General features: G+C 41.4%; 2 protein-coding genes across 2 annotated transcripts in view; both read left to right on the top strand.

The window, feature by feature from the left end:
* LOC139155690 (cytochrome P450 2J2-like) overlaps positions 1–17,083 on the top strand; it is a 20,768-nt gene extending 3,685 nt beyond the window's left edge. Inside the window, exons 3-9 of the mRNA XM_070730932.1 lie at positions 262–411; positions 2,388–2,548; positions 5,254–5,430; positions 8,114–8,255; positions 11,397–11,584; positions 13,366–13,507; positions 16,620–17,083. Coding sequence (XP_070587033.1) covers positions 262–411; positions 2,388–2,548; positions 5,254–5,430; positions 8,114–8,255; positions 11,397–11,584; positions 13,366–13,507; positions 16,620–16,804 — 1,145 coding nt within the window. The 3' untranslated portion in view covers positions 16,805–17,083. The remainder of the gene's footprint in view (positions 1–261; positions 412–2,387; positions 2,549–5,253; positions 5,431–8,113; positions 8,256–11,396; positions 11,585–13,365; positions 13,508–16,619) is intronic.
* Positions 17,084–31,975: 14,892 nt separating this feature from the next.
* LOC139155693 (cytochrome P450 2J5-like) lies at positions 31,976–70,032 on the top strand. Its single transcript, XM_070730935.1, has 9 exons — positions 31,976–32,146; positions 33,644–33,806; positions 38,926–39,075; positions 40,438–40,598; positions 42,830–43,006; positions 45,706–45,847; positions 47,359–47,546; positions 65,108–65,249; positions 69,848–70,032. The coding sequence occupies exons 1-9, from the start codon at positions 31,976–31,978 to the stop codon at positions 70,030–70,032; spliced, it is 1,479 nt and encodes a 492-aa protein (XP_070587036.1).
* Positions 70,033–72,089: the final 2,057 nt, after the last annotated feature.

Below are 72,089 nucleotides of genomic sequence, written 5' to 3'. Positions count from 1 at the left end.
TGGGGGGAGCTGGTTCCAGAGAGTCGGGGCCGCCACAGAGAAGGTTCTTTCCCTGGGGCCCGCCAACCAACATTGTTTAGTTGACGGGACCTGGAGAAGGCCAACTCTGTGGGACCTAATTGGTAACTGTAAATATTTTTGATGTGATTATAAAGAAGTTATTGGATTCAGTTAAAAGAAGTCAAGCTTCTGATTTATTTCTACAAGAGAGAGTAAATCCTCTGATAGGAATGACTTATTATCGTCTACTGATGCCTTCAGGAATTTTATTCTCCAATGGCCACACCTGGAAACAGCAGCGACACATTGGCATTACTTCTCTGCGGAAGCTGGGACTAGGGAAGAAAAGCATTGAGCATCAGATAGAAGATACGGCCCAGACGTTGGTGGGGATCTTTAGAGAAACAAAAGGTATGTCGTCTGGGGTAGTGATTCAAGTCCCCTTCTGCCAAAGTATAGTGATACCTTGTCTTACAAACTTAATTGGTTCCGGGATGAGGTTCTTAAGGTGAAAAGTTTGTAAGACGAAACAGTGTTTCCCATAGGAATCAATGGAAAAGCGATTAATGCATGCAATTCACCCCTTTTGCCAGCCGAAGCGCCCGTTTTTGCACTGCTGGGATTCTCCTGAGGTTCCCCTCCATAGGGAACCTCACCTCTGGACATCTGTGTTTTTGCGATGCTGCAGGGGAATCCCAACAGGGGAATCCCAGCATCGGAAAAACGAGTGCTTCGCTGGCAATGGAAGTCCGGGGGTGGGGTTTCCCAGTGAAGGGAGCATCAGTGAAATCGCAGCATCGGAAAAACACCAAAGTCCTCGAAACCCCATCTCCGGACATCTGTGTTTTTGCAATGCTGTGATTTCACTGAGGTTCCCCTTGCTGGGAAACCCTACCTCCGGACTTCCGTTGCCAGCGAAGCGCCCGTTTTTGCACTGCTGGGATTCTCCTGCAGCATCACAAAAACACAGAAGTCCAGAGGTGGAGTTTCCCATGGAGGGGAGCCTCTTGGGAATCCCAGCAGTGCAAAAAGGGGTGCTTCGCTGGCAACGGAAGACCGGAGGTGGGGCATCCCAGCAGCAGCGGTGGGTTTGTAAGTTGAAAATAGTTTGTAAGAAGAGGCAAAAAAATCTTAAACCCCGGGTTTGTATCTCGAAAAGTTTGTATGACGAGGCGTTTGTAAGACAAAGTATCACTGTATATTAAATAAAAATTGTTAGAAATTCTATTTTTGGTATATAAAGTACAACGTAGCGCAAACAAACATTACATTCACCATGTGCTTTACTGCTCAACCATAAACAGGAAACTCTGATCAGAACATATAAGAAACCATAGTATATGATAAGTATGGATGCACACTAAACACTGCCATCTGCTGGTTACATAATTCTGTTGTTGTTGCAATAAAAAAATACAGTGGTTCCTCTACCTAAGAACGCCTCTACTTATGAACTTTTATAGATAAGAACCAGGTGTTCCAGATTTTTTTGCTTCTTCTCAAGAACCATTTTCCACTTACAAACATGAGGCTCCAAAACTGTAACTGGAAAAGGCAGGGAGAAGCCTCTGTGGGGCCTCTCTAGGAATCTCCTGGGAGAAAACAGGGCCAGAAAAGGCAGGGAGAAGCCTCTGTGGGGCCTCTCTAGGAATCTCCTGGGAGGAAAAAGGGCCTCCACCCTCCCTGGGGTTCCCCAATCGCACACATTATTTGCTTTTACATTGATTCCTATGGGAAAAATTGCTTCTCCTTACATACTTTTCTACCTAAGAACCTGGTCATGGAACGAATTAAGTTCGTATTGATTGATTGTGTGCTTGTTTTTTATATATTCTGGGGTTGTTTTTATGAATTTTTTTAGCTTAAAATTGTAATTGGATTGGTGGGTATTGGATTTGTTACTATGTATTGTCTTTGCCTTTGTTGTGAGCCGCCCCGAGTCTGCGGAGAGGGGCGGCATATAAATCCAATAAATCTAATCTAATCTAATCGTAAGTAGAGGTACCACGGTACTCCTAACATGTATTCAAACAAAAATAGATACAGTGATCCCTCGTTTTTCGCGGGGGATGCATTCCAAGATCACCTGTGAAAAATGAATTTGCGTGAAGTAGATGAAAGATATATTTTTATGTATGAGTATTTGGACTTTTAAAAAACCCACCCTTTGCATCAAACCGTCATTCTATAATGTTTGTCATTATAGAACTACTGCTACTACTATCACTGGAAGTTTTCAAAATAGACTAAATAACCATTTGGCAGGGATGGTATAAAAGTCCTGCCTTGAGATGGGGATTGGAGTAGAAGACCTCTAAAGTCCCTTCTGGCTGCATGATCCTGATTCTAGCACAAATGGGTTCATGATGAAATATCTTCCTTTGCAGGGCAACCATTTGACCCTTCATTTTCAGTACTAAACGTGGTTTCTAACGTCATATGTGCTTTGAGTTTTGGACATCAGTTTTCTGCAGAAGATGAAGAGTTCCAGAAGCTGGTTGAAGCCCTTAAAATTATTTTCAAAGTCATGGGTGACTCTTTTCATGTGGTGAGTCATTTTTTCTACTAAGGAAGCAAAGCTCTCAGCAAACTACGTTTCCCTCATTTTTTTCCCCCATGGAATCCTAGAATTGACATCATGCAGGATGTTTTGGAAATACTCTACTCTTCTTTCCAGTGTGTGTGTGTGTGTGTGTGTGTGTGTGTGTGAGAGAGAGAGAGAGAGAGAGAGAGAGAAAGAAAGAAAGTGTTCTGTCGGGCTCTCTGGTAGACTGCTCCCAAAAATTCACAAGTACAAATTTCAGACACACACACGTTTGAAAATTCAAAACAATGTTCTTTATAATGAAAATTCACTTAAACTAACCCCTCTTTTGGCATAGCAAAGAGCACTGGTCTCCAAACAAACTGGTAATTTGTACAAGTCCCTTATCAGTTCTGTGATACTTAGCTTGCAGCTGTGAGGCAATTCACAGTCCTTCTTCTTTCACAAAGTGAAACACACTTTGCTCTGGTTTAGTTTCAAAGCAGGGAAAAATCAGCACACAACAAGTCAGTCAGTAAAGCAGTCATGAAACACAACGATCAGATAATCCTCCACAATGGCCAAACCCACAGGCTGCTCTTTATAGCAGCCTCACTAATGACCACAGCCCCACCCAACCACAGGTGGTCTCCTTTTCTTTGATAATAATCTCTCAGTTGTTGCTGCCTATGCATCGCTCTCCACATGCGTGGCTGTATCATTAACTCTTGTTCTGAATCCAAGGAGGAGCTAGATAACTGATCTCCTTCTGAGCTGTCTGCCACACTCTCCTCCTCCCTGTCACTCATGTCTTCTTGGTCAGAGGAGCCTTCATCAGCAGATTCCACCGGGGGCAAAACAGGCCTGCAGCATGTGGATGTCTCCCCCACATCCACAGTTCTTGGGGCAGGAGCTGGGCCAGAGCTAACCACAATAGAAAGAGAGTAAAAAATTCCAGGAGTCCAAGATAAGAAAAGGAAAAAACTTTATTTTAAGCAAAACCAAATTAACAAAGATCATATTGAAACCAAAGAGATCGCGGAAAATGTCCATGTGTCTCTAGGGTAACTATCAATACAGGATACAGCCTTTTTCTACATTTTAATTCTCAGTTTCAACACCCCTGTTTCCTCCCATATTACTCCCATATTAGAAACATAGAAACATAGAAGACTGACGACAGAAAAAGACCTCATGGTCCATCTAGTCTGCCCTTATACTACTTCCTGTATTTTTATCTTAGGATGGATACATGTTTATCCCAGGCATGCTTAAATTCAGTTACTGTGGATTTACCAACCACATCTGCTGGAAGTTTGTTCCAAGGATCTACTTTTCAGTAAAATAATATTTTCTCATGTTGCTTTTGATCTTTTCCCCAACTAACTTCAGATTGTGCCCCCTTGTTCTTGTGTTCAGTTTCCTATTAAAAACACTTCCCTCCTGAACCTTATTTAACCCTTTGACATATTTGTGTTGGTGAGATAGCACTTTCACTGCACATACTTCCCCTTTTTTGGGTATCTCTCTAAACCTTTCTGGACTTTCCAAGCTTCATTAATGATTGACAATCGTGTCTTTATTGGTCCTGCAATATTTCCACACTTCTTGTTTATCCTTTCTAAAGGTCACTTGCACGTGGGCTTGTGATACAGCTCCATATTTGTAGAGGATCAGATCTTCTCTTTTTATAGGAACAGAGTTCTTGGTTTTTACAGAAACAGGGTTGTTCGAAGCAAACGAGACAGGGCCTGATGGTTTTTCTTATAGTGTATATGTGTGTGTGTGTGTCTTGAGTGAATCTTCACTCCTGGCAAGAGCCTGGATAAGTTTTGGCAGATTTCTTTTCAAGATTTTGGAAGTAGTTTAACATTGCCCACTTCCTAAAGACCGACTCAAGGTCTCCAAGTTGACTTAATGCTTGATTAGGACTAGAATCTATTGACTCCCCATTTCTAGGCTGGTATCTTTACTACAACAAAGTGGCTCTCCCAATGGAGGAATCCATCATTTTTTCCCCTGCTATACAAACAGTATTACAGATTATTAAAGATTAGTCCAAACAGACACACACCACACGATAGAAGGAAAACAAAAGGTCTTTATCAACAGAAAGGCAGAAACAACTCCCTTTTTAAATGTCAAAGGGATTTTCTGGTACACACAAGGCACAAGTTAAATGCAATCCAATTTCTCACCCAGTAACTGGGAAATTGAGTCCAATTCCAAAGTCCAGAAATTCCAGACATAGTCTTGAACAGGGAAACAGCAAACCATGATCTTGATGAAACTATGAATCAGATAAACCATGAGGCTAAACCAGCACGCTGCTCTTTTTATCTGTAGCACTAATTACAGCAGCCCCATCTAACCATAGGTGGCCTCACTTATCTCCTGTTGTTGTTCTTAAGTCCTTCAGTTGTTCTCTCCTATGCATCACTCTAAGCATGTGTGGGTCCGTCATAAGTTCTTGTTCAGAATCCAGGGATGATAAGGATGATTGATCTCCTCCTGGGCTGTCTGCCAAACTCTCCTCTTCCCTGTCACTCACGCTTCCTTCGACAGAGGAGACTTCATCGGCAGATTCTATCAGGAGCAAAACAGGTCTGTGGCATGTGGATGTTTCCCCCACATCCACATCCACATTCCTTGGGGCAGGAGCTGGGGCAGAGCTAACCAGAACACATATGGTGGGGAATAAATAATGTTTCCTTTTCTCTTCCTGTTAGATGTATGATTTGTTCCCACAATTAATGAAACACCTCCCAGGCCCTCACAAGGAAGCCCTGGCTTCTGCGGATATTATCCATGCATTTGCAAAGCAGGAAATAGAGAAACACCAGGAATCTCAGTGTCTACATGAGCCACAAGATTTCATTGATTACTATCTTCTTCAGATGGAGAAGGTATGCATCTATTGTGATTCAATACACAGGCAAGAAATTATTATCTTCCTTGACATGAATAAACAAGCAGAGCTACTGATAACGTATTACTTCATCTTGGATTTTTCTTCTTGTTTATTCAGCTCCCATTGTGAATTTATCCTATGCTTTTAGATGAGAACTGTTTTGTCTAAGCTAGAAGCCCTACAAGAAATGGGTCCACAAACAACTGGATTATCCAAGTTTTCAGTATATATTTTTTAAAAACAAATCATAGCAGAAATAGTTAACTGTAGCAAGAGATAAAAGTGAATTCTGGGCAGCATTCCATGTCTAATTACCATCTGCTATCACAGTCTGAACCTGGAAGTCATTAAAAGGTTATCTTAAATCCAGTATTTAATTCACCACATTTACAGTACTTTGGCGGGAATCCCAGAAAAGCAAACAATTGCAATTTCCACATCGATTTATTTTAACAGAAATCGTTCTTGATTACCAGGTTTAAACTATCTTTAGTTAAACATTGGCGTTTACAAAGATCTCATCACAAGACCTTTGCTTATATAACCACAAGGCATAGCCAAGTGTTCTATAGAGCTATTCAGACCCAGATCTTTTCCTCCTCAAATATTCCTGCCTGCTAATACTTCTGTGCACCCTTGCATCTAGAAGGGGCTCTTTGTCGTCTCCTGAGTCACTCAAAAGCACCTCTGAAGGTGCAACAGTCCCTGATTGGCTTTCAGCCTCTGACACCACATCCCCTTTGACTTCCTGGGTCTCAGACTTGGGTGCCAAGTATAAAGGTCTAGAATACCAAAACACACCCGTCTCTTGATCCTCAGAATCTGTGATCACATGAGCAGGATTGGGACGGGCCACAACAAGAATTATATAGTACCTCTGTTTTCCTTAGATGTGGAAGGTGAAGGAAACTGTTAACTGATAACTATTTGTTATTATCTCATGTCCCCCTGCCATTCTTTTTATTAAACAAGTTCCATTATGAAGAAAAAATATTAGTAGGATAGGGATTTTGAATCATTCATATTTAATCTTTGAAAAGATTGGGAGACGACAGATACTTCCATAGCCTTAACTATAGGTAAAAATTTAAAATATTTTAAAAGAAGAAGGAAGAAAAGGTTGTCCTTTCGCAAGTTTTGGGGGAAAGACCCAGAAGTAGGGTCTTTTTTCGAAGTAACTTATCGTACTTACCCATGTAGAGCATGTTCCAATAATCCAACCAAGAGATAAACAGAATATGAGTGATACAGGAATAGGCACTAGTAGAAGTTGTACAAAGATAATCTGAGCTATGGCTGCCACCTGCAGTTTGAGGAGACATTGTGAGTCTAGAAGAACCGCCAGAAACCCAGAAACTAAAACAACTACAGTAAAGCTACATAGAATTCATTGTAATTTTCATTTTCTATTTTGAACATCAGAGCAAGAATGACCCTGACTCTACCTAATAGGTGTTGTAAATCTAGGATAGGGGTGTCAACACTGTGGGCATGGCTTATGCAGGATGCCCTGCATTTTCTTTTAACATTTTTCAGTGCAAATTGGGTGCTCTGGGGTGGAGTTCCATTTTCGCTACCCTCTGCATTCCCCCCCCCCCACGTCCGGGCAGTAGCCCACCCCTGGGTGTCAAACTCGATTTCATTGCAGACCACAGTAGGTGTTGTCTTTGACCTTAGGGGAACGGGTTGGCCATTATTAAGGTGCATGTGGCCAGCTTTATTTATTTTATTTATTTATTAGATTTGTATGCTGCCCCTCTCCGTAGACTCGGGGCGGGTCACAACAAAATAAAAACAGTTCATGACAAATCTAATAATTATAATTTAAAATATTTTTAAAAACCCGTTACTAAGCAAACATACATACAAACATACCATGCATAAATTGTATATGCCCGGGGGAGATGTCTCACTTCCCCCATGCCTGACAACAAAGATGTGTTTTAAGGAGCTTACGAAAGGCAAGGAGAGTAGGGGCAGTTCTAATCTCTGGGGGGAGCTGGTTCCAGAGAGTCGGGGCTGCCACAGAGAAGGCTCTTCCCCTGGGGCCCGCCAACCGACATTGTTTAGTTGACGGGACCCGGAGAAGGCCCACTCTAATCGTTCACTGGGATTCGTGCGGCAGAAGGCAGTCTCGGAGATATTCTGGTCCGATGCCATGAAGGGCTTTAAAGGTCATAACCAACACTTTGAATTGTGACCGGAAATTGATCGGCAACCAATGCAGACTGCGCGGAGTGTTGGTGTAACATGGGCATACCTAGCTTGATGTCACTCATGTTAGCGGTGCCTGAGCTTTGGAGCCTGAGTGTTTTGCTAGTGAAAAGAAGCTCCCAATCTTTGTTTCCAGCTGCGATGGCCTCCTGCAACCGCCTGCCAGCGAAAACATTTCTGCTGATAGAGGCACCATGGGCCGATCCTTCACTGTTCCCAGGTGAGCCCCACAAGCTATATTTAAGCACCCCACTGGCCATATCCAGCCTGCAGGCCTTGAATTTGATGCCCCTGACCTAGCAGAACCCCCAGGAAAAAAATAACCACAGGAAAGCTACATAGGAAATCTATATATATTACTACATGTCTATTTTTCTTCCTATGTATTTGTGCATTGGATAAATAAATAAATAAATAAATAAATAGAATTCATTTTAATTTTAATTTTCCATTTGAAACATCAGAGCAAAAATGATCCCAATTCTACCTACAACGAAGAGAACCTGGTTCAATGTGTTTTTGATTTTTTTTCTGCTGGAACAGAGACAACCTTCGCTACTCTGATGTGGGCTCTGCTCCTCTTGACAAATCATCCTGACATTCAAGGTGAGTGAAATCTGGATTATGGGAACAAGGGCTGGACTCAGGTTTTAAAACACAGAGGAATCATTTGAAAATATGAGAAATGTTAAGGGCTGTGAATGATGAGCTGAATCTATTCTTCATAGTAATCTTCCTAAGTGGATTCCTGAATTATGAACATGATCTTAACATGATTAAATGAAAACGTAAAAGGTATCAAGGTGCCATGTAACACCCCAATGAAAGAAGACTCTGTGACAAGCAGTTCCTCAAAGTTCCACTTTATTAGAGATGTCATATTGGCACATCTGGGAAAAGCAAAATCTGAAAGTTTCTGGGTTTTCCCCACCCAAAAGAAAGTCAAAGACCCAGCCCCTCCACTCACATGTCCATCCTATGATCCAATCAATTCATCATCCCAACTGGTGACAACTCCCAGTCACACCTCTTCCAGGTGCAGGCTAAACGTCCTTGACTCTTAGAGAAAGAATATTGTTATGACTAAATAACTTTACCAACTCCATGCAACTCCCCTACCACTTTCCCACAGCACTAAGTGTGGCAGCCCTGAAGATCCAAAGAAAAAGATGGCCTCAAGGACTGAGAGAGGGGCTGCATGAACACTTGTATAAGAGAGTTTTAGTTTATCTTGATGATATATTGATTCATACTGAAACTAAGATGCAACATGTTAAATTGCTACAGGAGGTTTTGAAGAAATTAAGGGCAGCTAAGTTGTTTTTGGATATGCTTTTAATTTTTTTCTCTCCACCTACAATCATACAATGCAATATACCATCTATTTTTCATTACAATAATAGGCAGTATCGTGTTAGTAAAACATATACGATCACAAAAATTCATATTTATTGATTTCGGTATACATCATTTTTCCATATAGCCAACTTTCTAATTTTGTCAACCAGATAAATTAAGTTATTTGCCAAACTATCCAAATGCGATTTTCAATCAGCCTCCAGGGCTGATAGAAGTTACATACGGGGAGACTTTTTTGATATCCTCATTCAAGTATTGAGCGAGGAACTAAAAACTGGAAAATAGTGCAAAGCTCAAACAATTGAGTATATTTTAAATTCAGATTCTTCCTCTCAGCCAAAATTATGTGTAGGAGATCAAATTAGGATATGATAATGAGTATCTATGTTATATCTATATCTACATCTACATCTCTATCTATATCATCTACATCTACATCTACATTTATCTATATCTATATCATCTATATCTTTATCTTTATCTCTATCTCTATATCATCTCTATCTATCTATCTATCTATCTATCTATCTATCATCTATCTATCTATCTATCTATCTATCTATCTATCTATCTATCTATCCATCCACTTATCTATCCATCTAATCTATATCATATTGATATACAATTTGAAAAGTTGACATTAAACCCCCTCTAAGCAATTTACAAAAGTCAGCATATTTGCCCCCAACAATATGGGTTCTTATTTTACCCACCCCAGAAGTATGGAAGGATGAATCAACCTAGTGAGGTTCTAACTGCCAAATTGTAGGCAGCAGACAGTCAACAGAAGTAGCATGCGGTACTGCACTGCAACCATTGCGCCAACCTGGGTCTTCTGATAAGATGGTTGTTAAGTCTATACCAGAAGGCAGTACAGGAAGCAATGGATGGAAACTCATCAAGGAAAGAAGCAACCTGGAATTAAGCAGAAATTTCCTGACAGTGAGGACCAGTGGAATGAATTGCCTTCAGAAGTTATGGCTGCTCCAACATTGGAGATTTTAAAGAAGAGATTGGACAACCATTTGTCTAACATGATAGAGGATTTCCTACTTGAGCCAAGGGCTAGACTAGAAGACTACTTTTATTCTGTTATTTTTGTTATAACTTGTTTTTGTTAAGTTATCCTTTCCCCCTAGGCTACTACAAGTTATGCATGGTATGTTTGTGTGTATGTTTGGTTTTTTATAATAAGGGTTTTTTAGTTGTTTTTATTAATTGGATGGTTCATGTTGTCTACCACTGTTGTTAGCCGCCCCGAGTCTGCGGAGAGGGGCGGCATACAAATCCAATAAATAATAATAATAATAATAATAATAATAATAATAATAATAATAATAATTAATAATAATAATAATTAATAATAATATACACTTTCTGAGCTGCCATTGTGCCCTGGTTGACAAGGGGCTACTCAAACCACAGTTCAGGTCCTGTTATATTATTCTCTACATAAGGATTCTGCCCTTATGTTATAACTCCTTAGCTGGTAAAATATTCTGAGAAATTCCTATCTCTTTTATAAACAAGTTTTACTATTGGATCAGTATGACACATTTCTTTGAATGTGGCTACATTCCTCTCTAAAGAGGTAAAATTGTACAGAATTGTCCACCTCTCAATGATCTCAGCATAAGCTGTAAGGTAAAATTCTGTCTTGTTCTGTTCAATTGTTTATAAAGTCTTCATTTTTAACTCTGGTCTGTGATCATAATGATGGATTGATGGATACTTCTGAGGATTAAAATTGGGAAATGAATAAATAATCATTTATTATTTCCGGTCACAATTTCCGGTCACAATTCAAAGTGTTGGTTATGACCTTTAAAGCCCTTCATGGCATCGGACCAGAATATCTCCGAGACCGCCTTCTGCCGCACGAATCCCAGCGACCGATTAGGTCCCACAGAGTGGGCCTCCTCCGGGTCCCGTCAACCAAACAATGTCGGTTGGCGGGCCCCAGGGGGAGAGCCTTCTCTGTGGCGGCACCGACTCTCTGGAACCAACTCCCCCCGGAGATCAGAACTGCCCCTACTCTTCCTGCCTTCCGCAAACTCCTCAAAACCCACCTTTGCCATCAGGCATGGGGAAACTAAACATCTCCCCCTGGGCACGTTGAATTTATACATGGTATGCTTGTGTGTATGTATCTTAGTATATCGGGTTTTTTAAATTTTTCAATATTTTAATTAATTGGATTATGTATTGGATTGTTTTTCACTTGTTGTGAGCCGCCCGAGTCTTCGGAGAGGGGCGGCATACAAATCCAAATAATAAATAAATAAATAAATAAATAAATGAACAAAGGAATTAAAAATGCAATATTTGAACATAAAGCTTCTGTATACCCCCTTTTCCTCCTCCTCCTCCTCCTCCTCCTTATTCCAGAGAAAGTCCAGAAAGAGATTGAAGATGCATTTGGTTCCTCAGGGTCAATTTCCTACCAGGATCGGAAGAAGCTGCCCTACACCAATGCTGTGATTCATGAAATGCAACGTTTTAAATATGTCTTGCTATATGGGGTCCCCAGGCAAAGTACAAAGGATGTGACCATGAGGGGATATCACATTCCAAAGGTGAGAAACATGTTCAGGATGCATTGCAGTAGCCCAAAATGGAAGAAAAAGGGAAATATGGCCCTTGGACAGAAGGTGAGAAACGCTAATTAGCCTTGTAAAATTAAATAAGCAAGAATATCAGACATTTTTGAGGGATGAATTATGGGTGTAAATAATAATAATAATAATAATAATAATAATAATAATAATAATAATAATAATAAATAACAACAACAACAACAACAACAATAATAATAATAATAATTATTATTATTATTATTATTTATTGGATTTGTATGCCGCCCCTCTCCATAGACTCGGGGCAGCTAACAACAATAATAAAAACAACATGTACAATCCAATAATAAAAAACAACTAAAACCGCTATTATAAAACCAAACATACACACAGACATACCATGCATAACTTGTAATGGCCTAGGGGGAAGAGCTATCTCAACTCCCCCATGCCTGGCGGTATAAATGAATCTTGAGTAGTTTACGAAAGACAGGGAGGGTGGGGGCAGTTCTAATCTCTGGGAGGAGTTGGTTCCAGAGGGCCAGGGCCGTCACAGAGAAGGCTCTTCCCCTGGGGCCTACCAAACGACATTGTTTAGTCGATGGGACCCGGAGAAAGCCAACTCTGTGGGACCTTATCGGTCGCTGGGATTCGTGCGGTAGCAGGCGGCTCCATAGGTAATCTGGTCCAATGCCATCTAGGGCTTTAAAGGTAATTACCAACACTTTGAATTGTGACTGGAAACTGATTGGCAGCCAATGCAAGCCACGGAGTGTTGAAGAAACGTGGGCGAATCTTGGAAGTCACATGATGGCTCTCGTGGCTGCGTTCTGCATGATCTGGAGTTTCTGAACACTTTTCAGAGGTAGCCCCATGTAGAGAGCGTTGCAAATCCAAAGACCTCTCTGATATTAAAAATAGAACCTTAAATGTTTTATATTCATCCTACGAAGTTGATAAGAGTTTTAGGGGCAGAACTTAAAATCAGAATTGTAGTCATGCATAGCCATGTTTCTCTGTTCTCTTCTTCAAGAGACAAGGTGACCTTAGTTAATAGTATTTTTTAAATTTTATTTATTTATTTTGTCCAATACATAATACACATTGAAGGGAATAGATATGTAATAATATAAAGAAAGAAAAGAATAGAAGAAAAGATATAAAAGTATAGGTTAACTTATTTGAATGGAAGAAAAGATAAACGAGATAAGGAGAGACAATTGGACAGGGGATGGAAGGCACACTGGTGCACTTATGCACGCCCTTTACTGACCTCTAAGGAATCTGGAGAGGTCAATCGTGGATAGTCTAAGGGAAAAATGTTGGAGGTTAGGGGTTGACACTACTGAGTCCGGTAATGACTTCCACGCTTCGACAACTCAGTTGCTGAAGTCATATTTTTTACAGTCAAGTTTGGAGCGGTTAATATTAAGTTTGAATCTGTTGCGTGCTCTTGTGTTTTTTTTTTTTCTTGTGTTGTTGCGATTAATGCTGAAGTAGTCATTGACAGGTAGAATGTTGCAGCATATGATCTTGTGGGCAATACTTAGATCGTGTTTTAGGCGACGTAGTTCTACGCTTTCTAGACTTTCTAGTTAAGAGAAAGAAAGTTAAGCTGCTGAGCAGCCACTGCCCACAGAAACTGCTCTGAGAAACTAATAAACACGGATGTACAAAGGCAGGTTACGTGCGAGGGTTTCATCAATATTGTTTGGACTTCTTTGCCTGTTTCCTTTATGAAACTGTTCTGTTTAAGCATATATACATATATATATTTACAGGGGACCTTTATCACCCCAGACCTGCGCTCTGTTCTCCTGGACCCTGAACAATGGGAGACTCCTGGAAAATTCAATCCAAATCATTTTTTAGACAAGGAGGGCAAATTCATTGACCGAGACGAGTTTCTGCCCTTTGGAATAGGTAAATCTGTGAGCTCAAAGTGGCTTCCTCAATTCTTATTTCATTTATTTATTTATTTTATTACATTTATATTTCACCCATCTCATTAGCAAGTTTTTCTTGGCAGCTTACAACTTAAAGATTCCCACAATCAAATCCCCTGAGCTGTCCTGAGGTCATCCAAATCTATCTATCAATCAATCTATCTATCTATCTATCTATCTATCTATCTATCTATCTATCTATCTATCTATCTATCATCTATCTATCTATCTATCTATCTATCTATCTATCTATCTATCTATCGATCTACCTACCTACCTACCTACCTACCTACCTACCTACCTTATCTATCTATCTATCTATCTATCTATCTATCTATCTATCTATCTATCTATCTATCTATCTATCTATCTATCTACCTACCTACCTACCTACCTACCTACCTACCTACCTCTATCTATCTATCTATCTATCTATCTATCTATCTATCTATCTATCTATCTATCTATCTATCTATCTATCTATCTATCTATCTATCTATCTATATATCTACCTACCTACCTACCTAATCTATCTATCTATCTATCTATCTATCTATCTATCTATCTATCTATCTATCTATCTATCTATCTATCTCTCTCTCTCTCTCTCTCTCTCTGTCTGTCTGTCTGTCTGTCTGTCTATCTATCTATTCTCTTTTTATGCCGCCCTTCTCTTTAGACTCAGGGCGGCTGACAAGATGTTAGCAATAGCACTTCTGAACAGAACCAGCCTATTGCCCCCACAATCTATGTCCTCATTTTACCCACCTCGGAAGGATGGAAGGCTGAGTCAACCTTGAGCCGGTGATGAGATTTGAACCGCTGACCTGCAGATCTACACTCAGCTTCAGTGGCCTGCAGTACAGCACTCTACCTGAATCCTAATTTCTTCCAGTTGGTGGGGAAGATTCATGGCAAACTTTACATTCTGGACCATTCCTGAACAGACAAGATGACCATGAGACATAGAAACATAGAAGTCTGACGGCAGAAAAAGACCTCATGATCCATCTAGTCTGCCCTTATACTATTTTTTGTATTTTATCTTAGGATGGATATATGTTTATCCCAGGCACGTTTAAATTCAGTGACTGTGGATTTACCAACCACGTCTGCTGGAAGTTTGTTCCAAGGATCTACTACTCTTTCAGTAAAATAATATTTTCTCACGTTGCTTTTGATCTTTCCCCCAACTAACTTCAGATTGTGTCCCCTTGTTCTTGTGTTCACTTTCCTATTGAAAATACTTCCCTCCTGAACCTTATTTAATCCTTTGACATTTAAATTTTTCGATCATGTCCCCCCTTTTCCTTCTGTCCTCCAGACTATACAGATTGAGTTCTTGAAGTCTTTCCTGATAAGTGTTATGCTTAAGACCTTCTACCATTCTTGTAGCCCGTCTTTGGACCCGTTCAATCTTGTCAATATCTCTTTGTAGGTGAGGTCTCTAGAACTGAACACAGTATTCCAAATGGGGTCTCACCAGCGCTCTATATAGCGGGATCACAATCTCACTCTTCCTGCTTGTTATACCTCTAGCTATGCAGCCAAGCATCCTACTTGCTTTTCCTACTGCCTGACCACACTGCTCACCCATTTTGAGACTGTCAGAAATCACTACCCCTAAATCCTTCTCTTCTGAAGTTTTTTTCTAACACAGAACGCCCAATACAGTACTCAGATTGAGGATTCCTTTTCCCCAAGTGCATTATTTTACATTTGGAAACATTAAACTGCAGTTTCCATTGCTTTGACCATTTATCTAGTAAAGCTAAATCATTTACCATATTACAGACGCCTCCGGGAATATCAACCCTATTGCACACTTTAGAGTCATCGGCAAATAGGCAAACATTCCCTACCAAACTTTCCCCTATGTCACTCACAAACATATTAAAAAGAATAGGACCCAGAACAGACCCTTGTGACTCCAGAACTCAGAACTGAAGATTTAAGTCCCTGGCCAAAAAAAAAAGGTCAAATGCGATTTGTGGTGGGCCACCATCGCACAGCACTACCAGAACACGGCACGGGCACGCATGCGCTTCTGGCAGGTGTGCACTTCTAATGCGGGATTTGGCTGTGCATTCCCAAAAGCCAAATCATGCGCAAGAACGCTCGTGCACGCAAAAATTTGCCCATTTTCAGCTTTTTTGAGCAGTGCAGTTTAATCCCCAGGCTTTTGATCCTTTTAGTTGCCCTTCTTTGAACTTTTTCCAAAGTCTTGATGTGTTTTTGATAATATGGTAGCAAAAATTGGTTGCGGTATTCCAGGTGTGGTCTTACAAGGGTTTTTATTATTATTATTATTTATTTATTTATTGGATTTGTATGCCGCCCCTCTCCGCAGACTTGGGGAGGCTAATAACAATGATAAAAAACAACATGTAACAATCCAATTTAATAAAACAACTAAAAACCCTTATTATAAAACCCAAACATACACACACACAAACATACCATACATAACTTGTAATGGCCTGGGGGAAGGAATATCCTAACTTCCCCATGCCTGGCGACAAAGGTGGGTCTTGAGTAATTTGCGAAAGACAAGGAGGGTGGGGGCCGTTCTAATCTCTGGAGGGAGTTGAGGGCTGGGGCCGCCACAGAGAAGGATCTTCCCCTGGGGCCGGCCAAACGACATTGTTTGGTCGCCGGGACCCGGAGAAGGCCAACTCTGTGGGACCTAACCGGTCGCTGGGATTCGTGCGGCAGAAGTCGGTTCCGGATGTATTCTGGCCCAATGCCATGTAGGGCTTTAAGGGTCATTACCAACACTTTGAATTGTGACCAGAAACCGATCGGCAGCCAGTACAGGCCGCAGAGTGTTTCAGAAACGTGGGCGAATCTTGGAAGCCCCACGATGGCTCTCACGGCTGCGTTCTGCACGATCTGAAGTTCCCGAACACTTTTCAGAGGTAGCCCCATGTAGAGAGCGTTGCAGTAATCGAACCTCGAGGTGATGAGGGCATGAGCGACTGTGAGCAATGACTCCCTGTCCAAACCTTTATAAAGGTTTTTTGATGATTCGGTATAAATCTGTAGAACAGATTATTATCCTCTTTATTCATGTTTTGTCTCATGTACAGGTGAACGTGTCTGTGTGGGACAGCAGCTGGCAAGAGTTGAGATCTTCGTCTTTCTGACCATCCTGTTGAGGTCCTTCAGCTTCCGGTTGCCTGAAGGAGTGAAAGAACTCAATGAAGAACCTGTTCCAAAGATCACAATGCATCCTCACCCTTACAAACTATGTGCTATTCCAACACAGGCCTAAACTTTTAAAACCACCATAAAAAGCATAAAACTCTTTTCTATATGCCTCTTCACTTAATTTATTCCCCCCCCTTCATTTATTCTACATTAAAACTTTGTCACAAACATACCCAACCATGTCAAACCAGAAGGCCATGGCATCTCAGGACTCCTCCACAACTGGATTACAGTACTGCATTCCTGTCAAATAGGCAACAAATTGTCAAAATTGGTAGTGCCAACTCCACCCCCGCCCCTGTCATAAGCGGCGTCCCCCAGGGAAGTGTATTAGGTCCTACTCTCTTCATTCTCTACATCAATTATCTCTGTGACCACATAGAAAGCAACTGTGTTCTTTTTGCCGACGATGTGAAACTTTTCAACACCACTGATAACACACTCCCTCTCCCAAAAGACCTGGACTTTGTCTCAGACTGGTCTAACACCTGGCAACTTCAAGTATCAACCAACAAATGCTCTACCCTCCACATTGGCAAAAAGAATCCTAACCGCACATACGAACTGAATAAACAATCTCTCACTGCTAACCCACATTCAGTAAAAGACCTTGGAATACTAATATCGAATGACCTAAGTGCTAAAGCCCACTGCAACATTATCGCCAAAAAAGCTTCTAGAGTTGTTAACCTGATCCTATGCAGCTTCTGCTCAGGCAATCTCACTCTACTCACAAGAGTCTACAAAACTTTTGCCAGACCCATCCTTGACTACTGCTCATCTGTCTGGAACCCATATCACATCTCAGACATCAACACCCTTGAAAATGTCCAAAGATATTTCACCAGAAGAGCCCTTCACTCCTCCACTTGAAACAGAATATCCCACGAGAATAGACTATCAATCCTGGGCCTTGAAAGCCTAGAACTACAGCGCCTAAAACACGATTTGAGTATTGCCCACAAGATCATATGCTGCAACGTCCTACCAGTCAATGACTACTTCAGCTTCAACCACAATAACACAAGAGCACGCAACAGATTCAAACTTAATATGAACAGCGCCAAACTTGACTGTAAAAAATATAATTTCAACAATTGAGTTATCGAAGCGTGGAACTCATTACCAGACTCAATTGTGTCAACCCCTAACCCCTAACACTTCTCCCTTAGACTCTCCACGATTGACCTCTCCAGGTTCCTAAAAGGCCAGTAAGGGGCGTACATAAGTGCAATGGTGTGCCTTTCGTCCCCTGTCCAATTGTCTTTCCTTTCTTTCTCCTATCCTATATACTCTCTTCCTTTCACATATCCTCTCCTCTAAGTTCACCTTCATCCTCTTTTATATTATCACATGTCTATTTTTCTTCCTATGTATTTGTATATTGGACAAATGAATAAATAAATAATAAATAAATAAAAATATGCTAAGTAAATTTGTTACATTTTGGCTTAGTTTCCTTTTGCATGCCAATAAAGAACAAAATTGTCCCTATTGCCATCATTGTCCTTGTGGGACTTTCTCTCTGGTGCTTCTAAGTCAATCTTGAGATAGTTATTTCCTTTTGTCTAACACTTTTTGCTTTTCTTCCTGGTTTCTGTACTTCACTAAATGGAAACAAATAGCAATGCGTCTTTCGATGACCTGTAGTAATTAGCACTGGTATCCTGTCAACAAGTGTTTGCCACATTCAGTCTCATACTTCTAACCTTTTGCCACTTAAGTAGCAGAGGAAGAGAGGGTTTCTTGTTTTGTTTTTTTAAATCAAGAGTCAAAGCAGTTAGGGAAAGAAAGTCATGTATTGTATACCTTCTAGAGCAGTGTTTCCCAACCTTGGCAACTTGGAGATATTTGGACTTCAACTCCCAGAATTCCCCAGCCAGCATTCGCTGGCTGGGGAATTCTGGGAGTTGAAGTCCAGATATCTTCAAATCGCCAAGGTTGGAAAACACTGTTCTAGAGCCATTTTGGTGAATGACGAACTTTATACATGAAATAAATAATTAAATGAATAACAAGCAAGAAAGTCATTCAATCGTATCAGGAAAGACTTAATGAACTCCATCTGTATAGTCTGGAGGACAGAAGGAAAAGGGGGGACATGATCGAAACATTTAAATATGTCAAAGGATTAAAGGAAAGAAGGAGAAATGGAGGGAGGGAGGGAGGGAGGAAGAAGAAATGGAGGGAGGGAGGAAGGAAGGAGAAATGGAGGGTGGAAGGGAGGGAGGGAGGAAGAAGAAATGGAGGAAGGGAGGACGGAAGGAAGGAAGGAAAGAGAAATGGAGGGAACAAGGAAGGAAGGAGAAATGGAGGGAGGGAACAAGGAAGGAAAGAAGGAGAAATGGAGGGAGGGAACAAGGAAGGAAGGAGAAATATATAATATAATATATAATTATATATAATATATAATTATATATAATATATATATTATATATTATATATTATATATTATACAATATGTAATGTGTAATGTGTAATGTGTAATGTGTAATGTGTAATGTGTAATATGTAATATGTAATATAATTATAATTTATAATTATAATATAATTAACTCAGTTCTACCGAATAATGTACAGTATTGGGTCGAACTGAGTTAATTATATTCGTCTGGCCCTCTAAAACCATCCCCATTTCTCATGCGGCCCCATGGCAAAATTCATTGCCCACCCCTGCTTAAGAGACACCATGGAAAAATATTTAACAGGGATAAAAGGAAAGGAGGAGAGAGACAGAGGCAATGAGAAAAACGTAAGTCTGCCGAAAGCTAAAATGAGGAAATATGAGGAAGTGTATGTAGCGCTTGGCTTCACTGTGACTATGGTGGGTGACGAGGAAAGACCGGTATGTTTAGTGTGTCTAAAAATGTTGGCAGAGGCCAGCATAGATAAAGCCAAATACACATTACATCCCAATCACCCCAATAAACTGCTTGAATTTTTTCAGCAAAAATGTGCTGAATATTGCAAACAATCATCCCAGCGGAGAGTTGGGGGGGGGAACGTTTACGTCTTCCTGGGCGGGGGTGGGTGGGTAACAGCCAATAATTAAGAAACACTGCCTTAGGTTAATATCAATTAGGATAATAAAATCCACAATTAACCCTAACCGCTCCAAACTTGACTGTAAAAAATATGACTTCAGCAACCGAGCTGTCGAAGCGTGGAACTCATTACCTGACTCAGTAGTGTCAACCCCTAACCCTGTTGTGGTTCAGCCTGGGACCCCTCCGGGAATGGCTGACTTGCTGTCGGCTTCCAGCTCTGAGGGAGAGGACCAGGAGGTGCAGACTGACGAGGAAGAGGAATCCCAGGCTGCAGAAGAAGAACAGCCAGAGTTCCACCAGGGGGAGCTCTCCCCAGCAAGCAGCCTGGATTCCCTGGGGGAAGATGCTCACGACATCATAGATATGCGACAAAGGAGAGCTAATCAGAGACGAACTCAATTGGCTAGGTATTTCCAGCATTAGAGGTCACAGCTGGGTTTGGGTGTGGTGCTCTTGGGAAAGGATAAAAGGCGGCCCCACCCTTCCTGGCTTGTGGAGTTTTATCTTGGAGATTCGTGAGACCTGTCTGTGAACTTTGGTGGCTACAATCCTGGTTTGTGCCTTGGACTATTGAAACCTTGGGGGGGTGTGCCAGCAAGACGCTTGTGGAATTGACTGGACATCAGGACCCTGTTGTAACGTATTGTAACCTGTCTGCTGTGAAGACAGGTTTTCCTTTGTGCTTATTTTTTCCTGCTATAAAATACTTTTGGATTTTACCAGAGTGTCTGGCTGTTTTTTCAGTGGGTGTGGAGGTCTGGGAAAACCCAGACAGAACAAACCCCAAACATTTTTCCCTTAGACTCTCCACGATTGACCTCTCCAGGTTCCTTAGAGGTCAGTAAGGGGCTTGCATAAGTGCACCAGTGTGCCTTCCGTCCCCTGTCCAATTGTCTCTCCTTATCTCATTTATCTTTTCTTCCTTTCGAATATGTTCACCTATACTTTTATATCTTTTCTTCTATTCTTTTCTTCATTTATATTATTACATATCTATTCTCTTCAATGTGTATTATGTATGGGACAAAATAAATAAATAAAATTACGGCACAAAGATAATAATTAAAATTATGGTCTGGCCGACTGGTTGATTATTTAGAACTAAATACCTTGAGCAAAACATCTCCTTGAAGCCCAATCCCATTTGCCAACAATGTCCCAAGGAAAGGAAGAGCCACAGGACCAGGAGGCAAATGTCTTTGGGTCCAGAATTGTCTCAGGAAGAAGAGAATCAGCAGAACAAGCAGCAAAACAAACAAAATTATCCCTATGGCCAACATTGTCCTTCTTCAACTTTCTCTCTGGTGCTTCCAAGTCGATCTCGAGGTGATATGTGTGCAATGCTTTTGGCTTTTCTTCCTGGTTCATCGATTGGAAAATAATAGCCATGCGTCTTTCGATGATCCGTGTAATTAGGGCTAGTATTTGGTCAACAAGTGATTGCCCCATTCATTCTCACACTTCTGGCCATGTGCCACTTAAGTAACAGAGGAAGAGAGGTTGGGGTTTTTTTTTAAACGAAGGACATGAGGTCAGAGCAACAGCAGTTGGAGAAAGAAAGTCAAACTGCTAACCAGATATTTCAAAACATTTGTCAGACCAATTCTAGAATACAGCTCACTCGCACTGCATATTGGACATTAATACAATTGAGAGTGTCCAGAAATATTTCACAAGAAGAGTCCTTCACTCCTTTCCCCACAACAAAATACCTTACTCCATGTCACCTCCAAACTGATCTAACTATAGTTCACAAAATCATATACCAATACGTCCTTCCCAGGGCCACCATCAGGAATTTTGGGGCCCCATACAGCCTAAGTGTCTGGGCCCCCTTCCCTTCTCCTTTCCTTCCTTCCTTCCTTCCCTTTTTCTTTCGTTTTTCTCTTTTTGTTTTTATTTTCCTTCCTTACATCTTTCCTCCCTCCCTCCCTCCCTCCCCATCCCCTCCCTCCCTCTTTCTTTCTTTCTTTCTTTCTTTCTTTCTTTCTTTCTTTCTTTCTTTCTTTCTTTCTTTCTTTCTTTCATTCTTTCGTTCTTTCTTTCTTTCTCTTTTTTCTTTTCTCTTTTTCTTTCTTTTCTTTTTTCTCTTCTTTTTCTTTTTCTCCCTCCCTCCTTCCTTCCTTCCTTCCTTCCTTCCCTTTTAAATTTTCAAACTGTCTTCTCCATATTCCTGGCTGAGGAATTCTGAAAGCTGCAGTCAACTGGTCTTCAGCCATTGTCCAGCCCTGCACTACGGACCCCTCCCTCCACCCCCTGAAGAGGCCGGGGGCTTCTTTCCAAAGCCAGTGGCAGTGATGACAGAACCCCCTTCCCTGGGATGGGAGGGGGGGGCTCCACTGGTCTCCCTCGACAAAACCTTCAGCAACACACCAGCCCTGCTAGGCAGGCCTCTTAGCCCTGCCAGAGAAATGGGAGTTAAGGAAGACCCCCACCCCTCACCTTGCCCCAAACATTGGCACTCTGCATAACCCATGCGGGGGCTTTGGCTTCCCCTCTGCAGAACAGAAGCTGGGGACCCCTCCCTCCACATACACCTGATCCCTATGGCACATCCGAGGGTTGGCAAAATAGGTGTGCCCCCTCCACCTGCTTTTCTATCTCTCTCTCTCTCTTTCTCTTTCTCTCTCTCTCTCTCTTTTTCTCTCTCTTTCTCCTTTTCTCTTTCTTTTTCTCTTTTTCTCTCCCTTTCTCTCTCTTTTTCTCTCTTTCTCTCCCTCTCTTTCTCTTTTTGTCTCCTTTTGTCTCTCTCTTTCTCTTTATATCTCTTTCTCTCTTTTTTCTCTCTCTCCCCCTCTCTCTTTCTATCTCTTTCTCTCCCTCCCTCTCTCTTTCACTTTCTCTATCTCTTTCTCTCCCTCTCTCCCCTTCTCTCTTTCTTTCTCTTTCTCTCTCTTTCTCTCCCTCCCCTCTCTCTTTCTCTCTTTCTCTTCCTCTTTTTATCTCTCTTTCTCTCTTTTTTCTCTTTTTATCTCCCTTTCTGTTGAGTACTCTGTATATGCTGTTGCCGGGGAGACTATGTAAATAGGTTGCGCCTGATTGGTTAAGGCGCTGACAGCTCGTTTTGAGCGGGAAAAAAATTGTATAAATAGAGCCGGCTTTTCCCTTGCCAGCTGAGACGCGTTCCAGCTGGTAGTCACTTCTTAAAGAGCTGAAAATAAAGAGAACTGTCTCGTTTACTTGCTGTCTCGAGTCACTTCACCTGGCGACGACGGAAGAACGAGCCTTCGCTTGCCGCTATGGATTCCTTGCCTGTCGGGAGAGCTCCGGAGTTCTTCAACCCGGAGAAGACTACATGGGACGCTTATCTGGTGAAATTCGAAGTGTTCCTCGAGGCTGCTGGCATGAGAGACGCCGACGCCGATCGAAAGCGAGCGATTTTTTTGAATTACTGCGGCACCGAGATGTTCGATCTCGCCCAGACGTTGACCGACCCGACTCCGGCAAATTCAGTTTCCTGGGACTCCCTGAAGACAAAGCTCTCCAACCACTTCAAACCGACGAAGCCGCCAATCGTCTATCGACACCAGTTTTCTAGAATGGGACAGCTTGAGGCAGAGTCTATTAACCAATACGCTACGCGCCTCAGAACCGTGCTGTCAAAATGCCAGTTTGAAAACCCGGAAGCGCGCTTGATTGACGTCCTCATCTTTGGAATGAGAAACTCAACTGCACGAAACAAGCTCCTGACCGAAGAGGAGCCGTCACTTCAAAATGTGATCAAACTCGCCCAGACCGCTGAAGTAGCTGAGGCGGCTGCGAAAGAACTAAAGCACAACGATAAACAGGAAGTCGTGGCTCACATCCATTCGCCTCCTCGCAGAGCCCACTCTCCACCCGAAGTCAGTGCACCTCCACACCCCGAAGACGACTGCTTCCAGATTCAACAACAACACCTCCAAGCCACAAGACAGCCTCGTCAATTTCTTCCGTGTTCTGGTTGCCGGGGCAACCATCCCCGCCATCAATGCCCCTTCCGGGACGCCGATTGCCGCCGTTGCGGCCGCCGTGGGCACATTGCCGCCGCATGCAGAGCCCCAACTCCAGAGGACACATTCTCCTCTCCAAGAGCTAACAGATTCAACAACCAACCGCGAGGAAATAGAGGATTCCGCTCCTTCGGCCGCAACAAGCACTCCAACTATAACCGCGACTACATAAGAGGTACACGGGACGTTGCAATTAATACGGTAACAGCCAACAAAACAAAAATTAACATTTCTTTGCTTTTAAATGCTAAGCCATGCCAGATGGAACTGGACACTGGTTCTCGTTATAGCATTATGCCTTGGACAAAGGTTAAACTTTATTTGCCTCATATTGAAAAACATAATTTAATGCATTCTAATTTAAGTATTAAGGATTTTCAAGGGCAATTAATTCCTATTCTAGGTATTATAAACGTGCCAATTGTATACAAATGTTTTAAGGGTGACCTCCCACTGCTAGTTGTGTCTGGGCCAACACATTCCCTTTTAGGCTTGGAGTGGATGACTCCTTTGGGTATAGGGATTTCTGGCATCCACACAATTACACATTCTGACATTCCTGATTTTGTCAAAGAGTTTCCAAATGTATTCAGTCCAACTCTGGGTACCTATACAGGGCCACCCATATCTTTCTCACTTGACCCTAAGGTGCCTCCAATCCGTCTCAAAGCACGGAGAGTTCCTTTGCCTCTACTGCCTAAACTAGATATAGAATTAGACAAACTCATCCATCAAGGTATCCTAGTTCCAATAGATCAAGCACCATGGGAAACCCCAATTGTCACTCCCCTCAAACCAGATGGCTCTTTGCGAGTCTGCGCAGATTACAAATCAACCCTGAATAGAGCTTTACAACATCATCCATACCCCATACCGGTTGTACAACACTTACTGCATTCCCTGGGGGAGGGGAAGGTATTTGCAAAGATTGACCTGGCCCAGGCATACCAGCAGCTCCCCGTAGACGAACCTACATCATTATTCCAAACTATTGTCACCCATAGGGGAGCATTCCGATGCACCCGATTGCAATTTGGAGTCAGTGTAGCCCCGGGAATATTCCAAAGTTTGATGGAACGACTGCTCACAGGAATAGGAAGAACTATACCTTACTTTGATGACATTCTAATTTCAGGAAAGGATCAGCCCCAATTAAATTCAAGAATAAGGCAAGTTCTCACAAGGCTGCAGGACAAGGGCCTAACAGTTAAACCGGGCAAATGCATATGGGGGACCAGGAGTGTTAATTTTTTGGGTTACAAAATTGATGGCGAAGGGATCCATCCCACTAGTGATAAAGTTAGGGCAATACAAGACGCTCCCGAGCCCAAAAATAAGTCTGAATTACAAGCCTTCTTAGGATTACTTAATTTCTACTCTGTTTTTTTGAGGCAGAAGGCCACAGCAGCGGAACCCCTACACCGGCTGCTTCAGAAGGAAGTTCCTTGGCATTGGGGGGAAATTGAAAGTGAAGCCTTTTCCCGAATAAAGAGTCTCTTGACCTCCAAAAGTGTAGTGGTACAGTACAGTTCGTTACTTCCCCTACGTCTAACGTGCGATGCTTCCCCTTATGGGGTGGGTAGTGTACTGGCTCATGTACTGCCTAACGGTACGGAGGCCCCTATCGCATTTTTTTCGAGAACACTGTCCAGCACAGAAAGAAACTACAGTCAGCTGGACAAGGAGGCGTTAGCATTAGTCTCAGGGGTAAAGAAATTCCACAATTACATTTTTGGTCGAAAAATTCAATTAGTAACCGATCACAAACCCTTGTTAGGCCTTCTAGCCCCAGACAGACCAACTCCACCTTTCATGTCCCCTCGCTTGCTAAGATGGGGGATTTTTTTAGCAGGATACCAATATGAACTGATTCATAAGGGAGGGACAACCATTAACCATGCGGATGGCCTTAGCAGGTGCCCCATTCCTGACTTAGTAGAAGATCCTGCCCCCTCTGCTGATGTCCTATTAATAGAGTTAGCTGATAACCCCCTGACAACTGCCAAAGAAGTGGCAGAGCATACAGCTAAAGACCCCACTCTCATGAAGGTTGTTAATTGTGTTCTTAAGGAATGGAACCATGAAAACTTGGGGACAGACCTGTCTGAGTTCAAAAGTAAAAGGTTGGAACTTTCCTATGTTAAGGGATGTCTTCTGTGGGGTGACCGGGTCGTGATTCCAGAGAGTCTTAAGTCTAAGGTTTTAGCTATGCTGCATGTGGGTCACCCAGGAATCGTGAGGATGAAGGGGCTAGCAAGGGGGCATTTCTGGTGGCCAGGGCTAGATGGCCACATTGAGAGGTGGGTGTCAAAGTGTGACCCTTGTCAGGAGTCAAGGCCAAGACCTCCAAAAACAACACCTATGGACTGGGAGCAACCCCAGGGCCCCTGGTCTAGATTGCATATAGATTTCGCTGGCCCCATTGATTCAAAATATTTTCTAATTGTAGTGGATGCGTATTCTAAGTGGGTCGAGATAATATTGATGCATAACATCACCACGTGCTCAACTATTAAAGCCTTACGCCACCTTTTTGCCACGCATGGCTGCCCTGATGTTTTAGTTTCTGATAATGGGCCCCAACTGACAGCCAGGCAGTTTGAACTTTTCCTAGATCAGTTAGGGGTAAGGCACGCCCTCATATCTCCTTTTTCGCCATGGGCGAACGGATTGGCAGAGAGATATGTTCGGGTTGCCAAAGAAGCATTGAAAAGGGCTGGTCCTGGGGAGGTGCAAGAACACCTAGATGAATTCCTATTGGCACAACATATAACTCCTAATGCAAAAACCAACAGAAGCCCAGCAGAAATTCTTATGGGCAGGAAACTCAGGTCAACTCTGGACAGATTACATCCTGTGTATTGTACAAAGAATTATATGACTGATAATGTTGAGAGACATATGTTTATGGGGCAATGTGTATTTGCAAGAAATTTTGATGGGGGCCTTAAGTGGCTTAAGGGCACTGTATTACAACAAAAAGCACCAAAAACATATTTAATATCATTGAACGATGGCCGAGTATGGACTAGGCACATCGATCATTTAAGAAAGTGCCCAGAAACTGAGTCTAGTGTTAAAACGCCGATTGTACACACAGACAACCCGACGGAGAACGACGCAACTCCAGCATTAATGGACTTAAATATGGACTCACCCTTCCGAAGCCGCTCGGCCAGCACCATGGAGCCATCTTCGTCAGCGGAGGTCGGTGATGTGCCAGCCAGCTCAACTCTGGGGGCCGGAGTTCAACCGGGGCCTTTGGAAACCAGAGGAGGTACCGACGAACCAACCTCCTTCCATGCCAACAACGAAGGACTAACTGAATTGCGCAGGTCCACAAGGAACACCCAACGACCTCACCGATTGGCTGAATATATCACATGGCTTTCTGAGTAAACTGTATGTTTTTTTGTCTGGGAAGGGAGGGGTGTTGAGTACTCTGTATATGCTGTTGCCGGGGAGACTATGTAAATAGGTTGCGCCTGATTGGTTAAGGCGCTGACAGCTCGTTTTGAGCGGGAAAAAAATTGTATAAATAGAGCCGGCTTTTCCCTTGCCAGCTGAGACGCGTTCCAGCTGGTAGTCACTTCTTAAAGAGCTGAAAATAAAGAGAACCGTCTCGTTTACTTGCTGTCTCGAGTCACTTCACTTTCTTTCCTTTTCTCTCTCTCTTTCTCTCCCCCTCTCTCTTTGTCTCTTTCTATCTCTTTCTCTCCCTCCCTCTCTCTTTCTCTTTTTATCTCTCCCTCTCTCTTTCTCTCCCCCTCCCTCTCCCTTTCTTTCTATCCCTTTCTCTCTCTCTCTCTCTTTCTCCCCCCCTCTCTCTGAAGTGGGGAGGGCCGGGTTGGCACCAACGGAGCTTGAGACGGGGTGCAAAAGCAAACTACAGTACTCTGCTGGCCCGGGCCCGGATGAGGCGAGCGCCCAGCCGCCCAAGCCTTGTTCCCCAACGCCGCCACCCCGAAGGGGCTCCAACCTTCGCCGCATGCTTTACTTTATTCCGGGAGGAACCGTGCTGCCAAAGGCTCCATCGGGGCTTTGAGTCCTGCTTCGCGAGGGCCAGAGGGTGCGCCTCTTTCTTGCAAATGAGTCCCGCTCCCGTTGGTTAGGCAGGCGGCCAGCAAGAGAGGGCCGGTACTGCGCCTGTGCGAGGAGCTGCTCACTGGGCACAAATTACTGCGGGCGCCAGGGGGCCGGCAAAACCGCCCCCCCATTTCTGAATTTGGCCGGGCCCCTGACACCAGTACCAGTAGTACCGGCCTATCAGCAGCCCTGGTCCTTCTTGTTAAATACTACTTCATCTTTAACCGCAACAATACACGAGCACATCACAGATTCAAACTAAATTTAAACCGCTCCAAACTAAACTGCAGAAAATATGACTTCAGCAATAGAGTGACCAATACCTGGATTTCTCTACCCGACTCCGTGGTTTCTTCCCCAAATCCCCAAATCTTCAACCTTAGATTGTGTACAGTTGACATTTCCCCTTCTCTTAGAGGTCTGTAAGGGGCGTGCACCATTGTGCCTTACCATTCCTGTCTACTGTCCTATTGTCTTCTTTTATCATTACTTCCTGTTGTGGTTGGCTCTGGGCCAGCTCCTGCCCCAAGGACTCTGGGGGTGGATGTGGGTGAATCCTCCCAGTGTCAGAGACCTGTTTTGCTGCTGACTGCTTCGGACAGCGAAGCATCGTTGGAAGCAGGGAGTGACGGTGAAATGGGACCCTCAGAGGGGGTCGTGGCAGGCAGCCCGTTAGGAAGCAATTCATCCTCCTCATCTTCGCTGGACTCTGATGAAAAAGCATTTATTGACCTATGTAGGCGAAGGGCCATGAATAGGAAAGCGCAGCTACATAGATATTACAAGAGATAAGAGAATTCACCTGTGGTTGGGTGTGGTTCAACTAATTAGGGCTGCTGTTAAATGGGCATCGTGCCGGCCTCTCAGTGTGGAAGATTATCTGTTCATGAGAGCGGATGTGGCTTTACTCTCCGGATTTTCCAAGGACTCTGTGTTTTGATATCAGGATTCTGAACTTCAACCATAGTCAAACGTGAGTTGGAAAATATTTGAAGGAGAGTAGCTGTGGTGACTTCAAAGCTACTTGTTAATTGCTTTGAGTTTGTTTGGTTTGTTTTTTCACTGCATTCAAGTCTCTTTGCTTTGACGGTGAGCCTTTTGACTACCAAAAGGGTGTTTTTGCTTCTATTTTTCTTTGGATAAAGGCATTATTCTTGACTTTTCACATGTGTGTCTGCTTTTTCTACCTTTGCATTTAATTAGGGACTCATGTCGACAGCCCGGTAGAACAACTTCCTATGTTATGTTTATATATATTACTATCCTATACTTGCTTGACAAATAAATAATATAAAATATAAAAAAAAATATAAAATATAAAATATAAAATATAAAATATAAAATATAAAATATAAAATATAAAATATAAAATATAAAATATAAAATATAAAATATAAAATATAAAATATAAAATATAAAATATAAAATATAAAATATAAAATATAAAATATAAAATATAAAATATAAAATATAAAATATAAAATATAAAATATAAAATATAAAATATAAAATATAAAATATAAAATATAAAAAAGTAATGTAAAGTAATGTAAAGTAATGTAAAGTAATGTAAAGTAATGTAAAGTAATGTAAAGTAAAGTAATGTAAAGTAATGTAAAGTAATGTAAAGTAATGTAAAGTAATTTAAAGTAATGTAAAGTAATGTAAAGTAATGTAAAATAAATAATGTAAAATAATGTAAAATGTAAAATGTAAAATATAAAATATTGTTGGCATCATTTTTAAACAGGTATTTCTAAACACCCCTCTACCTGTGCTTTGCTGCTTGTACTCAGGACACCTTTCTATCAGTAGCAGCTACTGCAGAATCTATTACAACACCCTCCCTTATTAGCAGTTGCTTTAGTTGCAAAAGGCTGCAGAACAACCAGAGACTTATTTGTAAGCAAAGTTGAGTGAGGTTTCTCATGGTTAAAGTCCTGATGCTGGGCTTGGAAGTGTAAATATGAGACATAATCCTGGACTAGATAATATCTCCGTGGCCCAAGATCCATCCAGTCTGCCCTTATACTATTTCCTCTATTTTATCTTAGGATGGATATATGTTTATCCCAGGCATGTTTAAATTCAGTTAGTGTGGATTTACCAACCATGTCTGCTGAATGTTTGTTCCAAGCATCTACTACTCTTCCAGTAAAATAATATTTTTATTGATTGATTGATTGATTGATCGATTGATTGATTTAGTCAAGTATGTATTGGTAGTATACAAAGATATAACAATGTTTATATACATGTTACTACTAAGATAGAAACATTAGGGGACGGAAGGCACGCTGGTGCACTTTTGCACGCCCCTTACTGACCTCTTAGGAATTGGGAGAAGTCAACAGTGGATAGTCTAAGGGTAACGTTTTGGGGGCTAGGTGATGATACTACAGAGTCAGGTAGTGAGTTCCATGCATTAACTACTTGGTTACTAAAGTCGTATTTCTTGCATTTGAGTTTGGAGCGGTTTACTTTAAGTTTGTATCTGTTGTGTGCTCCTGTTTTGTGGTGGTTGATGCTGAAGTAGTCATTGACAGGAAGAACGTTGTAGCAGATGATTTTATGGGCTATGCTTAGGTCGCGTTTAAGGCGATATAGTTCTAAACTTTCTAGATCTAGGATTGTAAGTCAAGTTGCGTAGGGAATTTTGTTCTGCCTGGAGGAGTGGAGGGCTCTTCTGGTAAAGTATCTCTGAACATTTTCTAGGGTGTTTATGTCCGAAATGCGGTGTGGGTTCCAGACAGATGAGCTGTTTTCAAGGATTGGTCTGGCAAAAGTTTTGTATGCTCTGGTTATCAGTGTGAGATTATAAGTGCAGAAACTACGTAGGATTAGGTTAACAACTCTTGAAGCCTTTTTGGCGATTTTGTTGCAGTGGGCTTTGGCACTTAGGTCATTTGACATGAGTATTCCAAGGTCTTTTACGGAGTGAGGGTTGTCTGTAAGTTCTTGTTTGTTCAGCTTATAAAATATGGATTAATGTGGCGAGGGGGGCGTTTGCCCAGGTTCGCCTGATGCACCAGTTGCGGCCCTGTTTGGACCGGGAGTCACTGCTCACAGTCACTCATGCCCTCATCACCTCGAGGTTCGACTACTGTAATGCTCTCTACATGGGGCTACCTTTGAAAAGTGTTCGGAAACTTCAGATTGTGCAGAATGCAGCTGCGAGAGCAATCATGGGCTTTCCCAAATATGTCCATGTTACACCAACACTCTGCAGTCTTCATAGGTTGCCGATCAATTTCCAGTCACAATTCAAAGTGTTGGTTATGACCTTTAAAGCCCTTCATGGCATCGGACCAGAATATCTCCGAGACCGCCTTCTGCCGCATGAATCCCAGCGACCGATTAGGTCCCACAGAGTGGACCTTCTCCGGGTCCCGTCAAGTAAACAATGTCGGTTGGTGGGCCCCAGGGGAAGAGCCTTATCTCTGGCGGCCCCGACTCTCTGGAACCAGCTCCCCCCAGAGATTAGAACTTCCCCTACCCTCCTTGCCTTTTGCAAATTCCTCAAAACCCACCTTTGTCGTCAGGCATGGGGGAACTGAGATATCTCCCCCGGGCCTATACAATTTATGTATGGTATGCTTGTCTGTATGTCTGTTTAATAATGGGTTTTTTAAATATTTTAAACTGTAAATTATTAGATTTGTTATAAACTGTTTTTATTGTGTTGTGAGCTGCCCCAAGTCTACGGAAAGGGGCGGCATACAAATCTAATTAATAATAATAATAATAATAATAATAATAATAATAATAATAATAATAGTAGTAGTAGTACTAGTGTGAGATTATAAGTGCAGAAACTACACAGGATTAGGTTAACAACTCTTGAAGCCTTTTGGGCACTTAGGTCATTTGACACGAGTATTCTGTAAGTTCTTGTTTGTTCAGGTTATAAAATATGGATTAATGTGGATTAATATAACTTTTTGAAAGATGCCAGTGATATTCAAACTAATAATCAAAACATGCCTTGCTATTCATTCCCATCGATGAATATGTAAAACAGGAGGAAGAGCACAAAAAACCATCAGGCAAAAGCATAGATCCATCTCCAAATCTACTAGTGAGCCTCAAAGGAAAAGAACTTGCTGAACGATGATGATGCTTATAGGGACAATTTTGGGTTTCTTGCTGCTTGCTCCATTGGTTCTCTTCTTCCTGAAACAATTTTGGACCCGAAGACATATGCCACCTGGTCCTTTGTCTCTGCCTCTGATTGGGACTTTCTGGGAAGTTGGGCTTTCGCTCCGTGAAGACTACTTCCGTAAGGTATTTAATTCTAACCAGTAGTAATCATGGTTATTTTTTTAATAACAAAATTATGGTGCAATTGATCATGCCACAATATCCATGTCAGACTTGTTTATAAATTGCTTCACAGAGAAATATAAAATAATGGGGCTGAATTTTTGGAAGGCAGAGTCTTGTTGAATCTTTGCAATAAATGTTTCACTGGGGAAAAGCAATTTTGTTATCTTAAATCTGTGACTTGTTTTCGACTAAGTTTTGACCTCTGGGTCCAAAATTAATCACAGTTTTTGTCTATCACGTCAACTTTTAAAGCTACAGAATACCCTCAAAAGTCATACAAATTGTGCATACAAAGTAAAGTAAAAACTTACCAAATATACTATTTACAAAGAATAATTTTATTCATACAAAGGCTATAATGGTTTCTGCAAGTTAAATTGGGTTCATGCAAAAGTTGGTTTTTTAAATTGAACAGTAATTATACATATTAAGGTAAACTTTTGCACTTATAGAGTGTTTAATCTGTGGACATTCTCGCTTGATGTTCCAACAATAGTCAGCCTTCATATGTACATCCCATCTGCTTTGATGCTTTGCCTCCATGATCTTCAAATCTTGGTGGAATCGCTCACCCTGCTCATCACTGACTGCACCAAAATTTTCTGGGAACTTAGCAAGATAGCAATGCAAAAAATGCAATTTGATGCTCATGTTGTGACATATATATATATATATTTTAAAATTTCAGCAAAAAATATGTGACACATATATATAAATGTCACAATTTTTTTTTGCTGAATTTGAAAATTAAGGGAGACTAGGATAGATCTATTTCGGCCTTATTTTGGCCTCATCAGCTAGCCATACTCACTGGGACTTGAACTTGCAACCTTTGCCTTGTAAGGCAGAGAATTATCCTCTAGGCTACAGTATCTAATCCCTTCAGCTCTCTACCAGGGAAGGGTTACATTATTTTTGTATCGATATATATATATATATATTTGTTTTCGTAGATTTCATATATATATATATATATATATATATATATATATATATATATATATATATATATATATATATATAGTGTAGAGAAAAAAACTTGACATGGCAGAAGAAAACTAACTACAGTTTTGAAACCAGCATGCCTAATTAACTATTAAAAAGGTCAAAAATCAAACTCATCAGAAATCATATTTACACATTGTTCCCCAGTGTACTGGAGCCAATTCTTCAGAGAGAGGATGGTGGTACAAAAATTCAATAAGTGATTAAAATAGGCAAAACCAAAATAAATCAATAAAAGGCATTCCCTTTTTAGGAAAATATTTTTCAAAATCAGAAAGATGTTCTTGACAAGAATCTTAGACAGGAAGAAATAACTCTAAACAAGGAGAATTGAATCTAGTGAAAAGTCTTAGAATTCAGGATTTTGGAAATACCTGTGGAGGGCGTACAGTATTAAATAGGAATAATCCATCTATTTGCAATATTTCCCATTTTTTCTTCACTTGATAGCCTGTAAAACAATATGGAAATATTTACTCCTTGTGGTTTCGGCAACAACCTATGATAGTTCTCTCTGGATTCAAAGCTGTGAAAGAAGAAATGACCAACTTCCCAGATGAATTATCTAATCGACCAGATAATCCTTTCTTGACTGCTTTAGGGAAAAGAAAGGGTAAGTGCAAATTGTAAGAAATTCTACCTTAATAGCCATCAAACTCTTCTAATTTGTGGTAATATTGTGCATTGGGGGTTGGGGGTGGGAGGCACTGTTCTCCAGTCGTTCTCCTCCTACCTCTCCGGTCGGTCACAGTCGGTGTTAGTGGGGGGCCAGAGGTCGACCCCGAAGTCTCTCCCTTGTGGGGTGCCTCAGGGGTCGGTCCTCTCCCCCCTGCTATTTAATATCTACATGAAACCGCTGGGTGAGATCATCCAAGGACATGGGGTGAGGTAACATCAATACGCTGATGATACCCAGCTTTACATCTCTACCCCATGTCCAGTCAACGAAGCAGTGGAAGTGATGTGCCAGTGTCTGGAGGCTGTTGGGGCCTGGATGGGTGTCAACAGACTCAAACTCAACCCGGATAAGATGGAGTGGCTGTGGGTTTTGCCTCCCAAGGACAATTCCATCTGTCCTTCCATTACCCTGGGGGGGAATTATTGACCCCCTCGGAGAGGGTCCGCAACTTGGGCATCCTCCTCGATCCACAGCTCACATTAGAGAACCATCTTTCAGCTGTGGCGAGGGGGGCATTTGCCCAGGTTCGCCTGGTGCACCAGTTGCGGCCCTATCTGGACCGGGACTCACTGCTCACAGTCACTCATGCCCTCATCACCTCGAGGTTCGACTACTGTAATGCTCACTACATGGGGCTACCTTTGAAAAGTGTTCGGAAACTCCAGATCGTGCAGAATGCAGCTGCAAGAGCAGTCATGGGCTTACCTAGATATGCCCATGTTTCACCAACACTCCGCAGTTTGCATTGGTTGCCGATCAATTTCCGGTCACAATTCAAAGTGTTGGTTATGACCTTTAAAGCCCTTCATGGCACTGGACCAGAATATCTTCGAGACCGCCTGCTGCCGCACGAATCCCAGGCCTTCTCCGGGTCTCATCAACTAAACAATGTCGGTTGGTGGGCCCCAGGGGAAGAGCCTACTCTGTGGCGGCCCCGACCCTCTGGAACCAACTCCCCCCGGATATTAGAACTGCCCCTACTCTCCTTGCCTTTCGTAAGCTCCTTAAGACCCACCTTTGTCGTCAGGCATGGGGGAACTGAGACATCTCCCCCGGGCATATACAATTCATGAATGGTATGTCTGTCTATATGTTTGTTTAGAAAATGGGGTTTTTAAAATATTTTTAAACTGTAATTTAGATTTGTTGTAAATTGTTTCACTTTGTTGTGAGCCGCCCCGAGTCTGCGGAGAGGGGCGGCATACAAATCTAAATAATAAATAATAAATAAAATAAATAAATATTATGTGGTACCGGGATGGGGTGGGGGGGAAGAGTAAGAGGTAGCCAGTAGTGAGCAGCCAAATTTTTTATTGCCACACTGGGTGTGGCTTATTTTGTGGGTGTGTCTTGATGGGCATGTGACTGGGTAGGAGTGGCTTGCCGGCCATGTGACCAGTTGGGAGTGGCTTGAATGATCATCATTCGTGAACTGTTAAGTCCTCGACTTACAACCTCACCAGTGTCGCTCGCTGGGGTGACAATTTGCTTCGCGTTTCCTACGCTCTCCTTCCTGGGTTGCCCCCTGCCTCAGGCTGGGTAGCTAGGCGAACGGGTGCCAATCAGCTGTTGAGAAAAGATGGGGGAGGAAAAGGACCCCCCTTCCTGCCGGTGCTGGCCTCCCTGCCCCTTTCCAAGGAGGAGGAGGACGGGGGGGGGGATTTAAAAATATTGGAAAGTTCAAAAAGTTCAAAAAGGTTATTATTGCTGCACGATGGCTTTTCATCTCAGCTGCAGGTGGAGTGAAGGCTTCGCAAGGGGAAAAAGACCACAGCTGCTGCTGTGTGCTCCTCACTTTTTTCCTCTTTCCTCCTTCCTGGCCTCAGGAGATGGCTGCGTGAGGCTGGAGGGGATCCCAGCAGGAAAGATGGAAGCTTGTCTGATGCCAGGAAGGAGGAAAGAGGAAAAAAGCGATGGACAAGCAGCAACAGCAGCAGGGGAAAAAAAGAGAGCCGAGACGAGACTGGCCAACCAGGAAGTGACAGCTACTGGTCATCTGGAGCTGTGAACACAGCTTCATTTCCGCTGGTGGAACTGTGTTCCACCCAGTCCTGCCTGGTGCCCACCCCTGGATGTAGCAAAAAAAAAAAAAGATTTACAAGAATGAGACAACCTCGAAATTGTATTAATGTCTACCACAACTACCAATGCTCTAATTTGAGTGTTAATTGGAGTGCCATTCATCTCTAATCATTCAATTATGATTAGAGATGGCCAGGCCAAAATATTTTATCAGTAGTTGGTGCAGTTCCTCACTACCTGATAAGTATTTCTTGTGACCTAGAAGTTAGATTGCTACTAGCCTTTGTCTCAGGCTGTTGGCAACAATAAATTTATTTATTTATTTATTTATTTATTTATTTATTTATTTATTCATTCATTCATTCATTCATTCATTCATTCATTTGTCCAATACACAAATACATAGGAAGAAAAATAGACATGTAGTAATATATATAAGGGTAAAAGTGAACTTAGAGGAGAGGATATATGAAAGAAAGAAAATATATATGATAAGTGAGAGAAAGGAAAGACAATTGGACAGGGGACGAAAGGCACAATTGCTGGCAGATATTAGGTCTATCTGGAAAAATATGTCATCCAGACATGATCTGACCTAAAAGATCCCTTCCAACTCTGTTAATCTGAAAAAAAAGATATCATGAAAAATAAACAAACCATTTGAGTTTAAGTTTAAATTTAAGTTTAATCAGATTTGTATGCCGCCCCTCTTCTCAGACTTGGGGCGGCTCACAGCAATAACAATACAATGTAAAACAAATCTAATATTTAAGTTAATTTAAAAAACACCACAAATTAAAACCAATCATACACACTAGCGTACCATGCATAAATTTTATAAGCCTAGGGGGAGGGAACATGTCAATTCCCCCATGCCTGACGACAGAGGTGGGTTTTAAGGAGCTTATGAAAGGCTAGGAGGGTGGGAGCAACTCTGATATCTGGGGGGAGTTGGTTCCAAAGGGTCGGGGCCGCCACAGAGAAGGCTCTTCCCCTGGGTCCCGCCAAACGACATTGTTTAGTTGACGGGACCCGGAGAAGGCCAACTCTATGGGACCTAACTGGTCGCTGGGATTTGTGCGGCAGAAGGCGGTCCTGGAGATATTCTGGTCCAGTGCCATGAAGGGCTTTATAGGTCATAACCAACACTTTGAATTGTGAAGTACATTTGAGTACATTTTACAAGGGAATGTAAGGGTTAGGTTGCTTAGGAGTCATAACCCCTATGGCAACCATGAACTTCTCCTGCTCACCTCAATTCATAGTGGCACTTAATTATAGAGTTAATGTTCACCTCTCAAAAAATGGTGCATGATGTGAAGATGGAGGGCATTGTCATCAGAGGGGATGTAAAAAAATTTTTTTAAACCCATCAGAGGTTTTTTAAAAAAAAAAAAATCAGTGGTTTACTGACCACTGAAACTCAACCACATAAATGAAATTTACAATATTTTAGTCAACCTTGGTACCTAAGTGCAATAGGGACTTGATTAAATTTGATAAATAAAAAAGCCACTAGCCCATTTTGCTGGTTGGTTTAAGTGTTGTGGGTGGAAGGTGCAGATTGATTGTGCCGCTACTAATAAGATCCAGTCTCTGGCGCCTATAACATAACGTTCTTGTACATAAACAATTACACCATCTAAGATGGCTTTGATGTCCATCATATATGATAGAGGTTGGCAAGAACTGAACCACAGCATGTATGTCTCCCAACGTCCAAATAAATAAATGTTTTGCAAATAAAAAATAACATGCCCAGAATTTTATAAAAATGGCAACAGGTCACAAGGTTTTGGTATCCCCACCTGAAATTCAAGACAGATGTTTGGCAAAAACTGGACCTAAATGTTTTTTTTAAAAAAACGTGAATGTTAATATTCATGAGCTTAGAAGAGTCATGTGGTAACTCGGCCAGCCAATGGGATCTATGTGCTACTGAGCATGTCCAAGGAACTGAGCTTGGAGCAAGGTATGGTCTCTAGTCTCAGTTAAGATCCAGTTCAGTCTGAAGTTATGTCTGTCTTAAGATTCCATGAAATATGATCTCTGTAAGGTATCTGCTCTCAACTTACTATAATGAAGAATATATGGTACTGTAAATATTTGTATTTGTATTTGTATTTATTAGATTTGTATGCCGCCCCTCTCCGTAGACTCGGGGCGGCTCCCAACACAATAAAACAGTTCATAATAAATCTAATAATTTACTATTTAAAATATTTAAAAAACCCCATTAGTAAGCAGACATACATACAAACATACCATACATAAATTATATAGGCCTGGGGGAGATATCCCAGTTCCCCCATGCTTGACGACAAAGGTGGGTTTTGAGGAGTTTACGAAAGGCAAGGAGGGTAGGGGCAGTTCTAATCTCTGGGGGGAGCTGGTTCCAGAGGACCGGGGCCGCCACAGAGAAGGCTCTTCCCCTGGGGCCCGCCACCCGACATTGTTTAGTTGATGGGACCTGGAGAAGGCCAACTCTGTGGGACCTAATTGGTCGCTGGGATTCGTGCAGAAGAAGGCGGTCTCGGAGATATTCTGGTCTGATGCCATGAAGGGCTTTATAGGTCATAACCAACACTTTGAATTGTGACTGGAAATTGATTGGCAACCAATGCAGACTGCGGAGTGTTGGTGTAACATGAGCATACCTTGGGAAGCCCATGACTGCTCTCGCAACTGCATTCTGCACGATCTGAAGTTTCCGAACACTTTTCAAAGGTAGCCCCATGTAGAGAGCGTTTCAGTAGTCGAGCCTCGAGGTGATGAGGGCATGAGTGACTGTGAGCAGTGACTCCCAGTCCAAATAGGGCCGCAACTGGTGCACCAGGCGAACCTGGGCAAACGCCCCCCTCGCCACAGCTGAAAGATAGTTCTCTAATGTGAGCTGTGGATCAAATATTTTTGATGTGATTATAAAGAAGTTATTTGATTCAGTTAAAAGCAGTCAAGTTTCTGATTTACTTCTACAAAAGAGGAAATCCTCTGACAGGAATCACTTATTATTGTCTACTGATGCCTTCAGGAATTATATTCTCCAATGGCCACAACTGGAAACAGCAGCGACACATTGGCATCACTTCTTTGCGGAAGCTGGGCCTGGGGAAGAAAAGCATTGAGCATCAGATAGAAGATACGGCCCAGACGTTGGTGGGGATCTTTAGAGAAACAAAAGGTATGTCGTTTGGGGTAGTGATTCAAATCCCCTTCTGCCAAAATCTTTTCCATTTTGAGTATTTTAAATAAAAATTGTTAGAAATTCTATTTTTGGTATATAACATAGCGCAAACAAACAGTACATTCAGCATGTGCTTTACTGCTCAACCATATTACTGTAACAGGAAACTGGAACTCTGATCAGAACGTATAAGAAACCATATATAAAAAGAGCCGGGGTGGCGCAGCAGGTAGAGTGCTGTACTGCAGGCCACTGAAGCTGACTGTAGATCTGAAGGTCAGCGGTTCAAATCTCATCACCGGCTCAAGGTTGACTCAGCCTTCCATCCTTCCAAGGTGGGTAAAATGAGGACTCAGATTGTGGGGGCAATATGCTGGCTCTGTTAAAAAGTGCTATTGCTAACATGTTGTAAGCTGCTCTGAGTCTAAGGAGAAGGGTGGCATAAAAATCGAAGAAATAAATAAATAAATAATAAATTAATAAATTAATAAATATATGATAAGTATGGATGCAAACTAAACACTGCCATCTGCAGCTTACATAATTCTGTAGTTGTTGCAATACAAAATAGAGTGGTCCCTCTACCTAAGAACGCCTCTACTTATGAACTTTTCCACATAAGAACCTGGTGTTCAAGATTTTTTTTGCTTCTTCTCAAGAAAAAATTTCCACTTACACACCTGAGGCTCCGAAACTGTAACTGGAAAAGGCGGGGAGAAGCCTCTGTGGGGCCTCTCTAGGAATCTCCTGGGAGAAAACAGGGCCAGAAAAGGCGGGGAGAAGCCTCTGTGGAGCCTCTCTAGGAATCTCCTGGGAGGAAACAGGGCCTCCGCCCTCCCTGGGGTTTCCCCAATCACAGATATAATTTGCTTTTACATTGATTCCTATGGGAAAAATTGCTTCTTCTTACAAACTTTTTTACTTAAGAACCTGGTCACGGAACAAATTAAGTTCGTAAGCAGAGGTACCACGGTACTTCTAACATGTATTCAAACAAAAATAGATACAGCGATTCCTCGTTTTTCGCGGGGGATGCATTCCAAGATCACCTGTGAAAAATGAATTTCCGTGAAGTAGATGAAAGATATATTTTTATGTATTTAACGAGTATTTGGACTTTTAAAAACCCACCCTTTGCATTAAACAGTCATTCTATAATGTTTGTCATTATAGAACTACTGCTACTACTACTATCACTGGAAGTTAGACTGAATAACCATTTGGCAGGGATGGTATAAAAGTCCTGCCTTGAGATGGGGATTGGAGTAGAAGACCTCTAAAGTCCCTTCTGGCTGCATGATCCTGATTCTAGTACAAATAGGAGAGGCTGGTTTCATGATGAAATATCTTCCTTTGCAGGGCAACCATTTGACCCTTCATTTTCAGTACTAAACGTGGTTTCTAATGTCATATGTGCTTTGAGTTTTGGACATCAGTTTTCTGCAGAAGATGAAGAGTTCCAGAAGCTGGTTCAAGCGCTCCAAATTATTTTCAAAGTCATGGGTGACTCTTTTCATGTGGTGAGTCATTTTTTCTACTAAGGAAGCAAAGCTCTCAGCAAACTGTTTCCCTCATTTTTCCCCCCCATGGAATCCTAGAATTGACATCATGCAGGATGTTTTGGAAATACTCTACTCTTCTTTCCAGTGTGTGTGTGTGTGTGTGTGTGAGAGAGAGAGAGAGAGAGAAAGAGAGAAAGTGTTCTGCCGGGCTCTCTGGTAGACTCCTCCCAAAAATTCACAGGTACAAATTTCAGACACACACACATTTGAAAATTCAAAACAATGTTCTTTATAATGAAAATTCACTTAAACTAACCCCTCTTTTGGTATAGCAAAGAGCACTGGTCTCCAAACAAACTGGTAATTTGTACAAGTCCCTTATCAGTCCTGTGATACTTAGCTTGCAGCTGTGAGGAAATTCACAGTCCTTCTTCTTTCACAAAAATTCCAGGAGTCCAAGATAAGAAAAGGAAAAAACTTTATTTTAAGCAAAACCAAATTAACAAAGATCATATTGAGACCAAAGAGATCACGGAAAATGTCCATGTGTCTCTAGGGTAACTATCAATACTGGATACAGCCTTTTTCTACATTTTAATTTTCTTCATTTTAATTCTCAGTTTCAACACCCTTGTTTCCTCCCATATTACTCCCATATTAGAAACATAGAAACATAGAAGACTGACGGCAGAAAAAGACCTCATGGTCCGTCTAGTCTGCCCTTATACTATTTCCTGTATTTTTATCTTAGGATGGATACATGTTTATCCCAGGCATGCTTAAATTCAGTTACTGTGGATTTACCAACCACGTCTGCTGGAAGTTTGTTCCAAGGATCTACTACTCTTTCAGTAAAATAATATTTTCTCACGTTGCTTTTGATCTTTTCCCCAACTAACTTCAGATTGTGCCCCCTTGTTCTTGTGTTCACTTTCCTATTAAAAACACTTCCCTCCTGAACCTTATTTAACCCTTTGACATATTTGTGTTGGTGAGATAGCACTTTCACTGCACATACTTCCCCTTTTTTGGGTATCTCTCTAAACCTTTCTGGACTTTCCAAGCTTCATTAATGATTGACAATCGTGTCTTTATTGGTCCTGCAATATTTCCACACTTCTTGTTTATCCTTTCTAAAGGTCACTTGCACGTGGGCTTGTGATACAGCTCCATATTTGTAGAGGATCAGATCTTCTCTTTTTATAGGAACAGAGTTCTTGGTTTTTACAGAAACAGGGTTGTTCGAAGCAAACGAGACAGGGCCTGATGGTTTTTCTTATAGTGTATATGTGTGTGTGTGTGTGTGTGTGTGTGTGTGGGTTTCTTGAGTGAATCTTCACTCCTGGCAAGAGTCTGGATAAGTTTTGGCAGATTTCTTTTCAAGATTTTGGAAGTAGTTTAATATTGTCCACTTCCTAAAGACTGACTCAAGGTCTCCAAGTTGACTTAGTGCTTGATTAGGACTAGAATCTATTGACTCCCCATTTCTAGGCTACAACAAAGTGGCTCTCCCAATGGAGGAATCCATCATTTTTCCCCCTGCTATACAACCAGCATTACAGATGATTAAAGATTAGTCCAAACAGACACACACCACACGATAGAAGGAAAACAAAAGGTCTTTATCAACAGAAAGGCAGAAACAACTCCCTTTTTAAATGTCAAAGGGATTTTCTGGTACACACAAGGCACAAGTTAAATGCAATCCAATTTCTCACCCAGTAACTGGGAAATTGAGTCCAATTCCAAAGTCCAGAAATTCCACACACAGTCTTGAACAGGGAAACAGCAAACCACGATCCTGACGAAACTATGAATCAGATAAACTTTCATGAGGCTAAACTAGCACGCTGCTCTTTTTACCTGTAGCACTAATTACAGCAGCCCCACCCAACCATAGGTGGCCTCACTTATCTCCTGTTGTTGTTCTTAAGTCCTTCAGTTGTTCTCTCCTATGCATCACTCTAAGTATGCGTGGGTACATCATAAGTTCTTGTTCAGAATCCAGGGATGATAAGGATGATTGATCTCCTCCTGGGCTGTCTGCCAAACTCCCCTCTTCCCTGTCACTCACGCTTCCTTCGACAGAGACTTCATCGGCAGATTCTATCGGGAGCAAAACAGGCCTGTGGCACGTGGATGTTTTCCCCACATCCACCTCCACATTCCTTGGGGCAGGAGCTGGGGCAGAGCTAACCAGAACACATATGGTGGGGAATAAATAATGTTTCCTTTTCTCTTCCTGTTAGATGTATGATTTGTTCCCACAATTAATGAAACACCTCCCAGGTCCCCACAAGGAAGCCCTGGCTTCTGCGGATATTATCCATGCATTTGCAAAGCAGGAAATAGAGAAACACCAGGAATCTCAGTGTCTACATGAGCCACAAGATTTCATTGATTACTATCTTTTTCAGATGGAGAAGGTATGCATTTATTGTGATTCAATACACAGGCAAGAAATTATTATTTTCCTTGCCCTAAATAAACAAGCAGAGCTACTGATAACGTATTACTTCATCTTGGTTTTTTCTTCTGGTTTATTCAGCTCCCATTGTGAATTTATCCTATGCTTTTAAATGAGAACTGTTTTGTCTAAGCTAGAAGCTCTACAAGAAATGGGTCCACACACAAGTTTTCAACATATATTTTTTAAAAACAAATCATAGCAGAAATAGTTAACGGGAGCAAGAGATAAAAGTGAATTCTGGGCAACATTCCATGTCTAATTACCATCTGCTATCACAGTCTGAACCTGGAAGTCATTAAAAGGTTATCTTAAATCCAGTCTTTAATTCACCACACTTACAGTACTTTGGCGGGAATCCCAGAAAAGCAAACAATTGCAATTTCCACATCGATTTATTTTAACAGAAAGAGTTCTTGATTACCAGGTTTAAACTATCTTTAGTCAAACATTGGCATTTACAAAGATCTCATCACAAGACCTTTGCTTATATAGCCACAAGGCATAGCCAAGTGTTCTATAGAGCTATTCAGATCCAGATCTTTTCCTCCTCAAATATTCCTGCCTGCTAATACTTCTGTGCACCCTTGCATCTAGAAGGGGCTCTTCGTCATCTCCTGAGTCGCTCAAAAGCACCTCTGAAGGTGCAACAGTCCCTGATTGGCTTTCAGCCTCTGACACCTCATCCTCTTCGACTTCCTGGGTCTCAGACTTGGGTGCCAAGTATAAAGGTCTAGAATACCAAAACACACCCGTCTCTTGATCCTCAGAATCTGTGATCACATGAGCGGGATTGGGACGGGCCACAACAAGAATTATATAGTACCTCTGCTTTCCTTAGATGTGGAAGGTGAAGGAAACTGTTAACTGATAAATGTTTGTTATTCTCTCATGTTCCCCTGCCACTCTTTTTATTAAACAAGTTCCATTATGAAGAAACAATATTAGTAGGATAGGGATTTTGAACCATTCATATTTAATCTTTGAAAAGATTGGGAGACGACAGATACTTCCATAGCCTTAACTATAGGTAAAAATTGAAAATATTTTAAAAGAAGAAGGAAGAAAAGGTTGTCCTTTCGCAAGTTTTGCGGGAAAGACCCAGAAGTAAGGTCTTTTTTCGAAGTAACTTATCGTACTTACCCACGTAGAGCATGTTCCAATAATCCAACCAAGAGATAAACAGGACATGAGTGATACAGGAATAGGCACTAGTAGATGTTGTACAAAGATAACCTTTGAAAAGTGTTCGGAAACTTCAGATTGTGCAGAATGCAGCTGCGAGAGCAGTCATGGGCTTCCCTAAATATGCCCATGTCACACCAACATTCCGCAGTCTGCAGTGGTTGCTGCTCAGTTTCCGGTCACAATTCAAAGTGTTGGTCATCATCTATAAGGCCCTACATGGCATCGGGCCAGAATATCTCAGAGACCGCCTTCTGCTGTACAAATCCCAGCGACCGATTAGGTCCCACAGAGTCGACCTTCTCCGGGTCTCATCAACTAAACAATGTCAGTTGGTGGGCCCCAGGGGAAGAGCCTTCTCTGTGGTGGCCCCGACTCTCTGGAACCAGCTCCCCCCAGAGATTAGAACTGCCCCTACCCTCCTTGCCTTTCGTAAACTCCTCAAAACCCACCTTTGTCGTCAGGCATGGGGGAACTGAGATATCTCCCCCGGGCCTATATAATTTATGTATGGTATGTTTGTAGGTATGTCTGCTTAAAAATGAGGTTTCTTAACTACTTTAAATTTTAAATTGTAAATTATTAGATTTGTTATGAATTGTTTTATTATGTTGTGAGCCGCCCCGAGTCTACGGAAAGGAGCGGCATACAAATCTAATAAATAAATAAATCTAATAAATCTAATAAATAAATAATCCAAGCTATGGCTGCCACCTGCAGTTTTAGGAGGCATTGTGAGTCTAGAAGAACCGCCAGAAACCCAGAAACTAAAACAATCACAGGAAAGCTACATAGAATTCATTGTAATTTTCATTTTCTATTTTGAACATCAGAGCAAGAATGACCCTGACTCTACCTAATAGGTGTTGTAAAATCTAGGATAGGGGTGTCAACATTGAAGGGCTACCAACATTTTTAGTACCACACTGTGGGCATGGCTTATGCAGGATGCCCTGCATTTTCTTTTAACATTTTTCAGTGCAAATTGGGTGCTCTGGGGTGGAGTTCCATTTTTCCTACCCACTGCTTTCCCACCCCAACGTCTGGGCAGTAGCCCACCCCTGGGTGTCAAACTCGATTTCATTGCAGACCACAGTAGGTGTTGTCTTTGACCTTAGGGGAACGGGTTGGCCATTATTAAGGTGCATGTGGCCAGCTTGATGTCACTCGTGTCAGCGGTGCCTGAGTGTTCTGCTAGTGAAAAGAAGCTCCCAATCTTTGTTTCCAGCTGCGATGGCCTCCTACAACCGCCTGCCAGCGAAAACATTTTTGCTGATAGAGGCACCATGGGCCCATCCTTCACTGTTTCCAGGTCAGCCCCACAGGCTATATTTAAGCACCCCACAGGCCAGATCCAGCCTGCGGGCCTTGAGTTTGACACCCCTGACCCAGCAGAACCCCCAGAAACAAAAATAACCACAGGAAAGCTACATAGAATTCATTTTAATTTTCATTTTCCATTTGAAACATCAGGGCAAAAATGATCCAAATTCTACCTACAACGAAGAGAACCTGGTTCAATGTGTTTTTGATTTTTTTTCTGCTGGAACAGAGACAACCTTCGCTACTCTGATGTGGGCTCTGCTCCTCTTGACAAATCATCCTGACATTCAAGGTGAGTGAAATCTGGATTATGGGAACAAGGGCCAGACTCAGGTTTTAAAACACAGAGGAATCATTTGGAAGTATGTAAAATAGCAAAGGCGGTTGAATGATGAACTGAATCTATTCTTCATAGTAATTTTCCTAAGTGGATTCCTGAATTATGGACATGATCTTAACATGATTAAATGAAAACATAAAAGGTATCAAGGTGCCATGTAACACCCCAATGAAAGAAGACTCTGAGACAAGCAGTTCCTAAAAGTTCCACTTTATTAGAGATGTCATATTGGCACATCTGGAAAAAACATAATCTGAAAGTTCCTGGGTTTTCCCCACCCAAAAGAGAGTCAAAGATCCAGCCCCTCCATCCACATTTCCATCCCATGATCCAATCAATTCATCATCCCAACTGGTGACAACTCCCAGTCACACCTCTTCAGGTGCAGGCTAAATGTCCTTGACTCTTAGAGAAAGAATATTGTTATGACTAAATAACTTTACCAACTCCATGCAACTCCCCTACCACTTTCCCACAGCACTAAGTGTGGCAGCCCTGAAGATCCAAAGAAAAAGATGGCCTCAAGGACTGACAGAGGGGCTGCATGAACACTTGTATGAGAGTGTTTTAGTTTATCTTGATGATATATTGATTTATATTGAAACTAAGATGCAACATGTTAAATTGCTACAGGAGGTTTTGAAGAAATTAAGGGCAGCTAAGTTGTTTTTGGATAAGCTTTTTATTTTTTTCTCTCCACATACAATCATACAATGCAAATATACCATCTATTTTTCATTACAATAATAGGCAGTATCGTGTTAGTAAAACATATATAATCACAAAAAAATTCTAAATTCATATTTATTGATTTCGGTATATATCATTTTTCCATATAGCCAACTTTCTAATTTTGTCAACCAGATAAACTAAGTTGTTTGCCAAACTACCAAATGTGATTTTCAGTCAACTTCCATGACTGATAGAAGTTACATATGGGGAGCCTTCTTTGATATCCTCATTAAAGTATTCAGCGAGGAACTAAAAACTGGAAAATAGTACAAAGCTCAAACAATTGTGTATATTTTAAATGCAGAAATCTACCAAAGTTTTCAGATTCTTCCCCTCAGCCAAAATTATGTTATAATTCCTTAGGTGGTAAAATATTCTGGGAAATTCTTATTTCTTTTATAAACAAGTTTTACTATTGGATCAGTATGACACATTTCTTTGAATGTGGCTACATTCCTCTCTAAAAAGGTAAAATTGTACAGAATTGTCCACCTCTCAATGATCTCAGCATAAGCTATAAGGTAAAATTCTGTCTTGTTCTGTTCAATTGTTTATAAAGTCTTCATTTTTAACTCTGGTCTGTGATCATAATGATGGATTGATGGATACTTCTGAGGATTAAAATTGGGAAATGAATAAATAAATGAACAAAGGAATTAAAAATGCAATATTTGAACATAAAGCTTCTGTTTACCCCCTTTTCCTCCTCCTCCTCCTCCTCCTTATTCCAGAGAAAGTCCAGAAAGAGATTGAAGATGCGTTTGGTTCCTCAGGGTCAATTTCCTACCAGGATCGGAAGAAGCTGCCCTACACCAATGCTGTGATTCATGAAATGCAACGTTTTAAATATGTCTTGCTATATGGGGTTCCCAGGCAAAACACAAAGGATGTGACGATGAGGGGATATCACATTCCAAAGGTGAGAAACATGTTCAGGATGCATTGCAGTAGCCCAAAATGGAAGAAAAGGGAAAATAGGGCACTGGGACAGAAGGTGGGAAATGCTAATTAGCCTTGTAAAATTAACCCCAACACCCTAGAGGACAGGCTCAAAATACAGAAAGATCTAGACAGATTAACACTATGGGCCCACAATAACAGCATGATGTTCAATGTCGACAAGAGCAAAGTCCTTCACCTTGGTAAAAAAAAACCTAGACACACATACAGCCTGGGAAAAACCCCACTTAGCAGCAGTAACTTCGAAAGAGATCTTGGAGTCTTGGTGGATAATCAACTAAACATGAGCCAGCAATGTGCAGCTGCGGCCAAAAAAGCCAACACCATCCTAAGCTGCATCAACAGGGGGATACACTCCAAGACCAGGGAAGTATTAATACCACTCTTTCAACTCTAACAATAAATAAATAAATAGATAGATAAATAAATAATAAACAATAAACAAACAAACAAGAATATCAAACATTTTTGAGAGATGAATTATGGGTGTAAATCCAAAGACCTCTCTGATTTTAAAATTAGAACCTTAAATGTTTTATACAGTGATACCTTGTCTTACAAACGCCTCATCATACATACTTTTTGAGATACAAACCCGGGGTTTAAGATTTTTTTGTCTCTTCTTACAAACTATTTTCACCTTACAAACCCACTGCCGCTGCTGGGATGCCCCACCTCCGGTCTTCTGTTGCTAGCAAAGAACCCGTTTTTGCACTGCTGGGATTCCCCTGAGGCTTCCCTCCATCGGAAACCCCACATCCGGACTTCCATGTTTTTGTGATGCTGCAGGGGAATCCCAGCAGGAGAATCCCAGCAGTGCAAAAACGGGCACTTCGCTGGCAATGGAATTATGGAGGTGGGGTTTCCCAGCGAGGGGAGCCTCAGTGAAATTGCAGCATCAGAAAAACACAGAGGTCTGGAGGTGGGGTTTCGAGGACTTCGGTGTTTTTGCGATGCTACAATTTCACTGATGCTCCCTTCACTGGGAAACTCTACCTGTGGACTTCCGTTGCCTGCGAAGCACTTGTTTTTGCGATGCTGGGTTTCCCCTGCTGGGATTCCCCTGCAGCATCGCAAAAATACAGAAGTCCGGAGGTGGGGTTTCCCATGGAGGTGAGCCTCAGGGGAATCCCAGCAGCGCAAAAATGGGTGCTTTGGATGGCAAAAGGGGTGAATTTTGGGCTTGCACGCATTAATTACTTTTCCATTGATTCCTATGGGAAACATTGTTTTGTCTTACAAACTTTTCGTCTTAAGAACCTCGTCCTGGAACCAATTAAGTTTGTAAGACAAGGTATCACTGTGTTTATCCTAGGAAGTTGACAGGAATTTTAGGGGCTGAACTTAAAATCAGAATTGTAGTCATATATAGCCAGGTTTCTTTGTTCTCTTCTTCAAGAGACAAGGTGACCTTAGTTAATAGTATTTTTTTATTTATTTTGTCCAATACATAATACACATTGAAGAAAATAGATATATAATAATATAAATAAAGAAAAGAATAGAAGAAAAGATATAAAAGTATAGGTGAACTTATTTGAAAGGAAGAAAAGATAAATGAGATAAGGAGAGACAATTGGACAGGGGACGGAAGCCTTCTAGACTCTAGTTGAGAGAAAGAAAGTTAAGCTGCTGAGCAGCCACTGCCCACAGAAACTGCTCTGAGAAACTAACAAACACGAATGTGCAAAGACAAGGGTTTCATCAATATTGTTTGGGCTTCTTTGCCTGTTTCCTTTATGAAACTGTTCTGTTTAAGCATATATACATATATATTTACAGGGGACCATTATCACCCCAGACCTGCGCTCTGTTCTCCTTGATCCTGAACAATGGGAGACTCCTGGAAAATTCAATCCAAATCATTTTTTAGATAAGGATGGCAAATTCATTGACCGAGAAGAGTTTCTGCCCTTTGGAATAGGTAAATCTGTGAGCTCAAAGTGGCTTACTCAATTCTTATTTCATTTATTAAAATTACATTTATATTTCACCCATCTCATTAGCAAGTGATTCTCGGCAGCTTACAACTTAAAGATTCCCACGACCACATCCCCTGAGCTTTCCTGAGGTCATCCTGCTCTGAACAGGAAATCAATGAATCCTAATTTCTTCTAGTAGTTGGGGACGATTCATGGCAAACTTTACATTCTGGACCATTCCTGAACAGACAAGATGACCATGAGACATAGAACCATAAAAGTCTGACGGCAGAAAAAGACCTCATGATCCATCTAGTCTGCCCTTATACTATTTTTTGTATTTTATCTTAGGATGGATATATGTTTATCCCAGGCATATTTAAATTCAGTGACTGTGGATTTACCAACCACGTCTGCTGGAAGTTTGTTCCAAGGATCTACTACTCTTTCAGTAAAATAATATTTTCTCACGTTGCTTCTGATCTTTCCCCCAACTAACTTCAGATTGTGTCCCCTTGTTCTTGTGTTCACTTTCCTATTAAAAACACTTCCTTCCTGAACCTTATTTAACCCTTTGACATTTAAAAGATATTCACTTCTTTGAACTTTTTCCAAAGTCTCAATGTCTTTTTGATAATATGGTAGGCAAAATTGGTTGCGGTATTCCAGGTGTAGTCTTACCATGGTTTTTATAAAGATTTTATGATGATGGGGTATAAATCTGTAGAACAGATTATTATCCTTTTTATGCATGTTTTGTCTCACGTACAGCTGAACGTGTCTGTGTAGGGCAGCAGCTGGCAAGAATTGAGATCTTCATCTTTCTGACCATCCTGTTGAGGTCCTTCAGCTTCCGGTTGCCTGAAGGAGTGAAAGAACTCAACGAAGAACCTGTTCCAAAGATCACAATGCATCCTCACCCTTACAAACTATGTGCTATTCCAACACAGGCTTAAACTTTTAAAAACACCATAAAAAGCATAAAACTCTTTTCTATATGCCTCTTCACTTAATTTATTCCCCCCCCCCTTCATTTATTCTACATTAAAACTTTGTCACAAACATACCCAACCATGTCAAACCAGAAGGTCATGTTTGAACAATATGCTAAGTAAGTTTGTTACATTTTGGCTTAGTTTCCTTTTGCATGCCAATAAAGAACAAAATTGTCCCTATTGCCATCATTGTCCTTGTGGAACTTTCTCTCTGGCGCTTCCAAGTCAATCTTGAGGTACAGTAATACCTCGTCTTACGAACCTAATTGGTTCCGGAAGTAGGTTCGTAAGGCGAAAAGTTCGTAAGACGAAACATTGTTTCCCATAGGAAACAATGTAAAAGCGATTAATCCGTGCAAAAAGGAAAAAAAATCGCAAAATGGCGCTCCGCTGGGTGCCGCCGCCTGGCTGTCACCTTTTCAAACAGCCGGGGGGCTTCTCAGTGTTCTCCGCCGAGAAGCGCCGCCGCCTGGCTGTCACCTTCTGAAAGACCTTCCGGAGGTTTGGGTTCGGGTTCTGGAGGCCGCCGAGAAGCGCCCGGCTGTTTCAGAAGGTTACAGCCGGGAGGTGCCGCTCGGCGGAGCACCGTTTTTTGTGATCAGCGGCGGTGGTTTTGGCCGATCTGGAGGCTAGAAAGAAGGTGGGGAATCCCAATAGGGAATTCCATAGGCGGAGCTTTGACGTCACGAAGTTCGTAAGAAGAGGCAAAAAATTTCCGAACCCCGGGTTCGTATCACGAGGGGTTCGTATCATGAGGTACCACTGTAGTTATTTCCTTTTGTCTAACACTTTTTGCTTTTCTTCCTGGTTTCTGTACTTCGTTGATTGGAAACAAATAGCAATGCATCTTTCGATGACCTGTAATAATTAGCACTGGTGTCCTGCCAACAAGTGATTGCCACATTCAGTCTCATACTTCTGACCTTTTGCCACTTAAGTAGCAGAGGAAGAGAGGGTTTCTTGTTTTGTTCTTTTAAATCAAGAGTCAAAGCAGTTAGGGAAAGAAAGTCATGTATTGTATACCTTCTAGAGCAGTGTTTCCCAACCTTGGCAACTTGGAGATATTTGGACTTCAACTCCCAGAATTCTGGGAGTTGAAGTCTAGATATCTTCAAATCGCCAAGGTTGGGAAGCACTGTTCTAGAGCCATTTTGGTGAATAATGAACTTTATACATGAAATAAATAATTAAATGAATAACAAGGAAGAAGGTCATTCAAGTAAGGTGACCAGATGTCCTGCTTTTGGTGGGACGGTCCCTCTTTTGAATAATTTGTCCCGCGTCCCGCGATGTTTCAAAAACATCCCGATTTTCTTCGGCCAGAAAAAGACTCTCTTCCCTCCTGTCCCCTTCCAAGAGTTTAGTTTAGTTAGTTTATTTAGATTTGTATGCTGCCCCTCTCCGAAGACTCGGGGCAGCTAACAACAATAATAATAAAAAAAAAACAATGTAATAAATCTAATCTTAAAAGGTAATCTAAACAACCCCAATTTATGTGACCAATCATACCAACAAGCATACCATGTATAAATTCTATAAAACTAGGGGGAAGAGAGAAAAAATTTTCAATTCCCCCATGCCTGACGACAGAGGTGGATTTTAAGGAGCTTGCGAAAGGCAAGGAGGGTGGGGGCAACTCTGATATCTGGGGGGAGCTGGTTCCAGAGGGTCGGGGCCGCCACAGAGAAGGTTCTTCTCCTGGGTCCCGCCAAATGACATTGTTTAGTCGACGGGACCCAACTTCACAGCTGCCACTGCTCTTTGCCTCCCCTGCCCCTGGAGGGCCCACCCACCCACCCGCCTTGCAGAGTCTGTGATGGGGAGGTGCCGGGAGAAGCTCCCCCTGCAGCCGCTCTCTCTCTCTCCTAAGCAGGGGAGAGAAACTACGTTCATGGTTTTCCGACAGAAAAGTAACAGCTTGTTTGTTTGAGGAAAAGGGCGGCAGCTAGGACCCAGGGGGAGCCTGCTAACCTGTCCAGTCCTGTACATGGGCGGGGTTTTAGGCCCAGAGTAGCCTACCTGCAACACTCATGGAATACTCGGTAGGGCATTTGAAAATCTTTTGGGAGGAAGAGAGAAAGAGGGAAGGTAGGGGGAGAGAGAGAGAAAGAAAGAGAAAGAGAGAGGGAAGAAGGGAGAGAGCAAAATTTAGTGTGAAACTGCGAGTTTAGTCAACCAAAGCTTCAGTCCTGCATATTCTGCCGAAATTAAGTGACAAGATCTGGGTTGCAAAAAAATCTGAACGACCGCTGGAAAGTTAAGCCCTTTGCAATGGTCATGTGGATTTTTGCAATCCAGGCAGACTTGTTGGTTTACCTTAAGAGAGTTAGCATGCAACAGAAATAAATAAGATTGGTCCTCTTAGCTTTTTAAAAAATATAAATGTTTGTAATGCTTGCAATATAAAGTAAAAATCCCCAGTTTGAATTGATACTGCCAAATCAAGTCCACATTTTATCATAGACAAGCTATTACTACATTGGCCAGACTCATCCTTCGTTTTATGGCTGCAATTTTTAAACTTTTCAGTATCAAGTCCTAAATTCCTGGTTTCTCCTGAATGCTTCTATCCATGCTTCTTTTTAGATTCCCAAGTAGTTTTCTATTTCTAATTGTTCTGTACCTCTTTCAATTTTTTTTAAAAAATCTAACATTTAACTCTCAAACGCCAAGATCATCTAGATTTGACTTACTTATCAAATTTCTGTACCAACAATCACGCTTGCTTGCCTCTGAAGGCTTTTACAGAGGCGTTTACAATTTAGACCAAATTTTTAATCACAAAACCCACCCCTACCCCTCCCACTCCCACCTTTCCCACCCTCATCAATGGTGTCCCACTTTATCAATCTTAAAATCTATTCACCTTACATTCAAGGGCAGAATTGGGGACAACTGTTATCCTTCAGGCATAGGCCAGATACCCAATTACTCTAAAGCAGTGAGAGTGAACCTTTTTTCCCTGGGGTGCCGAAAGATCGTGGGTGTGCACTATAGCACACGCATGAGTGCCCACATCCATAATTCAATGCCTGGGGAGGGCAAAAAGTAGCTTCTCTCGCCCTCCCCAGAGGCCCTCTGGAGGCCGGAAATGGCCTGTTTCCCAACTTCTGGTGGGCCCAATAGGCTCGCGTTTTGCCCTCCTAGGCTCCAAAGGCTTAGCTGGAGCCAGGGGAGAATAAAAACACCCTTCCCTATCCCCCCTGGAGGCTCTCTGGAAGCCAAAAACGCCCTCCCAGAGCCTCTGTGTGAGCCAAAAATCAGCCAACTGGCACACACATGCACATTGCAGCTGAGCTAGGGCAGGAGCCTGGAGGATGTTAGGGCCTGGATGGGTGTCAACAAACTCAAGCTCAACCTAGACAAGACGGAGTGGCTGTGGGTCTTACCTCCCAAGGATAATTCCATCTGTCCGTCCATTACCCTAGGGGGAGAATCACTGGCCCCCTCAGAGAAGGTTCGCAACTTGGGCGTCCTCCTCGACCCACAGCTCACATTAGAGAAACATCTTTCAGCTATGGCGAGGGGGGCGTTTGCCCAGGTTCACCTGGTGCACCAGTTGCGGCCCTACTTGGACCGGGAGTCACTGCTCACAGTCACTCACGCCCTCATCACCTCGAGGTTAGACTACTGTAACGCTCTCTACATGGGGCTACCTTTGAAAAATGTTCAGAAACTTCAGATCGTGCAGAATGCAGCTGCGAGAGCAATCATGGGCTTCCCCAAATATGTCCATGTTACACCAAAACTCCACAGTCTGCATTGGTTGCCAATCAGTTTCCGGTCAGAATTCAAAGTGTTGGTTATGACCTATAAAGCCCTTCATGGCACTGGACCAGATTACCTCAGGGACTGCCTTCTGCTGCACAAATCCCAGCGACCAGTTAGGTCCCCCAGAGTGGATCTTCTCCAGGTCCCGTCAACTAAAGAATGTCACTTGGTGGGACCCAGGGTAAGAGCCTTCTCTGTGGCGGCCCCGGCCCTCTGGAACCAACTCCCCCCAAAGATTAGAATTGCCCCCACCCTCCTTGCCTTTTGTAAGCTGCTTAAAACCCACCTCGGCCATCAGGCATGGGGGAATTGAGACCCTCTTCCCCCTAGGCCTTTATAATTCTATGCATGGTATGAATGTATGTATGTTTCGGTTTTTTTTAATATTAATGGGCTTTTAATTATTTCTAACATCAGACTACTATTGTACACTGCTTTATTGTTGCTGTTAGCCGCCCCGAGTCTCCGGAGAGGGGCGGCATACAAATCCAATAAATAAATAAATAAATAAACAGCTCGCGTGCCAGCAGATATGGCTCCGAGTGCCACCCGTGCCATAGGTTCGCCATCACTGCCCTAAAGGAAGTCCTATGAATGGATAATTGTGTAATGACCCTGGGAACCCAGTGAAACCTGAGTCATTCTTAGAGTTCTGCAGTGTGCATAAGGGGAAAACGAAAACATCTGGATCCCAGGAACAAGAGCAGATGTGAGTCTTTCAAAGGTACATCTTTCAGGCTATGCTCTTCAGAATGAGGCTTAGCAAGGCGGTCAGTAGTTTGGTGGTAAGGAATAAAAAGCATAATAAAAGTATTGGGTCACAAGGCAAAACACAATACCAGAAAGGATGGCTAGGTTGCTAATGAAGCCCACAAAAACCTATTGGGTTTAATGATGCTTCAGAGTTGAGCAATTGTTCCTTGTAGAGCTTTAGCAAGAATCGGTTCCAGGAGGTAATCAAGGATTAAGCAGCTGGATTGTTGACATCGTTTTTTAAATAAGTATTTCTAAACACCCACTGCGCTCTACCTATAATTTACTGCATGGATTCAGGACGCCTTTCTATCAATAACAGCTACTGCTGAATCTATTAGAACAGCCCTTCCTTTATAGCATGGTGGTTATACTTGTTTCGGTTGCAAAATAGCAATAGCATTAATAATAGCATTTAGACTTACATACCACTTCACAGTGCTTTGCAGCCCTCTCTAGGTGGTTTACAAGAGTCAGCCTATTGGCCCCAACAATCTGAGTCCTCATTTTACTGACCTTGGAAGGATGGAAGGCTGAGTCATCCTTGAGCCTACTGAGATTCACTCCTCCACTTGAAATAGAATATCCTATGAGACTAGGCTTTCAATCCTGGGTCTAGAAAGTCTAGAACTAAGATGCCTTAAAAACAGTCTAAGTATTGCCCGCCCCGAGTTTTCGGAGAGGGGTGGCATATAAATCCAATAAAACTTGAAACTTAAACTTGAAACTTGCCCACAAGCTCATATGCTGCAACGTCCTGCCTTCAGCTTCAACCACAACAATACAAGAGCATACAACAGATTTAAACTTAATATTAACCACTCCAAACGTGAGTGTAAAAAAATATGACTTCAGTAACCGAGTTGTCGAAGCGTGGAACTCATTAGGGGCGAGTACAAGTGCACTAGAGTGCCGTCCGTCCCCTGTCCTATTGCTCTCCTATATCTCCTATTCCTTTCTTCTATTCCTGTATCTCTTCTTCTATTCTTTCATTGATATGTTCTATTACTATACCTTCTTTTCTATTATTTCTTAGATATATTTTACTATGAGTATCTCCTCTATAATCTTCATCATGTATTTTACTATGTGTATATAGATATACAGTTGTACCTCATGATACGAACTTAATTGGTTTCAAGAGGAGGTTCGTAAGGTGAAAAGTTCGTAAGATGAAACAATGTTTCCCATAGGAATCAATGTAAAAGCAAATAATGCATGCAAATCCTTCAGAAAATCCCAAACTTTAGAAGGGAGGCGAACAGAGGGCAGGGAGGAGCAGCTAAAGGGGGCGGGTGGAAGAAGCAAGGCTAGGCTAAAGGGTGAGTGGGAAGGAAGAAAGGCAAGGGGGGCGCCCCACCCTTTTCTTTCTTCAAAAGACACCCTTTGCTGTTCTCTCCAAAGTCTTTCCCCCTCCAAGCCGCCCCTCCCTTTTCTTTCTTCAAACGACACCCTTTCAGTGCCTCTGCAAGCACACTGTTCTATTTTTGTTAATGCAAAGTCTTTCCCCCTCCAAGTTGCCTCTCCCTTTTCTTTCTTCAAAAAAGGGGGAAAAAAGAAACCCCTTCATCCCAGCAGCAGCGGCTTGGGTTCATAAGGTGAAAATAGTTCGGAAGAAGAGGCAAAAAAAATATTAAACACCAGGTTCGTATCTTGAAAAGTTCATTAGAAGAGGCGTTCGTAAGATGAGGTACCACTGTATACCCATTAAAAACCTCATTGTGTATTGGACTAGATAGATCAATAGATAGATAGATAGATAGATAGATAGATAGATAGATAGATAGATAGATAGACAGACAAACAAACACACAAACATACAAACAAACAAACAAACAAATAAATAAATAGATTCGATCTGCCAAACTGCTTGACAGCTGGTGATCAGCAACAGTAGCTTGCAGTACTGAACTCTAACCACTGCACCACCAAAGCTGCAGAGCAACCATAGATGGTGTTCAAAAGTATGAGGACTTCATGAAGATGTTCCCTTATTTGCAAGCAAAGTTGAGTGAGGTTTTTCATGGCTATAGTCATGATGCTGGGCTTGGAAGGGTAAGTATGAGATATAATCCTGGACTAGATAATATCTTTGCGCCCCAACAAGATTTTTCTGTGTATTAGGTTACATTTCATGGATAAATGGAACACCATGATTTTTATCTTAATTTCATCAGGATTTTCAAATAATGCTGGCACACTATCATGTGAAGGACATATTTGAATTATATGGTCCTAGATTTTAAAAAAAAATTAAATTATTATTTGAGTGACTCGTGGTCAGAGAGAAGAACATCCTTCATGTGGATTAATATAATTTGTTGACAAAGTTCCAGTGATATTCAAACTAATGATCAAAACACGCCTTGTTATTCATTCCCATTGATAGAACAGGAGGAAGAGCAAAAAGCATCAGACTAAAGGATAGAACCACCTCTAAATCTACTAGTGATCATCAAAGAAAAAGAACTAGCAGAACAATGATGATGATAGGGACAATTTTGTTTGTTTTGCTACTTGCTTTGTTGATTCTCTTCTTCCTGAAACAATTTTGGACCCAAAGAAATTTGCCTCCTGGTCCTTTGACTCTGCTTCTGATTGGGACTTTCTTCGCCGTTGGGCTTTGGCTCCGTGAAGATTACTTCCGTAAGGTATTTACGGTACTTCTAACCAGTAGTAATCACGATAGTTCTCAATTGTTTTCTTTATTCCAAAATTATGGTATAATTAATCATGCCACGACATCCAGGTAAGACTTGTTAATAATAATAATAATAATAATAATAATAATAATAATAATAATAATAATATTTATTAGATTTGTGTGCCGCCCCTTTCCGTAGACTCGGGGCGGCTCACAACACAATAAAAACAGTTTAAAACAAATCTAATAATTTACAATTTAAAATATTAAAAAAACCCATTATTAAACAGACATACACACAAGCATACCATACATAAATTGTATAGGCCCGGGGGAGATATCTCAGTTCCCCCATGCCTGATGACAAAGGTGGGTTTTAAGGAGTTTGTGAAAGGCGAGGAGGGTAGGGACCTCTGGGGGGAGCTGGTTCCAGAGAGTCGGGGCCACCACAGAGAAGGCTCTTCCCCTGGGGCCCGCCAACCGACATTGTTTAGTTGACGGGACCCGGAGAAGGCCCACTCTGTGGGACCTAATCGGTCGCTGGGATTCGTGCGGCAGAAGGCGGTCTCGGAGATATTCTGGTCCGATGCCATGAAGGGCTTTAAAGGTCATAACCAACACTTTGAATTGTGACTGGAAATTGATCGGCAACCAATGCATACTGCGGAGTGTTGGTGTAACATGGGCATATAATAATAATAATAATAATAATAATAATAATAATAATAATAATAATAATAATAATCAACAGACGAACCAAAGTGCAGACTCTGTAAAGAAACAGATGAAACAATCGATCACATACTCAGCTGCTGCAAAAAGATCGCACAGACTGACTACAAGCATAGACATGATGCTGTGGCACAGATGATCCACTGGAACTTGTGCCGGAACTACCATTTACCAGTGGCAAAGAACTGGTGGGATCATAAGCCTGAAAAAGTGGTTGAAAATGAGCAAGCAATACTACTGTGGGACTTCCAACTTCAGACTGACCGAATTCTGAAGCATAACACACCAGACATTGTGATTGTGGGGAAAAAGAAAGTATGGATCATCGACATCGCAATCCCAGGAGACAGCAGAATTGAGGAGAAGCAGCTAGAGAAATGAGTGAAATATGAAGATCTAAAAATCGAGCTGCAACGACTCTGGCATAAGCCAGTGAAAGTGGTCCCAAAGGATCTCAGTGGACATTTGAAAACCATCGGAATTGACAAAATCTCCACCTGTCAATTGCAAAAGGCTTTACTGAGATCAGCAAACATAATTCGCCGCTACATCACGCAGTCCTAGGTGCTTGGGAAGCGCCCGACTGGTGATGAAACATGAAATCCAGCATAGTGATCTCATTTGCTGTGTTGTACTGACATAATAATAATAATAATAATAATAATAATAATAATAATAATAATAATAATAATATTTTATTAGATTTGCATGCCGCCCCTCTCCGAGGACTCGGGGCGGCTCACAACAACATAAACAGTGTACAAATCCAATTTTGAAATGCAATTTAAAAGCCTTATAATAAAATAAAATAATCACACAACCAATCAAACCATACACCAGCCTTGACAATTGGTGTGTGTGTTAGTATCCCCATGCCTGGCGGTAAAGATGAGTTTTTAATAACTTACGAAAGGCGAGGAGGGTGGGGGCAGTCCTAATCTCTTGGGGGAGTTGGTTCCAGAGGGCCGGGGCCGCCACAGAGAAGGCTCTCCACCTGGGTCCCGCCAGACGACATTGTTTCATCGACGGGACCCAGAGAAGGCCCAGAGAAGTGGTGTTCATAAAATAGATAAATACTTATACATGAGATAGACAACATGTAAGGGAATACAAAATTAAGTGGATAAGTAATAATACCTTTTCATGTATCCACTTCTGTACCTACTTGTTATGTCTATCCAGTGATATTTTCACATACCCGTAAGTGCAATTACCTATTACTCATTTATTTTGCTTACTATGCCTATTCTATCTTCTGGAATATAGAGGTGTTAATGAGGAATACAATAGAATGGATTATGATTTGTAAATGACAAACATGAACCAGATCTATTTTAAAAAATATATGTAAAAATAAATAAATTAACCTTTTTTTTAAAAAAAGACTTGTTTATAGTTGCTTCAAAGAGAACAATTATTATTATTATTATTATTATTATTATTATTATTATTATTATTATTATTATTATTAATTAGATTTGTATGCCGCCCCTCTCTGGGAACTCGGAGCGGCTCACAACAACACAACAGTACAAATCCAATGGTTAAGAACAATTTAAAACTCTTAATATAAAAAACAATCATACATCTCATGCAAACCATACATAAAGTGGAAACGGCCCAGGGGAATCAATTTCCCTATGCCTGATGACAGAGGTGAGTTTTAAGGAGTTTGCAAAAGGCAAGGAGGGTGGGGGCAATCCTAATTTCTGGGGGGAGTTGATTCCAGAGGGTCGGGGCCACCACAGAGAAGGCTCTTCCCCTGGATCCTGCCAGACGACATTGTTTCGTTGATGGGACCCGGAGAAGGCCAGCTCTGTGGGACCTAATTGGTCGCTGGGATTCATGCGGCAGAAGGCAGTCTTGAAGATATTCATTAAAATAACACATGGCATATACAGCATTAAATGGGAATAATTCATGTATCTGATTGTAACATTTCTCAACTTTGATTCACTTCACAGCCTGTAAAACGACATGGAAATATATACCGCTTGTGGTATGGGCAACAACTTATGGTAGTTCTCTCGGGGTTCAAAGCTGTGAAAGAAGGAATGACCTGCTTCCCAGAAGAATTATCTGATCGACTAGATGACCCTTTCTTGAATGATTTTGGGAAAGGAAGGGGTAAGAAATTCTACCTTAATAGCCATCAAAGTCGTCTAATTTGTGGTAATATTATGCACAGCACAGAGGGAAACAAGAGTAAGATGTAGTAAACAAATTGATTTACATGAAGGTGACAAGCAAAAGAAATATTGCTTAATCCACTTTACTCCAAAATATTATAGATGTCAATAAATTGCTATCTGGACTATTACAGTCATATCAGCGAAGGATTGCCATCTTCGGTGCTACTGGTACACCATCTTCAGCCTTCGTGGGTGCATTTGTGCCAGGCAGGCATTATGCGCCTGTCAGTGTGAGATTTCATTTCTATGCATGCGCAGCCAGAGAAATCTCATGTGAGGAAATGTTTGCAAGCGAGATTTTGGCGATTTTTGCTGATATTTTTCTTGCAATGTCCTTAGAATTGCCCCTCGTAGCAATTTAATTTAATTTAATTTAATTTAATTTAATTTAATTTAATTTAATTTAATTTAATTTAATTTAATTTAATTTAATTTAATTTAATTTAATTTAATTTAATTTAATTTAATTTAATTTAATTTAATTTAATTTAATTTAATTTAATTTAATTTAATTTAATTTAATTTAATTTAATTTAATTTAATTTAATAATTTCTAAGCCACATTTAGATAGATGTTTGGTAAGAACTGGACCTAATTGGTTTTTTAAAAAAAACACATGAATGTTATAAGGAATCACTTACCATTGTCTACTGACACCCTCAGGAATTTTATTCTCCAATAGCCACACCTGAAAACAGCAGCGACACATTGGCGTCACTTCTCTGTGGAAGCTGGGCCTGGGGAAGAAAAGCATTGAGCATCAGATAGAAGACGCAGCTCAGATATTGGTGGAGATCTTTAGAGAAACAAAAGGTATGTTGTTTGGGGTAGTGATTCAAATCCCCTTCTGCCGAAATCTTTTTCATTTTGAGCATTTTAAATTTTTTTTTTTAGAAATTCTATTTTTGGTAAAGTACCACAGAGAGCAAAGAACGATAACAGTCACCATGTGCTTTACTGCTCAACCATATTACTATAACAGGAAACAGGAAACTCCAATCAGAAAATAGAAGAAACCATGGATTATGGCTGGAATATTCATGAGCTGACAGAATCATGTGATAGCTTAGTCAACCAATGAGAAAAACAGTGCTACTGAGCATATGCAAAGAGCTAAGCTTGGTGTGGTCTCCAGTCTCAGTCTGTATGTATAAAGTCTTCATTGGAAAGAACCTTGGACTACTTCTAATCCAACCTCCTGCTTAGGTAGGAAACCTTATACCTGTTCTGCCGGCGTGTCTCAACTGCCCGTAATTACAGGGTAATTAGTCCAGAAAGACACACACCACACGATAGAAGGAAAACCCAAAAATCTTTATCAACAGAAAACAGCTCCCTTTTTAAATCTCAAAGGGATTTTCTGGTACACACTATTATTATTATTATTATTATTATTATTATTATTATTGTTGTTGTTGTTGTTGTTGTTGTTGTTATTGTTATTGTTATTGTTATTGTTATTGTTATTGTTATTGTTGTTGTTGTTGTTGTTGTTGTTGTTATTGTTGTTATTGTTATTATTGTTATTATTGTTATTATTATTATTATTATTATTATTATTATTATTATTAATTGTTCTCATTGTCAGGAAATTCAATTCAATTTCAATTTATTAGATTTGTATGCTGCCCCTCTCCGAAGACTCAGGGCGGCTCACAACAATAATAAAAACAGTATAGCAATGGAACAATGGAACAATGGAAATTTCTTCTTAGTTCAAGGTTACTTCTCTCCTGGATTAGTTTTCATCCATTGCTTCATGTCTTATTCTCAGCTACTTTGCAGAATAGCTTGACTCCCTCTTGTGACCCTGGAAAGTTTTCCACTAATAAGTCAATAAACAGACACATTGACATCTACTCCGTCTACCAATGGCTGAGAATGAAAGAATGTGTCAACCACGACCCCAAAAGTAGCATTTAAAATGAACAAATAGGCACCCTATTGCACAGCAACAAAATTATAACCCATCAGCTCTCAAGAAATCTGACTATGTCTTAGTAACAACAGCCAGCCACTCAAACCAGCCCATGACTCAGAAGAACCCAGATAAACAACTCTAATCTTAATCTGCATCATTACATATGGTATTTTAAAACCAAAGGCTAAAGTCCAGCAAGAACATCCACCCAAACGGTCCAAATTAGACCATGACTCAGAACTATCTGGACCAGTGATTTTCAACCTTTTTTGAGCCGCGGCACATTTTTTACATTTACAAAATCCTGGGGCACACCACCAACCAAAATGACACAAATCTAATAAATAAATAAATGAATGAATGAATGAATGAATGAATGAATGAATGAATAAACAAACAAACAAACAAACAAACAAACAAACCCATGAAGCTTCTTTTTCCATTATTATTATTATTTTCTAGAGAAAATCCAGAAAGAGATTGAAGATGCATTTGGTTCCTCGGGATCAATTTCCTACCAGGATCAGAAGAAGCTACCCTATACCAAAGCTGTGATCCATGAAATGAAGCGTGTAAAATATGCCTTGCTATACGGGGTTCCCAGGCAAAACACAAAGGATGTGGTGATGAGGGGATATCACATTCCAAAGGTGAGAAACATGTTCAGGTTGCATTGCAATAGCCCAATATGAAGGAAAAGGAGAGTAGGGCACTTGGACAGAAGGTACCTATGCAGGAAGTGCCAATTAGTCATGCAAAATTAAACAAGCAAGAATAGCAAACATTTTGGAGGGATGAATTATGGGTTTAAATCCAAAGATTTCTCTGATTTTAAAATTAGAACCTTAAATGTGTTATATTTATCCTGGGAAGATGATAAGAATTAAGGTCTGGACTTAGAATCAGAATTATAGTTATGTATAGCTATGTTTCTTTGTCTCCTTCTTCAAGACTTTTAGACTTTACTTATGAGAAAGGAAGTTAAACTGTTGAGCAGCCACAAAAAATGAACAAACACAGATCCATAAAGGCAGGTTATGTGCAAGGGTTTCATTATAGATGGGGAACTCATCAAATTTGCAGATGACACCAACCTGGCAGGAATGGACAACACTCCAGAAGGTAGGCTCAAGATACAGAAGGATCTTGATAGACTTAAACATTGGGCCCTAGCTAACAAAATGAAATTCAATGGTGAAAAAAGTAAGATTCTTCATTTAGGCAAGAAAAACAAAATGCACAGGTACAGTATATGTGGTACCTTACACAACAGTTGTAACTGTGAGAGGGAGCTTGGAATCCTAGTGGGCAACCATTTAAATATGAGCCAGCAGTGTGCAGCAGCTGCCAAAATAGCCAACACAGTTCTAGGCTGCATAAACAGGGGGATAGAATCAAGATCACATGAAGTGTTAATACCACTTTATAATATCTTGGTAAGGTCACACTTGGAAAACTGCATTCAGTTTTGGTCACCACGATATAAGAAAGGATGTTGAGACTTTAGAAAGAGTGCAGAGAAGAGCAACGAAGATGATTAGGAGAGTGGAGGCTAAAATACAGTGATACCTTGTCTTACAAACTTAATTGGTTCTGGGACGAGGTTCTTAAGGTGAAAATTTTGTAAGATGAAACAATGTTTCCCATAGGAATCAATGGAAAAGAGATTAATGCGTGGAAGCCCAAAATTCACCCCTTTTGCCAGCCGAAGCACCCGTTTTTGCCCTGCTGGGATTCCCCTGAGGCTCCCCTCCATGGGAAACGCCACTTCCGGACCTCTGTGTTTTTGTGATGCTGCAATTTCACTGAGGCTTCCCTCGCTGGGAAACCCCACCTCTGGACTTCCGTTGCCAGCGAAGCACCCATTTTGGCACTGCTGGGATTCCCCTGCAGCATCACAAAAACATGGAAGTCCGGAGGTGGGGTTTCCCATGGAGGGGAGCATCAGGAGAATCCCAGCAGCACAAAAACGGGTGCTTCGCTGGCAACGGAAGTCTTGAGGTGGGGCATCCCAGCGGCGGCGGTGGGTTTGTAAGGTGAAAATAGTTTGTAAGAAGAGAGAAAAAAAATCTTAAACCCCGGGTTTATGTCTCAAAAAGTTTGTATGATGAGGCGTTTGTAAGACGAGGTATCACTGTATATGAAGAACAGTCGCAGGAAATGGATATGTCCAGTTAAATGAAAAGAAGGACTAGGGGAGACATGATATCAGTGTTCCAATATCTCAGGAATTGAGAGAGTCAAACAATAGGTGGAACTAAACAAGGACAGAAGCAATTTAGAACCAAGGAAAAATTTCCTGACCGTTAGAACAATTAATCAGTGGAATAACTTACCTCCAGATTATGTGAATGCTCCAACACTGGAAGCTTTTAAGAAGATATTGGATAACCATCTGTCTGAAGTAGTGTAGGGCTTCCTGCCTAAATAGGAGATTGGACTAGAAGACCTCCAAGATCCTGCCCAACTCTGTTGTTGTTGTTGTTGTTGTTGTTGTTGTTGTTGTTAACAATATTGTTTGAACTTCTTTGCCTGTTTTCTTTATGAAACCATTCTGTGTTAAGCATATATACATATATATATTTACAGGGGACCTTTATCATCCCAGACCTGCGCTCTGTTCTCCTTGACCCTGAACAATGGGAGACTCCTGAAAAATTCAATCCAAAGCATTTTTTAGATAAGGATGGTAAATTCATTGACCGAGAAGAATTTCTGCCCTTTGGAATAGGTAAATGCATGATCTCAAAGTGATTTATCCAATTGTTATTTCATTTATTTTTTATTACATTTATATTTCACCCATCACATTAGCAGGTGATTCTGGGCAGCTTACAACTTATAGATTCTCACCACTACATCCGTTGAGTTGTCCTGAAATCATTGTGCTCTGAATTGGAAATCAATGAATCCCAATTTCTCCTAGTAGTTGGGGAAGTTTCATGGCAAACTTTACATTCTGGACCATTCCTGAATAGACAAGATGAGCATGAATATTTAAGTCCCAGGCCAAAAAAAAAAAAGCTCAAATGTGGTCCAATTACATACTGATGCACCATGAAATAAGTTGCTGGACAGAAGGTGAGAAAGTGACTTCCCTCTTGTAGGCAGTCTCTGGAAAGATACATATGAGATGAGTCTTTTCATGGGTGCATAGCTTTATAGTTGAAATGGAGCACCATCTAGTACGACCTGAATTAAAATCATCCCCCTGATACAGTAGGTGCTAACAGAGTTAAATGGAAGAAAACATCCCTAAGATAATAGAATAGAGTAGAGTAGAGTAGAGAAGAGGAGAAGAGAAGACAAGAATAGAGTAGAGTAGAGAAGAGTAGAGTATAGCAGAGCAGAATGGAGTAGAGTAGAGTAGAGAAGAGAAGACAAGAATAGAGTAGAGTAGAGTAGAGTAGAGAAGAGAAGAGTAGAGTAGAGCAGAGCAGAATGGAGTAGAGTCGAGTCGAGTAGAGAAGAGAAGAGAAGAGAAGACAAGAATAGAGTAAAGTAGAGAAGAGTAGAGTAGAGCAGAGCAGAATGGAGTAGAGTAGAGAAGAGAAGACAAGAATAGAGTAGAGTAGAGTAGAGTAGAGAAGAGTAGAGTAGAGCAGAGCAGAGCAGAGCAGAGCAGAGCAGAGCAGAGCAGAGCAGAGCAGAGCAGAGCAGAATGGAGTAGAGTAGAGAAGACAAGAATAGAGAAGAGTAGAGTAAAGCAGAGCAGAACGGAGTAGAGTAGAGTACAGAATAGACTAGAACAGAACAGAACAGAACAGAGGTGTCAAATTTGACTTTATTGAGGACTGCATCAGGGTTGTACGAGGGACCAGGGTGGGCATAGCCATCTCAATGTCAGTTATGTTGGGGGCACCTGCAGTGACCAAGTGGTAAGGTAGGACTTCTCTCAGACCCTCCCTCCATCTCATTATATTCTCCTTCCTTCCTTCCTTCCCTCCCACCCTCCTTACCTCTTCATTCTACTTTCTGGTTCCTTCCTCTCTTTCCTTCTCCTTTCCTTCCTTGCTCTCTTTCCACCTTCCCTTCTTTGTCTTTCCTCTTTCCCTTTCTCCTTTCCTGTCCCTTAGGGCAGTGATTTTCAACGTTTTTTGAGTCGCGGCACATTTTTTACATTTACGAAACCCTGGGGCACATTGAGCGGGGGGGGGGGGGGGGGCTAAAAAAAGTTTGGACAAAAAAAATCTCTCTCTCTCTCTTCCTCCCCTTCGCTCTATTTCTTTCTCCCTCCCTCTTTCTCTCCCTTCCTTCCTTCCTCTTTCTTTCTCTCTCTCTCCATCCTTCTTTCTTTCTCTTCCTTCCTCTCTTTTTTGCTCTCTTTCTCTCTCCCTCCCTACCTCCCTCTATATCTTTCTCTCTCTCTCCTTCCCTCCCTCTCTTTCTCTCTCTCTCTTGCTCTCTCTCTTGCTCTCTCTTGTTCTCTCTTGTTCTCTTTCTCTCTCTCTTGCTTTCTTTCTCTCTGAGCTTCGCGGCACACCTGACCATGTCTCGCGGCACACTAGTGTGCCCCGGCACACTGGTTGAAAAACACTGCCTTAGGGGATGCTCAAATGCAAAAGGGGGAAGGTTTCTCCTTTTCTTTTGCTTTAAGTTTGTTTTGCCAGACCTCTGCCAGCAAAAACAGAGCTGGGGGTGGAGTGAGGGGCCATTTTCAGCCATGGCAGCTCTCTGCTAGTGAAAACAGAGCTAAGTGCATGGCCCTCCTAAGCTCCATTTTTGCTGGCAGAAGCATCTCAGTCCTTCATTGTTTTCAGGGCAGCCTGGCAGGCTTTGAGTTTGACACCCCTGGTCTAATCCCTTCTTAAAAACCTCCAAGCACCCACAATTTCTGAAGGTGAGTTAATTGTCCTCATTGTTAGAAAATTTCTCCTTAATTCCAGATTACTTCTCTCTTTGATTAGTTTCTCTTCTCTCTTTGTTTATTGTCTTGTCTTCTGGTGCTTAGGAGAATAATTTGACTCCCTCTTCTTTGTGGCAGTCCCTCAAATACTGGAATGTTGTTATCATTGTCACCCGAATTCTTCTTTTCTTTAGTCTAATCAAACCCAAGACCTGCAGCCATTCTTGATATAGTTTAATCTGCAGGCCTTTGATCATTTTAGTTGCCCTTCTTTGAACTTTTCCCAAAGACTCAGTGTCTTTTTGACAGGCTCAAGCTCAACCCAGACAAGACCGAGTGGCTGTGGGCATTTACTCCAACGGACCATTCGATCTGTCCATCCATTGTTCGGGGGGGGGACACTGCCCCCCTCAGATGGGCTCTGAAACTTGGGTGTTTTCCTGGATCCACAGCTGAGCCTTGATCACCACCTCTCGGCTGTGGCCAGGGGGACTTTTACCCAGGTTCCCCTGGTTCACCAGTTGCAGCCCTACCTGGACCAGGAGGCTCTGTCACCCCGGCCCTCATCACCTCCCGTCTTGATTATTGCAATGCGGTCTTCATGGGGCTACACTTGAAGAGTGTTCAGAGACTGTAAATAGTCCAGAATGCAGCTGTAAGAGCTATCATGTGTTGTGGTTGTCTCTGGCCCAGCTCCTGCCCCAAGGAATGTGGAGGTGGATGTGGGGGAAACATCCACATGCCACAGGCCTGTTTTGCTCCCGATAGAATCTTCCGACGAAGGCTCCTCTGATGAAGGAAGCGTGAGTAGCAGGGAAGAGGGGAGTTTGGCAGACAGCCCAGGAGGAGATCAATCATCCTTATCATCCCTGGAATCCGAAAAAGAACTTATGACAGACCCATGCATGCGTAGAGTGATGCATAGGAGAGAACAACTGAAGGATTATTACAGGAGATAAGTGATGCCACCTGTGGTTGGGTGGGGCTGCTGTAATTAATGCTACAGATAAAAGAGCAGTGTGCTGGTTTAGCCTCATGGCAGTTTATCTGATTCATAGTTTCATCAAGATCGTGGTTTTTGTTGTTTCCCTGTTGAAGTCTCTGTGTGGACTTTCTGGACTTTAGAATTGGACTCAATTTCCCAGTTATTGGGTGAGAAATTGGATTGCATTTAACCTGTGCCTTGTGTGTATCAGAAAATCCCTTTGACATTTAAAAAGGGAGCTGTTTCTGTTTTTCTGTTGATAAAGACTTTTGGTTTTCCTTCTATCGTGTGGTGTGTGTCTTTCTGGACTAATTACCCTGTAATTATGGGCGATTGGGACACGCCGGCAGAACATCATGGGTGTACCGATGATGTTCCACAAGCTGCATTAGTTTCCTATTAGTCTCTGGGCAAAATTCAAGGTGTTGGTTATTACCTATAAAGCCCTACATGACTCAGGGCCAGATTATTTATGAGATTGTCTCTTGCCACATACCTCCTAATGACCAGTAAGAGCACCCAGAGTTGGCCTCCTCCAGGTCCTGTCGACTAAGCAATGCAAGTTGGCAGGACTGCAGTGGAGGGCCTTCTCTGTTGCCACCCCGGCTCTAAGGAAGCAACTTCCCCTCATTGTCCGTACTGCTCTCACCCTAATGGTCTTCTGTAAGGCCACGAAGACCTGGCTTTTCCGGCAGGCCTGGGGGCCATAAACTAACAACCATCATGGGCAAATTGTATGAATGGTATGTATGCATGTTTGTGACTGTTCTATCACCCTTCTAATGAGGGTTTTATTGTTTTGGATTTTATATTCGACTTCATTTTCATTGTACAGTGGTACCTCTACTTACGAACTTAATTCGTTCCGTGACCAGGTTCTTAAGCAGAAAAGTTTGTAAGAAGAAGCAATTTTTCCCATAGGAATCAATGTAAAAGCAAATAATGTGTGCAGTTGGGGAAACCACAGGGAGGGTGGAGAGGCCCTGTTTCCTCCCAGGAGATTCCTAGAGAGGCCCCACAGAGGCTTCTCCCCGCCTTTTCCGCCCCCGTTTCCTCCCAGGAGATTCCTAGATAGGCCCCACAGAGGCATCCCCCCACCTTTTCCGGCCCTGTTTCCTCCCTGGAGATTCTTAGAGAGGCCCCACAGAGGCTTCTCCCTAACTTTTCCAGTTACAGTTTTGGAGGCTCAGGTTTGTAAGTGGAAAATGGTTCTTGAGAAGAGGCAAAAAACCAGTTCTTATCTAGAAAAGTTTGTAAGTAGAGGCATTCTTAGGTAGAGGTACCACTGTATTGTATTTATATTGTTTATTGTAAGCGTCCCTGAATTCTTCGGGATGGGGGCAGCATAAAATTTGAATTAATTAAATAACTAAATAATATGGTGACCAAAATTGGTTGCAGTATTCCAGGTGTGTTCTTACCATGGTTTAATGATGATGGTGTATACTCTGTAGAACAGATTATTATCTCCTTTATTCATGCTTTGTCTCATCTACAGGTCTACGTTCCTGTGTGGGACAACAGCTGGCAAAAATTGAGATCTTCGTCATTCTGACCAGCGTGTTGAGGGCCTTCAGCTTCCGATTGCCTGAAGGAGTGAAAGAACTCAATGAAGAACCTATTGCAAAGATGACAATGCATCCTCACCCTTACAAACTATGTGCTATTCCAACACAAGCTTAAACCTTTTCAAACACCATAAAAAACATAAAACTATTTCCTATATGCATCATCACTTAATTTAATCATTTTCATTCATTTATTGTACATCAAAACAGTTTCAGCCTATTGTTAAGTTCACAAACATACCCAACCATGTCAATCAGAAGGTCATGTATGAACAATATGCTAACTAAGTTTGTTACATTTTAGCTTAGTTTCTTTTATTTATTTATTTATTTATTTATTTATTTATTTATTTATTTATTTATTTATTTATTTATTTATTTATTTATTTATTTATTTATTTATTTATTTATTTATTTATTTATTTATTTATTTATTTATTTATTTATTTATTTATTTATTTATTTATTGGATTTGTATGCCGCCTCTCTCCAGAGACTCGGGGCGGCTAACAGCAACAATAAGACAGCGTACAATAATAATCCAATACTAAAAACAGTTAAAATCCCATTATAATAAAAAACCAAACATACATACAGACATACCATGCATAAAATTGTAAAGGCCTAGGGGGAAAGAATATCTCAATCCCCCCATGCCTGGCGGCAGAGGTGGGTTTTAAGCAGATTACGAAAGGCAAGGAGGGTGGCGGCAATTCTAATCTCTGGGGGGAGTTGGTTCCAGAGGGCCGGGGCCGCCACAGAGAAGGCTCTTCCCCTGGGTCCCGCCAAGCGGTGACAATTGGGTGCCAATAAACATATTACTTTCCATTTTAGTCCTAGAATCTTATTTTTTCATTTCTAATTTTTTTTAAAAAAATGTTTTTGTTTTTTTTCCCCCCATAGAGATATTTCACATATTTATCATTTCATTCCTCATTTCATTCTTTTACAATATCTTTACACATACTGTTTATTTTATATTTATCTTTTAATGTTAATCTGTTCATTTCAGCACAGTCCAAAAATTTTCTTTATTAACTGCCCATCTCCAGGAATGATTCCTGCTTTCCAGTTTTGTGAAATACAATCCTAGCTGCTGTTACTATATGTATTATTAAATATGTATCTTGCTTTTTGTATTTTTCTGGTAAAATGCCTAATAGAATATTTTTGGGTTTTAAGTCTGGCTTCTCTTCAAACACTTTTCCTAATCATGTTTGCATCTTAATTCAAATTTTATTGCTTCTGTATATGTCCACCACATATGATAATAAAAACCTGGTATTTGCTGTCATTTTGAACATTTTACTGATTTATTTTTAAACGTTTTTGATAATTTTTTGGTGACACATGCCACCTATAAAACATTATATTTTATTTATTTATTCAATTTCTATGCCACCCAACTCCCTATGGACTCTTGGCGGCTCACAACAGGAATATAAAACAACAATAGTAATACTGGCATCCTGTATCTGTTAACAGCAGTGTCCTCTAAGGTTGGTTGTTTTAGGACCAACATTCTTTACATAAATTACTTAATTTAATTTAATTACATAAAGTAAATTTACATTTACTTTACATAAAAGATCTTTGCAATCATATTATAAACAACTGCATTTTCTTTGCTGATCATATTAAACTATTTCACACCATGGACAATGCTGCTACACTTCAAAAAGACCTTGACTATGTGTCACGATGGTCAAACAAATGGCAACTTCAAATCTCAATCTTACATATTGACAAAAATAATCAGAACACAAAATACAAACTAGATGATCATCATCTTGTTGAAGATCCTTACTCAGTTAAGGACCTTGGAGTACTCATCTCTACTTATCTAAATGCCAGAGCCCACTGCAACAGCATTGCCAAAAAGGCATTAAAGAGTGGTTAACTTAATCTTGCGTAGCTTTTCTTTGATAATATTGTACTTTTATTTATTATTTATTATTTATTAATTGGATTTCTATGCCGCCCCTCTCTGAGGACTCGGGGCGGCTCACAACACATAATATACAGTATACAAAATTTTAAACCAGAGCATATAAAATGTTTGCCAGATCAATTCTCGAATTCAGCTTATCTGTCTGAAATCAGACATTAATACAATTGAGAATGTCTAGGGATATTTCATGAGAAGAATCCTCCACTCCTCTGTTTGCAATA

The sequence above is a fragment of the Erythrolamprus reginae genome, unplaced genomic scaffold (assembly GCF_031021105.1).
Source record: "Erythrolamprus reginae isolate rEryReg1 unplaced genomic scaffold, rEryReg1.hap1 H_46, whole genome shotgun sequence".
In the NCBI taxonomy this organism is placed as follows: Eukaryota; Metazoa; Chordata; class Lepidosauria; order Squamata; family Dipsadidae; genus Erythrolamprus; species Erythrolamprus reginae.
The sequence above is the reverse complement of the archived record's forward strand: the minus strand, read 5'-3'. Positions and strand labels throughout refer to the sequence as shown.

Excerpts from the sequence above, each read along its gene's own strand:
- LOC139155693 (XM_070730935.1), top strand. The coding sequence starts at position 31,976 with ATGATGCTTATAGGGACAATTTTGGGTTTCTTGCTGCTTGCTCCATTG. Across the intron at positions 47,547-65,107 it reads GGGGATATCACATTCCAAAG|GGGACCTTTATCATCCCAGA; the intron begins GTGAGAAACATG and ends ATATATTTACAG. Across the intron at positions 65,250-69,847 it reads ATTTCTGCCCTTTGGAATAG|GTCTACGTTCCTGTGTGGGA; the intron begins GTAAATGCATGA and ends TCTCATCTACAG.